The 61,610-nt window shown below is 46.3% G+C and overlaps 1 protein-coding gene across 1 annotated transcript; it reads right to left on the reverse strand.

Annotated features, from left to right (window-relative positions):
• Positions 1-16,493: 16,493 nt before the first annotated feature.
• On the reverse strand, positions 16,494-40,660 carry SF3B4 (splicing factor 3b subunit 4). Its single transcript, XM_082275466.1, has 6 exons — positions 40,562-40,660; positions 31,506-31,634; positions 27,737-28,273; positions 22,879-23,049; positions 19,937-20,071; positions 16,494-17,128 (listed from the first exon to the last, which is right to left on the reverse strand). The coding sequence occupies exons 1-6, from the start codon at positions 40,593-40,595 to the stop codon at positions 16,938-16,940; spliced, it is 1,197 nt and encodes a 398-aa protein (XP_082131592.1). The 5' UTR covers positions 40,596-40,660; the 3' UTR covers positions 16,494-16,937.
• Positions 40,661-61,610: the final 20,950 nt, after the last annotated feature.

Genomic DNA, 61,610 nt, shown 5'->3' on the forward strand with positions numbered 1-61,610 from the left:
TTGCGCTCTTCCACCTTCTCTTTGAGGATGCCCCACAGATGCTCAATAGGGTTTAGGTCTGGAGACATGCTTGGTCAGTCCATCACCTTTACCCTCAGCTTCTTTAGCAAGGCAGTGGTCGTCTTGGAGGAGTGTTTGGGGTCGTTATGTTGGAATACTGCCCTGCGGCTCAGTCTCCGAAGGGAGGGGATCATGCTCTGCTTCAGTATGTCACAGTACATGCTGGCATTCATGGTTCCCTCAATGAACTGTAGCTCCCCAGTGACGGCAGCACTCATGCAGCCCCAGACCATGGCACTCCCACTACCATGCTTGACTGTAGGCAAGACACACTTGTCTTTGTACTCCTCACCTGGTTGCTGCCACACACGCTTCACACCATCTGAACCAAATAAGTTTATCTTGGCCTCATCAGACCACAGGACATGGTTCCAGTAATCCATGTCCTTAGTCTGCTTGTCTTAAGCAAACTGTTTGCGGGCTTTCTTGTGCATCATCTTTAGAAGAGGCTTTGTTCTGGGACGACAGCCATGCAGACCAATTTGATGCAGTGTGCGGCGTATGGTCTGAGCACTGACAGGCTGAGCCCCCACCCCTTCAATGTCTGCAGCAATGCTGGCAGCACTCACGTCTATTTCCCAAAGACAACCTCTGGATATGACGCTGAGCACGTGCACTCAACTTCTTTGATCGACCATGGCGGGGCCTGTTCTGAGTAGAACCTGTCCTATTAAACCGCTGTTGGTCTTTGCCACCATGCTGCAGCTCAGTTTCAGGGTCTTGGCAATCTTCTTATAGCCTAGGCCAGTGATGGCGAACCTTGGCACCCCAGATGTTTTAGAATTACATTTCCCATGATGCACAACTACACAGAGTGCATGAGCATCATGGGTAATGTAGTTCCAAAACATCTGGGGTGCCAAGGTTTACCATCACCCGCCTAGGCCATCTTTATGTAGAGCAACAATTCTTTTTTTCAGATCCTTAGAGAGTTCTCTCCCATGAGGTGCCATGTTGAACCTCCAGTGACCAGTATGAGGGAGTGAGAGCGATAACACCAAATTTAACACACCTGCTCCCCATTCACACCTGAGACCTTGTAACACTAATGAGTCACATGACACCGGGGAGGGAAAATTGCTAACTGGGCCCAATTTGGTCATTGTCACTTAGGGGTGTACTCACTTTTGTTGCCAGTGGTCTAGACATTAATGGCTGTGTGTTGAGTTATTTTGAGGGGACAGCAAATTTACACTGTTATACAAGCTGTACACTCACTAATTTACATTGTAGCAAAGTGTCATTTCTTCAGTGTTGTCACATGAAAAGATAGAATAAAATATTTACAAAAATGTGAGGGGTGTACTCACTTTTGGGAGATACTGTATATCTATATATATATATACTATATATATAAAATATTATTATTATTTTATATATATATAATGTATACATATAAACCTTTAACAGCTTCAACTCTTCTGGGAAGGCTGTCCACAAGGTTTAGGAGTGTGTCTATGGGAAAGTTTGACCATTCTTCCAGAATTGCATTTGTGAGGTCAGGTACAGATGTTGGATGAGAAGGCCTGGCTCGCAGTCTCCACTTGAATTCATCCCAAAGGTTTAGAAATGGAAGGGTTGGGAAACAAGGATTTCGGGCACACTGATTATATAAAATCACTTTTTTATTGGGGATATCAATTAAAAGAAATTACAGGCAGATAGATTTATGATGAAAATGAGACCTACATGTGGTCTATATTGTAAAATACATTCATTCATGGCGGCGGTTCCCCATCCGGGGAGGACACGAGGTGTGCAACAGAAGCTCAGTATGGGATATTAAACATAAAGTGACTACCCTCACATTTATGTGAATGCCTATCCATCAGTATATGAGCTATCTGTAAATGCACAGTGGTCCTCCTCGTTAAGTATTAAGGAATTTGAGACATATGTCTCGTTATACAATGTACAGATAAAATTAAATGATATGCTCCAGATGAAGCTTTTCGTAGCAAAGCGAAACATGTTGAGCAAAATGCAAAATATTGTATGGTGAAAACCAATCACGATTTCAGTTGACCCTGTTGACCGGCACCTTGATTTTCCGGGTATCCGTCGGCAGGAACCTCCTGAAGCGAAGTATACTGTTTCTGATCATTGTTGAATTGCAATTTTTCTGTACATTTAACTGTATACCGTGTCATGAATGAATGTATTTTACAATATAGACCACATGTAGGTCTCATTTTCAACATAAATCTATCTGCCTGTAATTTCTTTTAATTGATATCCCCAATAAAAAAGTGATTTTATATAATCAGTGTGCCCGAAATCCTTGTTTCCCAACCCTTCCATTTCTAATGATTTATTTAAGGATTGGGGCACCACTAAGTAGCACATTATATGGGCCCAGATAGCTGCTGTCTGGAGGCACATTTCTTTCAATAATTTCATCCCAAAGGTGTTCTATTGGATTGAGATCAGGACTCTGTGCAGGCCAGTCAAGTTCCTCCACCCCAAACTCGCTCATCCATGTCTTTATGGACTTTGCTTTGTGCACTGATCCAAATCATTTGGTGGAGGGAGATTATGGTGTGGGGGTTGTTTTTCAGGGGTTAGGCTTGGCCCCTTAGTTCCAGTGAAGGGAACTCTTAAGGTGTCAGCATACCAAGACATTTTGGACAATTTCATGCTCCTAACTTTGTGGGAACAGTTTGGGGATGGCCTCTTCCTGTTCCAACATAGAACAAGGTGTTCTATGGGGTTGAGCTCAGGACTCTGTGCAGGCCAGTCAAGTTCCTCCACCCCAAACTCCCTCATCCATGTCTTTTTGGAACTTGCTTTGTGCACTGATCCAAATCATTTGGTGGGGGGGGGGGGGGGGAGATTATGGTGTGGGGTTGTTCTTTAAGAGTCGGGCTTGGCCCCTTAGTTCCAGTGAAGGAAAGTCTTAAGGCGTCAGCATTCCAAGACATTTTGGACAATTTCATACTCCCAACTTTGTGGGAACAGTTTGGGGATGGCCCCTTCCTGTTCCAACATGATTAAGTAATTACAGCAGAAGCGGCCCGCGCGCGAACGCCCCCTGGAGGTAGAAGTGCAGAATCACGTATATATACGTGATTCTGCGCAGGAGGTCCACCCTGTAGCGGTAAATCTGCTATGGGGCGGTCCAGAACTGGTTAAATCAGTTATTAAAGTGTAACGAGAAGCAAAACCTTTTTTTAAGTTTAGGATAGAGTGGGGAGGGATTAGAACACTTGTCAATTTGTATTGCTGCCTGTGCCCTCATTAGGGAGATTCCCCCTGTCCAGTGTTGACCATTATCATTGCAAGGAATTCCCTTAATTTGCAGGGATTTCCTCTCGCTTCCTGTTTCGGCTATGGGACAGGAAGTGAAGGGAAATCTCCCCAATAGGACACAGATGGCAAAATAAATTCTGACAGAAGTTATAACCCTCCCGTACTTCATCCAAAAAAAAAAGTCTTGCCTATAGTTCCACTTTAAGGATTGGTTTAACCACTTGCTGTCTGCGTACGGTAATAGTACTGCGGCAAAGTGGCTCGTTATCGTCTGACGACGTAGATCTACGTCATCAGACACTCCCCTGCTGCTCTTCCCCAATCGTCGGGGATCTAGTGTGGAGATCCGCCCGCTTGTGTAAACACAAGCGGGCGGATCTCCTCAGTGACAGGCAGGGTCAGATTGCAGGGTTCAGCATAGCTGAACCTGCGATCTGTCCCTGTGTCACATAGTCACCTCCCCCCACACACGTCAGTAAGCACCAGGCATACATTAACCCCTCCCTCTCCAATAAAATTAACCCCTTCCCTGGCAGTGTCATTTTTACAGTAACAGTGCATATTTATAGCACTGATTACTGTAGTAATGTCACTGGTACCCCCAAAAGTGTCAAAAATGTCAGTCAAGGGTCCGATCTGTCTGCCGCAATGTCGCAGTCCCACAAAAAAAAATCACAGATCGCCGCCATTACTCGTTAAAAAAAAAAAAAACACCAAAAATGACAGAAATCTTTCCCTTAGTTAGTAAACGCAATAACTTTTGCGCAAACCAATCAAAATACACTTATTGTGAATTTTTTTACCAAACATATGTAGCAGAAAACAAATTGGCCAAAAATTGTAAAAAATTTTGATTTTTACATTTTTTTGGGGGGAATTTCATATAAAAAAATTTGAAAAATATTGTTGTTTTTTCAAAATGTATGCTCTTTTTTTGTTTATAGCGCAAAAAGTAAAAATCGCACAGGTGATCAAATACCAGCAAAAGAAAGCTCTGTTTGTGGGAAAAAAAGGACGTAAATTTTGTTTGGGTATGGCATTGCACGACCGTGCAATTGTCAGTTAAAGTCGCACAGCACCGAATCGCAAAAAAGTGGCCCAGACGTAAGACAGCAAAATCCTCTAGTGGTAAAGTGGTTAAGGGTTAAGGTTGAGAGATGGAAAAGGTTTAAGTGTTTAATTTTAGCTTGCTGTTCAAGCAAACCTTTGCTTTTCCAATGTTGACAGAAACCACTGCCAAATATGAACTATCTGGCTTATAAACTGCTCCTGTCTATAATAAACGAACAAAAACATAGCTATTCCCCCACTGGGCATCCCCATCTTGCCTCTCAAATAGCACAGAAGGTGAGGCCAGGCTATCAATCACAGTCCGCACGTCAACTACCATGGATGAGTGAGTTTGGCCAAATTATTATTTTTACCATAAGCAAAATTTCATCAAATCAAAAATTAGATTTCGCTCATTGAGTTCTTGAAAAAAAAACATTTATTTAGGGGGTATGTTCATTACGGGGCATATTTTAGGGTACTTTAGTTTATTTAACCACTTGCCTACTGGGCACTTACTCCCTGGGCACATACTCCCTTCCTGCCCAGGCCAATTCTCACCTTTTAGCGCTGTCGCACTGGTTGTCAGTCAACCTACCACATCACTGTCCATGTACGTCCTCCCGTGCATGAGCTGCCTGCGGAGCACACGCGGCTCGTTCTGTGATCAGCGAGTCACAGATTGGCGTAAGGGGCCGGTCTAAGGCTGGACTAAGTTTTAATATGAAAATTATTTCATGTATTAAGAAAGATATTTTGTATTTTTAATATTACTTTAGTTTTGTGTTTTGGGACACATTTAAATCCCCTTACTCCAGTCTGGTGATCTGGGGTTTCTTTCTTTCACAATGACGGCCTCTTGACCCCTGTAGGGAAAGAGAGCCTTGACTGATGGGGGCATGGCCAGGAGTTGGGACCAAGCAGGAAGATATATGGATCAAATGCATTGGACGGAGCCTTGGGTATGTGGATGGGCCTGAGCTCAGTTAAGAGGACCTTCCCAAGGAATTCTGGGTCCTTTTGAGAAGAATCGCGTTGAAGAGCTGCAGCATGGACACTGCATTCCTGCTATCCAGGGTCCAGGAGCTGGTGGATCAGGGTAAGGCTGAGTGGCTGGCTTCCCTCCTTTCCCCTGCACTGCCCCTCCACCTGTGTCCCCCGAGGGGAGGCGTACGGCCTCTGGTGCCCGGAGGCGCTCCCACCCCCCCCCATCCCGTTTGAGCCCCAGTCCTCCGCGGTCTCGTCGGGGGGCTCCTCTCTGCACCCTGTTGCCACTGGCTCCGCTGGGGCTACCACTGCTCTTTCTGCTTCCCGCACATCCACCCGCAACATTCCCCGCACATCCACCCGCAACATTCCCCGCACATCCACCCGCAACATTCCCCGCACATCCACCCGCAACATTCCCCGCACATCCACCCGGTATTTTATTTTTATAACCATGGCAATTGTTTAAAATAAACTGTGGTTTAGCCAACTAAATGTCATTAGGGTTTACATTGACACTGATGGCTAAGATAGCTTGAAAATGGGGGAATGGATGAAAACACATCTTAGTTATATCTCTTGACAGTGGCATAACTAGAACCTTCAGGGTCCCAGCTCAAGAAACTATAAAGGGCCCACCTGACCCCCCCCCCCCCCCGGCCAGGGCCCTTCCCTTCGAGCCCGGTGGCAGAACGCTAGGGCCTGGTCGCAAGTGCAACCTTTGTGACCGTGTTAGTTCCACCATAGAGGACAGTGGTTTTTTATTTTACATACTTACATAGTCAGGTTAAAAAAAAGTCCATCTGGCTCAACCAATTAAAAAAAAAAAAAACTAATGAAAACCCAACCATACCCAACCTACCCAGGGGAAGGTGAAAAAACCTCAGCAAAGCATGATCCAATTTACTACAGCAGGGGAAAATATTTCTTCCTGATCCCCCAAGAGGCAATCAGATATTCCTTGGATCAACTTTACCTATAAATATTAGTACCCACTTATATTAAGTACACCCAGGAAAGAATCCAGGCCTTTTAAAGTTACATAACATATAGTTACAATATTTGTTACGTTTTTTCGGAGCCCCGTTGGGAGGGGGGGGGGGGGGCTTTGGTGAGATATCAGGGGTCTAAACAGACCTTTGATGTTTCACCTTTGAGACAGAGGAAAGCCTGAGGACATGGCCCTCACTCTCCATCTCTGCAGCCTCAGCAGAACAGAATGAATGGACAGGAAAAGCTCTGTACAGAGCTTTCCATTCATTCACAAACTGAAGCATAGTAAACAGTTTGCTATGTTTCAGTTGTGAATGGACATAGATCACTGACTATTCAGAAAAGGAAGGGGCTGATAAATGACACATTTACCGGTCCCTTCACCACTACCCATCCTGACAGATCTCTTGCAGCACCCTGCAGTGCTGCGGGGGACAGGGGGGAGCCAGAAGTAAGCATGGGGACTGGTAAGGAGCACAGGGGGGCTGGAGAGCACATAGGGGAGGGGGGGGCAGCAGAAAGAAGCTGGATAGGAGAGGGGGGCACAGCAGAAAGAAGCTGGATAGGGGAGGAGGGCAGCAGAAAGAAGCTCAATAGGTGAGGGGGGCAGCAGAAAGAAGCTGGATAGGGGAGGGGGGCGCAGCAGAAAGAAGCTGGATAGGGGAGGGGGAAGCAGAAAGAAGCTGGATAGGGGAGGGGGGAAGCAGAAAGAAGCTGGATAGGGGAGGGGGGGCAGCAGAAAGAAGCTGGATAGGGGAGGGGGGCAGCAGAAAGAAGCTGGATAGGGAAGGGGGAGCAGCAGAAAGAAGCTGGATAGGGGAGGGGGGGGCAGCAGAAAGAAGCTGGATAGGGGAGGGGGGGCAGCAGAAAGAAGCTGGATAGGGGAGGGAGGCAGCAGAAAGAAGCTGGATAGGGGAGGGGGGCAGCAAAAAGAAGCTGAATAGGGGAGGGGGGCAGCAGAAAGAAGCTGGATAGGGGAGGGGGCAGCGGAAAGAAGCTGGATAGGGGAGGGGGGCAGAAGAAAAAAGCTGGATAGGGGAGGGGGCAGCAGAAAGGAGCTGGATAGGGGAGGGGGGGCAACAAAAAGAAGCTGGATTGGGGGGGGGGCAGCAAAAAGAAGCTGGATAGAGGAGGGGCAGCAGAAAAAAGCTGGATAGGGAAGGGGGCAGCAGAAAGGAGCTGGATAGGGGAGGGGAGCAACAAAAAGAAGCTGGATTGGGGGGGGGGGGGCAGAAGAAAGAAGCTGGATAGGGGAGGGGGCAGCAGAAGGAAGCTGGATAAGGGAGGGGGGCAGCAGAAAGAAGCTGGATATGGGGGGGGGGAGCAGAAGGAAGCTGGATAAGGGAGGGGGGGCAGCAGAAAGAAGCTGGATAGGGGAGGGGGCAGCAGAAGGAAACTGGATAAGGGAGGGGGAGGCAGCAGAAAGAAGGTGGATAGGGGAGGGGGGCAGCAGAAAGAAGCCCACTTGCTCCTCCTCTTTCTCCCACAGGCATTCAGCAACTGCAGGAGGAAAATTGAGAGATAAGTTCCCCTATATGTAGCCGCCGCTCCTCCAATCTAGATGTACAAGGGGGCCGCACGGGTCTCCTACAGCATGGGGCTGGGTCACAATTGCGACCCCTGAACATACGCCCCCGTCTCTTAAAATCATTGGAAGTCTATGGGGCCTCTGCTACAGTCTAGACCCCTTGTCAACTTAGAGTCTTTAGGTTACTCCCTCAAGCTTCTCAGATAGCGTAACTACCTTGAATTGACTGAGAATTTTCTTTACAAGCATGTCAGCTCCTTCTCGCCGCATCTCAACGTGTACAAATTCCTAAACAAGACTCCGTTCCTTCAGTTGGGTGGATGACTCTACTTGATAGACTAAGACTCCTTGGTTTTCGACATGTATGCTTCAGCTTGTGTAAGAGGGATATGTACAGCATGCAGCTTTCTTGAGGCCTTTGAAGCACCCTACAGCTCCAGGTTGGGGGTTTCGAACGGAGATCATAATAGCTGTGCCGGCTGTCACAAGCTTGGGAAGTCAGAATACGAAGGGCTGGATCATTCACTGTAGAAATCCTGTATTATTTATTGTAGTCGAATCCAATTCTTGGAGCTTACAGGTTCTGGTTAGTCTGCCAGGGAACACCAAATCTGTCTCCCTGGAGTCCAAATATTAATGATCTAGTAAGACACCACACCAAGTGGGATGCAATTTTTCCTTTTTTTATCTTTTTCTGAATGGTGATGCGTTGAAGGTAGGCACACATTGTATCTAGGGGGATTGCCACGGTTCCTATCTAGCCATACAAATGGTGAATGGAATGTTTAGCATTCTTTATATTATTTGTTATAGATTTACTTCCACATTGGGGACCCATCTGTGTTTTTGCTCTCGCTGGTTCGGATGAGCCTCTGGACTGCAGGCTCCGTCCCTTTGGGGAGATATCCTTGGGTTATATGTCTTGGCACATAATCAGCACCACATTTTTATCCATGCGGTCATTCTATTGTACGTTCCAAATCGGTCAGTATAAATATAATGTATACTAATATCCAAATTAATATGATATATTACCTGTATGTCGAATCCTGACTGAACCATGTTCTTTTTATATCTGTAGTCTAATATCCCTGAAGAAGAAAGAAAAATCTTTGAAACGCGTTGGGTGGTTGTCTTGGTTACCCTAAGTTACAACCGACTATGGCTGTACAATCAAGTATTTCACCACATTGTTTTTAATTGTTTGTATATTGCTACTGTAGCACCCTCCTAGATAAGTGCTAGTTTAAAAGCATTGTTATGCTCCATATGTTAATCAGGGGAGCCTGATCTGTTAGTTATGCCTGTTACATGTGTCCAGGTGTGAGTCACTTGGTCTGAGGGAGTGTCCCCACTGTATCCAATAGGGGAGCCTGTTGGACAGTGGAGGAAACCTGGCCAGTAGCAAACAGGCTTTTGTGGCAATCCCAGTGGGAGGGCACCATTGCATTGCATCCTGGGATTGACCATAAAAGCCAAGGGCACATGTGACAGGGTGTCTTTGGCGGGAAGCAGAGTCCCAGGAGCAGGGTGATGGCTGTCTCTCCTCCTGCAGTCTGAGGAAGGTGGTCACAGGCAGTAGGCCTGGTGAGCCAGGTGTGGAGCAGAGCCTTGAGGGTCCTGTAAAGCTGACGGTGGAGCTGCAGGCGGAGTCAAATGGGAAGAACAGTGTCCGTGAGTACCAGAGGGCTTTCCACGGGGTCTGCCCAGGAAGGGGGACCACGCCAGTGAAGTCAGAGGGCAGAAGGTCAGCTCACACAGTTAGCAAGAGTAAAGGGGGTGCCAAGTAGAACCCTGAAGAGTAAGAGTAAAGGGGGTGCCAAGTAGAATCCTGAAGAGTAATAGTAAAGGAGGTGCCAAGTGGGGCCCTGCAGAGTAATTCACTACAGAGTTTGCCTATTAAATACTTCACTTCAGTGGCAAGGTGAAGCAGCGGCCTTGCCACACTCAATTCAGCTAGAAGTCCTCCAGTTGTGCATAGTTCATCAAGTTTGAGTAGCCCACTCATCCCTTCTCCTATCCCAAGTTCTAATAAAATACAAAAAACAAATCCCCTGAACTGTTTCCTGACTGAGCCAAACAATTAAAGTACTAAGAATTCATAAGTTGCTGCTATGGGTAACCCAGGGGGATCCACTTCAAGCAGCTCCCAAGGGAGTAGTGCTACACTACTTTCCTAACAGATATATGTAATAAAATTTATACTATTTTAACAGATTTTTGCCCTATAAAGTCCCACCTTTTTTTTGGGGGGGGGGGGGGTGTACATATACAGACACCACACCAATGGCAGTAGAGTCCAAAATTATTAGTTTTTTCACTTCATATGAAAACAGTGCGCATTTCAAGGAGCACAAACTAAATTCCTCTTCATCAGCGCTTAAAAACTGTATGGCCTGGAAATGATGAGTTATTTTAATACTGTTGTCTATCCTGGGTGATGGCTCTAAAGGTGCGTTCTAATTGTTTTATATACTATCATGCTGCAGCTGTAGTTAAAATGCCTTGTGGCGGCAGCCCGCTAGAAATCCAGACTGCTGCTCAACACAGAGCGGTGTTCCAGATCCCCAGTGGTCAGACATACAGTCAGGTCCATAAATATTGGGACATCAACACAATTCTACTCCATTTGGCTCTATACACCACGACAAGGGATTTGAAATGAAACAAACAAGATGTGCTTTAACTGCAGACTTTCAGCTTTAATTAGAGGGTATTTACATTTAAAACAGGTGAACGGTGTAGGAATTACAACAGTTTGTATATGTGCCTCCCACTTTTTAAGGGACCAAAAGTAATGGGACAGATTAACAATCATAAATCAAACTTTCACTTTTTAATACTTGGTTGCAAATCCTTTGCAGTCAATTACAGCCTGAAGTCTGGAACGCATAGACATCACCAGACGCTGGGTTTCATCCCTGGTGATGCTCTGCCAGGCCTCTACTGCAACTGTCTTCAGTTCCTGCTTGTTCTTGGGACATTTTCCCTTCAGCTTTGTCTTCAGCGAGTGTAATGCATGCACAATCGGATTCAGGTCAGGTGATTGACTTGGCCATTGCATAACATTCAACTTCTTTCCCTTAAAAAAGTCTTTGGTTGCTTTCGCAGTATGCTTCGGGTCATTGTCCATCTGCACTGTGACGCGCCATCCAATGAGTTCTGAAGCATTTGGCTGAATGTGAGCAGATAATATTGCCCGAAACACCTAAGAATTCATCCTGCTGCTTTTGTCAGCAGTCACATCATCAATAAATACAAGAGAACCAGTTCCATTGGCAGCCATACATGCCCACGCCATGACAATACCACCACCATGCTTCACTGATATGATGGTATGCTTTGGATCATGAGCAGTTCCTTTCCTTCTCCATACTCTTCTCTTCCCATCACTCTGGTACAAGTTGATCTTGGTCTCATCTGTCCATAGGATGTTGTTCAAGAACTGTGAAGGCTTTTTTAGATGTTTGGCAAACTCTAATCTGGCCTTCCTGTTTTTGAGGGTTACCAATGGTTTACATCTTGTGGTGAAACCTCTGTGTTCACTCTGGTGAAGTCTTCTCTTGATTGTTGACTTTGACACACATACACCTACCTTCTGGAGAGCGTTCTTGATCTGGCCAACTGCTGTGAAGGGTGTTTTCTTCACCAGGGAAATAATTCTTCGGTCATCCACCACAGTTGTTTTCCGTGGTCTTCCGGGTCTTTTGGTGTTGCTGAGCTCACCGGTGCGTTCTTTCTTTTTAAGGATGTTCCAAACAGTTGATTTGGCCACACCTAATGTTTTTGCTATCTCTCTGATGGGTTTGTTTTGTTTTTTCAGCCTAATGATGGCTTGCTTCACTGATAGTGACAGCTCTTTGGATCTCATATTGAGAGTTGACAGCAACAGATTCCAAATGCAAATAGCACACTTGAAATGAACTCTGGACCTTTTATCTGCTCCTTGTAAATGGGATAATGAGGGAATAACACACATCTGGCCATGGAACAGCAGAGCAGCCAATTGTCCCGTTACTTTTGGTCCCTTATAAAGTGGAAGGCACATATACAAACTTGTAATTCCTACACCTTTCACCTGATTTGGATGTTAATACCCTCAAATTAAAGCTGAAAGTCTGCAGTTAAAGCACATCTTGTTTGTTTCATTTCAAATCCATTGTGGTGGTCTATAGAGCCAAAAAGATTAGAATTGCATTGATGTCCCAATATTTATGGACCTGACTGTAGCTTCTGTACAAAGCTTAATTTATTAATTAGTGTTCGCACTCCCTGAGCAGTGCTATCGATAAGTGTTGCATGTGCAGCTCAATGTACATTCTCAGCAACTTTGGTTCCTGTGCACATGCATAAGAGTAATGGGCCATACACACTATAAGATTTTCTGAAGATTTTTTCCTTTAGACTTACCAAAACCATATAATATGAGGTCAAACCTAAACACTTTCAATTTGTATGCAATCTGGCAGGCCCCTGCACTACATAGAAAAGGTAAATCTGAAGAAAATCTAACCACCAAAGTTGGATAGTGTGTATCCAGCTTAAGGCCGCTTTCACAGTACTTGGTTGAAAAAATTGCATCAAAAATTCATATGCATTTCCGGTGTGTTTTCTGGTTGCCTGACTCCCAGCATGCACCTGTAAAACGTGGACATGTGACTCAAACAATGCACCAAAAATGATGCGTTTTTGATCCGTTTTCTTTTCAATTCAATGGGAAGCTGTGGTTTTGAAAAGCAGGAAAAATATCAAGGTGCCTCTAAATGCAGTAACTCGGATATTTGTCAGATAAAGGATTAAAAACAACTCACAAAATGTGCAAGTGATGACAAATAAAAGAGAGCTGTAGTGATCCAGGATCTGTCCGGAATCTGCAGGGCCACTGCTCTAGTGTGTGGACATCCAGAGCTCTGCTTCCTGTGTGGGCGCTCTCTTAACAGTGTGCGGCGTCAGACTCCTGGCAACAGTGCAGAGACGCGAGCAGCCAGTATCCAGTGGCGCGGGTGGATGGGCGGTTACATGTTTTGGAGCATGCGCAGCTCCTTCGTCAAACCTCCACCTGCTGGAGATCGATGAACACATATGGGTGGCTACAATCATGGATGGTAGGGGCAAGTACAATACAGCAAGGAAAGAGCTAGTTAGGTTGTCGGCGTAATAGTCATATACACCAGACGTGCGGATGCCGCACTCTGTTCAGAGAACGCCACATAGGAAGCGGAGCTCCGGATGTCCGCACACTAGAGCAGCGGCCCTGCAGATTCCGGACAGATCCTGGATCACTACAGCTCTCCTTTATCTGTCATCGCTTGCTCATTTGTGAGCGTTTTTAATCCTTTATCTGACAAATATCCGAGTTACTGCACTTCGAGACGCCTTGCTTCTTTTTCCATTGTTCCTAGAGCAGCTTCTTCTCTCAAGTGCTGCCCAGGTGCAGTGACCCACACGCCACCTCCTTAGATCCACGGAAGCGCCCATACACATCTACTTTTTATTTGGTTTTGAAAAGCACACCAAAGATGCAGCAAACAGGACTTTACAAAACGCACCATGCATGCAGAACAGTGGTGTGAAGAATCCCATACGATTTAAAGCAAAACATTTTTCTTGCGTTTTAGCAAGGTAAAAACACAGCAAAAGCACATCAGTATGAACGTGCCCCTAAAGGCGGCGTTCACACTACCCCACTGTGCTTTTGCTACAGAGCATGCTGCCACGGCAGCTGCCTTAGGGCACCAAGATGGGGGGGGGGGGGGGTGACAAAAGCCTCGGATTTTAATTTTACAGCGTTGCAGACATGTTTTTGTTTTGTACTTTAGCAAAAGCCGACTGTTGGCTTTCATGGGAAAGTGATACAAGCGAGGTGAAGCACTCCGCTCATCCCCTGCTGAGCTCAGTGGAGCGGCCGGATGACAGGTCTGTGCCCACTCCACTTATGCAGAGCGGACATGGCCGACTCTGCTCTATAGACAGCCAAATGTAAACAGACTGGCTGTCCATTTATACCCGACTGCCCTCCGTTTCGCTGGATCCGTTTTTTTTTTTTGCTGGATCGGACCCAGAGGTAGTCGGGTGTAATCGGACACAAGTCCGTTTACATCCGCCGCTCCATAGAGGAGAATTGAGGGTCAGATCGGGTCCAGCTAAAAAATGGACAGCCAGACCTCCTGTGTGAAAGGGGCCTAAAGTGTTCCAAATGCTCAGCGAGTATATTTGGACATATTTCCCCTTATGATAAACTGCATACTTATCCCTATCAAAACAAGTACACTGCTGCCCTATGGTTGGTATAATGCGGTGTCATTCATTATGAACAGCACCCAAACACATCTTGCTGTTGGACATGAGTTGAAGCTCCATGCGTGCAGGGAATTGTTAAAAATGCTACATGCACTTTTTTTGGCGCATTAGGCAGCCTTACACAGAAATAGGTTCTAATGCGGCATCTGTCCCTCCCCTGCCTCTAAGACTGAGAACTGCTCAAAGACCACTGATCGCTCAGTTCTTGGTCTTCAGTGAGCCAGTGACCGTCAGTCCCTGGCTCTCTGCTCCTGCAGTGCTCACTGGAAAGCCGGGTTGTGGAGAGGGTGGGAGCGACTGGCTCAGTCTCTCAGCGGCTCGCTGAGAGGCCGAGCCAGCTACCAGTCCAGGCACCTGGGTGGATCCCAAATGTAAAGCCTGGACCAGCTTTAGCCTGCTGACTGTCAGTCGCTGGCTCTCTGCTCCTGCGGTGCTCACTGGAAAGCCGGGCTGTGGAGAGGGTGGGAGTGACTGGCTCAGTCTCTCAGCGGCTCACTGAGAGGCTGAGCCAGCTGCCAGTCCAGGCACCTGGGTGGATCCCAAATGTAAAGCCTGGACCAACTTTAGCCTGCTAACTGTCAGTCCCTGGCTCTCTGCTCCTGCGGTGCTCACTGGAAAGCCAGGCTGTGGAGGGCGTGGGAGCGACTGGCTCAGTCTCTCAGCGGCTCGCAGAGGCTGAGCCAGCTACCAGTCCAGGCACCTGGGTAGATCCCAAATGTAAAGCCTGGACCAGCTTTAGTTTGCTGACTGTCAGTCCCTGGCTCTCTGCTCCTGCAGTGCTCACTGGAACGCCAGGCTGTGGAGAGGGTAGGAGCGACTGGCTTAGTCTCTCAGCGGCTCGCAGAGGCTGAGCCAGCTACCAGTCCAGGCACCTGGGTAGATCCCAAATGTAAAGCCTGGACCAGCTTTAGTCTGCTGACTGTCAGTCCCTGGCTCTCTGCTCCTGCAGTGCTCACTGGAACGCCAGGCTGTGGAGAGGGTAGGAGCGACTGGCTCAGCCTCTCAGCGGCTCGCTATCCAGGCACCTGGGTGGATCCCAAATGTAAAGCCTGGACCAGCTTTAGCCCGCTGTCAGCTAAAAACGGGTCACAAAAATGCAGAACGAACTGTACTCCTGTAATCCATAGAAGTAGGGCCAAAAAAAAGTACCTTACTGTACATTGTAAGAAAGAGGAAAAATAAATAAATAAATAAAACACAGGATAGATTACAGGGGGTTACTAATTGCCTGAATATAGACTAACGCACATGTGTGAAAAAAAACAGAAATAGAGCATAAAAAGAGAAATAGCATAAATGGGCCCCAAGACATAGAGAACACGTTTTGGTAAATAGTATTTTATTACAATATTCTACCATTTACAAAGACTTATTACTAAAAAATAAAATAAAAAAATAAAAAAGAAACAGTTGCGATTCTGTTTATACAGAGCTGCAAGTCTTGAAGAAAACCTGACAGGTTTGTAATGGACTTCACTTGTACAGTGCCTATAGTATTACTTAAGGAGACAAAAAAGATGGAGCTTTACTAAGCTCAGATGAGGACAACTGGATTAACAGCTGGCAGTGCAGAAGAATGCCTTAAACCGGAGTTCCACTCATTTTTGAGTTTATTAAAAGTCAGCAGCTACAAAAAGTGTAGCTGCTGACTTTGAATAAACACACACCTACCTGTCCCGCGGTCCAGCTGCCCGAAGCCGGGCTTCTCTCAGTCTTCACCCCGTGGCTCTAGGCATCTCTAGTGTGGGCACCCGGCTTTACAGCCGCTGCGCATGCACGTTGTGAATGGCCGGGCAAGCTTCTGGGACCTGCAACGTGTCCCAGAAGATTGTAGGGAGGGAGGGGGAGAAGAGAACTTCCACTTGAGCCGCCTATGTGGCTTGAGCAGGAGTGGGAGTAGGTACCTGTCAAAAAAATCTAGTTACCCGCTCCCCCCCCCCCAAAAAAAAATTACATGCCAAATGTGGCATGTCAGGGGGTAGGCAGATTTTAAAGCAGAAATTCCACTTTTGGGTGGAACTCCGCTTTAACCTCACAGAAAGGCAACGGTCAAGCTCTTGCACGTATTACAGCTGCAGTACACTCTGGCAAACACAAGGAGGTGCTACATGACAAATCTGACTTTTGTCAAAGTGCATTAACCCATGTAGACCTGCCCGCCCACATTTAGGCAGCAGAGTCGAATGGCTGCATTAGCTTTCCTAGTCGGTAACCTGGAACATGTATACCAATCAGAGAATTCAGGAGTCCACATCTACAAACTTGTTCTGGGTTAGGGATGTTCAATCAATTAATCAGAATCAAACAGGGCAACTAGGATTTACAGATTGAAAAGCCAGCAATGGTGACGCTTCATCTCTCAGAACAGGTTTAAACATTGCAGGTTTGGGATACCGTACAGTAGCTATGTAGTCTGCCAATCTGTGGCATGCGTTAAATTAAATAAAAAAAAAAGCAAGCCCTTTTAAACAAACCCAATTTAAATCGAATTTTACAAAGATGACAGGCTTTCTAACCAAGACAATGGAAAATTCAACAAAGGTCCCCGGAGAAGTGTTGCATTGCCTGCGCTGGTATTACGATGATTTTAATGTGTTCCCCAGACACCCTGAATTTTCAAACCCAGGGAAATCAAAAGGAAACAAAAAAAGTCTGTATATATTTCACTCTGCAGAGACTTCCACAGAACACATAAAAAGAACAAGCTGTAGGCTGGAGCACTGTACAGAGTTCTCACTCGACACAGGTCGGCAAGGAGTCCATTTCCAGATCACTGCACCATTGGTAACCTCATAGGTGCAGGGGGACGGGCAGCTGGGGGACGTGGAGGAGGTGGAGCCGGGCGAGGAGGTGGGGGAGGACCACGCTGGTAGCCATAGGGAGGAGGTCTGGGAGGACCGTTGAAGCCGTGTGGTGGCATGAGAGGTGGTGGGCGCATTCCGGGAGGCATGCCTGGATGTCCTGAGGTACAAGAGAAAGAAGGTTAGCAGATGAAAATTTTACAGAATGTTTCATATCTCAGCAGTGTCCTCGTTCCTTCTAACTCCAAAGCAAGTAGATCCTGATGAGATGATATGGGCATCTTACAAGGGCGCTCTTCAGAAAGGGTACTGATGGAGCTGCTGTAGACCTGGGAAGCTTAGCGAAGGCCAAGAACACTGATAAAAGTTACATTTTCTAGCTGGCCTGGGATCACTTTGTCAGAACTTTTTTTTTTTTTTAATTTCTTTATTTAGTAAAAGGTTATAATACATAACATGAAAAACAGTGCAATAAGCAAAAAACGGCGTGGTACAACACACATTGTTGACAGATACATTGCTCCACATGGCTCCAAACCTTGTCAGAACCTAACCACTTGCCGACCGCCGCACGACTATATATTGCGGCAGTCAGCCCCTCCTGGGCAAAGTGACGTACCGGTACGTCATTTGCCCACGAGCCTGTAGGGGGCGGGAGCGTGCCACCGGCGGCGCACTCCCGCCCCAGCTCGTTTACTAACATCCCCGCGCGTGTGACCGGCGGCTCCGATGTCCGCCAGCCACTCGCAATCTCGCTCAGGAGAGGGAAAAAGGCAGGCGGCTGATGTAAACACAGCCGTCTGTCATTCTCCCTTAGATCATCACAGAGGCTATGTGATCCTGCTATGTAGGATCGTATGTCTGTGTTATGATCTAACAAGACACGCCCCTTGACAGTTAGAATCACGCCCCTAGGGACACATTTAACCCCTTGATCACCAATAAAGTTAACCCCTTCCCTGACAGTGTAATTTTTACAGTAACAGTGCATATTTATAGCACTGATTACTGTAGTAATATCACTGGTGCCCCCAAGTGTCAGAAACGTCAGTCAGGGGTCCGATCTGTCCGCCGCAATGTCGCAGTCCCGCAAAAAAAAAAAAAAAAAAACACAGATCGCCGCCATTACTAGTTAAAAAAAAAAAAGACGACAAATCTTTCCCGTAGATCGTAAATGCAATAACTTTTGCGCAAATCAAAATACGCTTGTTGCGATTTTTTTTTTTACCAAAAATATGTAGCAGAAAACAAATTGGCCTAAAATATAAAAAGATTTTAATTTTTACACTTTTTTTTTGAGAATTTCATATAAAAAAAAAGTGAAAAATGTTGTTATTTTTGCAAAATTGTCGCTCTTTTTTTGTATAGTGCAAAAAGTAAAAATCGCACAGGTGATCAAATACCACCAAAAGACATCTCTGTTTGTGGGAAAAAAGGACGTCAATTTCATTTGGGTACAGCGTCGCCCGACCGCGTAATTGTCCGTTACAGTCACGCAGTGCTGAATCGCAAAATACCCCCTGGTCAGGAAGGGGGTAAAATCTTGCGGGGCTTAAGTGGTTAAAACAAAATTCAGCATCATTTTGTCTTCATTCCCCCATGTGTTGAGCTTTCTGTTGAGCTGGTCATTGAGCAGCCAAATTCTCCGGGGCTTAAAAATTGGAGGATATTTTGTCCGATTTTTGTCAAGTGTGTACGGGCCTTAAGTGATAGCAGCTCCTTTTTCACCAATCCGTATAAACAGACATTACCACTTAGTGCTATAAATATGCACTGTTACTGTAATAATGACACTGGAAGGGAAGGGGTTAACACTGTTGTGATCAAGGGGTTAACACTGTTGTGATCAAGGGGTAAACACTGTGGTGATCAAGGGGTTAAATGTGTGCCTCATGCTTACTGACGTGTGTGGGGGGAGGGGGTTGTGTGACAGAGGCACAGATCGCAGGTTCAGCTATGCTGAATCCTGTGATCTGTCCCTGCCTGTCACATAGGAGATCCGCCCGCTTTGTTTACACAAGCGGTTGGATTTCCTCACTCTTTCCCCAACGATGGGGGAAGAGCGGCGGTGATCACCGCTGCTCCTCCCCTGGCCTGACTCCCGCTGTGTCTGAATTCAGCGGGAGCGAGCCTCCGGCGGCGCGTGCGACCGAGAACGGGAGGAGTCCAGCGTTGTAGGTCTACGTCGCTGGACCTAGCCGAGCCGCTCTGCTGCAGTAGCAGCAACGTGAGTGGTCGGCTAGCGGTTACACAAAGCCAGATATCGGGACTAGAAAAGTCGGATCGGTGCACCCCTAGTTTTGTTATGATAAACTTCCGGGTTGTCAGCAACTTCCGATCAGGCGCGGTCTTTCATATCCGATTTTTCGCGTATGTACTGCGTACACATTAAATGAAAATTGGTCGTCTGGGGACGGACGATAAAAATTTTGGCGTTTGTCCCTCCGTTTTTTTTACGTTGAAAATGTCGGCATCGGCTGCTGAAAGCTGTGTACACACTAGCCTAAAATCGTACGATTTTACCTCGGATGGGAATTTTCGGCAAATTTTCTACTAGTGTGTACCCCACTTAAGGGTGGGCTGCAGACAAGTAAATCTACGATAGCAATCCTGAAAGAGTGCCTCACACTGACTGCTACACAACACTGGAGTGTAGCATGCAGTAGTTATCAATAGCCAGTAGTAGAACTATACTCCAAATTTGAGCAATTGATTGCTACTTCATGCAACTGCATGTGGAGCCATCACTAGTGATTACTTACAAGCATTGGGAATCACTGTTATAGCAAAAAATTGCCCATGGGTGCCCCCTTATAAGTGCACTTGTCCTATAAGATGCCCATAATCATGAGATGGCTGACAGAAGGTCAGCGGCCCACAAACATACAATCATTTCCAAATACCATACCTATGCAGATAGGATAAACAATCAATACGGCTACTTTTGACCACAAAAAAACAAACTTACCCATCGCACCAAATGGAGGTCCCCGTGGTGGCATTCCCATTGGAGGGGGTCCAGGGGGAGCCATACCTGGAGGACGTGTGGCCATCTGAGCAGGAGACGGAGCCATTCCTGGGTGCGGGGCCTGCATCTGCAGACCTGTGGATACACAAAGTTAATTAGGGCAGACCAAGGACAACACAGGTGAAGCTTCGAAAGGTTTTATAGCCCCTCTCCACAATTCTAACCCCATTACTCATCACATCTACAACAGTGAAGTAGAATTATTTATGAAGTCATTTTTTGTTGTTAAAACAGAAACTATAGTGAAATTTTTTTTTTTCGCAAATGGAAATTCTGAAGAATCATTTGATATCCTTCCCAAATTCCACAAGCGATGTGCCAGAAAGAGACATCAGAATTGTCGCTGTCGTCACTTTCCGTACCTGATGACCAATTTTCCCACCAATCACTATCGCTCAGTTCTTCAAGTAACTCAAGTTTCCCTGTCGCTGTTTTCCAGTTCGTCTAAAAGCGCTTTTGCGCAAAAAAGAACGCTTTTTGGACGCCATAGTCGTTCTCTATTTTCCAGGCGCAAAGAACTGGAAAACCACAGGCAGGGCACTGGAAAAGTCCCCAGGTGAAATCCTGTGGTGAAATGGGATGATACAGTGTAATCCGTTAGGATCACAGCTTTGTATCATCTCATTTGGTGGATTTACATGTTTGAAATCGCCGCCGGTTCCACCCCCTGGGTTGCAACACTCGCAGGGAAGGGAACCAGAAGGCAAGTGCCGGCAATCGGCCGAGCACACAGCGAGAGGAAAGCGGGAGGAAGGCGGGGGATCACAGGGAAGGCGAGTGTGATTCTGGGGTAATCCCGAGTGTGGCTCGGGGTTACCGCTTTTAGTACTGAAAATTAACCCTGAGCCACACTCGGGAATACCACTCGGGAGGTTAAACGAAATCTCTCTAAAAAAACAAGCTGATAATTTCACCCCCATGCCCCACTCCATGATGAATAATGCTTCTAATAATCCCTCCCCTTCCCAGGGTACTAGGCGTAATCCTAGACTCTGACTTGTCTTTTCAGTCCCAAATCCAATTGCTGTCAAAAGCTTGTAGACTTCACCTCCGTAACGCCTCTAAAATTCGCCCCTTTTTAACTAATAAAACCACCAAGCTGCTCATTCACTCCCTTATCTCTCGCCTTAACAATTGCAACTCTTTTCTCATAGGCCTTCATCTTCAAAGGATCTCTCCTCTTTAATTCATCATAAAGGCTGCTGCCAGATCATCTACCTTACCAACGGCTCAGTGTCTGCCACCCCTCTCCGCCAATCCCTACACTGGCTTCCAATTGCCCAGCAAATTAAATTCAAAATACAACATCATTATACAATGCCATTAACAACTCTGCCCCGAGCTACATCACCAATCTTGTCTCCAAATATCACCCAGATAATCCTCTCCAGACCTCCTGCTCTCAAGTTGCCTCGTCTCCTCCCCCCTTGCTAGTCTCCGGGACTTCCCCAGAGTCTCTCCCATCCTCTGGAACTCCCCACCCCAATCTGTCAGGCTATTTCCTACTTTGGCTGCCTGCCTTTAGTTACATAGTAGTTGAGGTTGAATAAAGACAATAGTCCATCCAGTTCAACCTGTGTAGGTGTGTGTGGACGTAATCATTTCCCATACCCCTGAATGTTCTGATCCTTGAGATGTACATCCAAGAGTCTTTTAAAAGTAGCCATACTTCCCGCAGTTACTACCATTCGTGGCAGAGAATTACAGTCTTGTAGCCCTTACAGTAAAGAGCCCCCTGCATAGCCTGAGGTTAAATTTGGGCTATACCTGAAAACTCATCTCTTCAGGGAAGCCTATTACGCCTCCAACTAACAACTTATCACTTCCATCAGCTGATCCCCCCAGAGTTATAAACCTTTTATACCACTTGTCCCACCCTTATGAGCAGGGCCCTCTTAACCCTCTTGTATGGTAACTGTACTGTCTCCCTTTATATTGTAAAGCGCTGTTCAAACTGTTGGCGTTATATAAATCCTGTACAATAATATTAGCTACAAGGAACACCACCTTAAAGAGTAGACAGAGGAACATCCCCAATAGGTTCAAAGGGTGCCAAGAGAACCAAATTCAGATTTCAAAGAGTCACAGGGACGGGACCAGGCAAAGCCACATTCCGCGGCCAGCGCGGAAGTTCTCCCCTCCCCCCTCTCCCTGCAATCTGCGGGACACGTCACAGGTCCCAGAAGATTGCCCGTCCAGTGAGGACGCACAGTGTGGCTCCCGCATTCGCAGTGCGCACCCGGCTGTGAAGCCGCAAGCTGTCACAGCCGGGTGCCCACACTAGAGATGCTGGCGCCGCGGGGAGAAGAGGGAGAGATCCGAGGCTCCCACAAGCCGCATCGCTGGACCGTGGGACAGGTGAGTGTGTGTTTATTAAAAGTCTGCAGCTACACTTTTTGTAGCTGCTGACTTTTAATAAACACCAGAACGGGTGCAACTCTGCTTTAATAGTAGATAAACATAGAAAGATCCCATCACTTATCTGGTCTACTTGCAAGTGTGCTAGCATTTCCCTGTACGTGTGTCCCTTAAAACAAAATTCAGCATCATTGTCTTCATTCCCCCATGTGTTGACCTTCCTCTACCTCACTGTGTAGATTTATTTATAAGAGTTACCTCTAAACTTCCTTTTGTTGCCCAACACCACTGCCTCTGCTACACTGAATTACCAAGCAGTTTTGTCATTCCACCTGATGGGACTACAGAACTCCACCTACCTGTACCCCTTCACCACAAGCACACATTACCAGCAAAACAGTGGTGCTGGCTTGACTTACAAGAGCTCACCCACACAGTGGGGGAAATTTACTACACAGAGTGCAAAATCTGGTGCAGCCTTGCATAGAAACCAATCAAGATTATCCTGTGGCAGTGTCACTTACCTGGGTGCATTGCTCCTGACTGGAACTGCATTGGTACTTGTGGTTGACCACCACCTCCAGCGCCACCTGCTCCTGCTGCAGTGAGTGGAGATATTGGGGGCGGAGGCATGTTTGGAGGCATCCCTGGAGGTAATGTACCAGGCGGCGGACCTGGAGGAAAAGCGGGTAAGCCTGTAAAAAGAAATAACATTCATGTAAGAAAACAGCACGGATGGTCTGAGAGCGGAATCTCTACTCTAGTACCTCTCATACTCCTCTCCTGTACTGAAATTGCTTACTCTGATTTCACTGCACACGGAGGTTCTCGGTGTGTATTAGAAGCTGCAACAAGCTGGATCACAGGTGTCAAAACACAAGGCCCGTGGGCCGAATGTGGCCCTCCAGGCCATTTCAGGTGGCCCCCGCACCTCTCCTGCAGCTGCGGCACCCCCCTTGTCTCAGTAGTCGGCAGCAGACAGAGAGGACAGAACTCTGTTGCCAAATCCTGTGCTTCTCTCTGCTGCTGCAGAAAGGCTCGTCTTTGACCACCCCCCCCTTCTCAGCAGTCTGCAGCAGAGAGGAGGGCAGAACTCCTACAGATCCTTCCACCTCGCTGCGATTCCACAACACCACCTTGTCTCTGCCCCCCCTGGACTCAGCATTCAGCAGACTTTGTAAGCGGACTCCAGCCCTCCTCTATTCCTCCTCCAGACCTGGCACTTTATTCTTCCCTGATCCACCCGCATCTTCTTCCTGGCAGTAGCACAAGGTAAGGGGGTGCATTGTGATGTAAGGAAGGGTGGGTGACTCTTGACTTATGATGGTGAGGGGCTCTTGGAGTCTCATGTAAGGGGGCGTGAGGTGCTCTGGACATCTAATCTTACAGATATAACCGGCCCTTTGAGGGCAACCATAATGCTGATGCGGCCCGCAATGAAATTGAGTTTGACACCCCTGAGCTAGATAGAGCCTGTCCCATTATCTGGCTGTAGAACATCCAACATTATCTAGTAATTTCCCCCCTAGACTGACTGTCCCTGATCCACTTCCTTCAATTGGATTTAAGCTCTTTTAATCATGGAGGCTCAACATCACATGGACGTTGTCTAGGACATCTGATGGGTGAAATACAGTCACCCTAAAAAGCCCACTCCTCCAAACTGATATCAAAGCATTTTAAAATTTGCATACTCTGCCCCAATACAAGCAGTGGGCTGGCTCATGGAAGGAGGGCTCCTAAAAAGGAGTACAGAGCCAGGGTGCTGTGATGTTCTTAGGAAGCTGTGTACAGCACCCTGCTGGCCCCTCCCAGCAGCCAGGATCTGCCTGTATTGCACAGAGAAGTATGGAGACCCAGTGAGGACACTGGGTCTCCATAACGTACGTATAACGTTATTTAACAGAAAGGATTTATCTTAACATTAGCATGTGGATAAGAGGAAAGGAGGAACCAGGGAAGGCTGAAATATGATTCAGTGCCGGTTCACACTACTCCGACTTGTCAGGCGACTTGGTCGCCCTGACAAATAGCTCCCAATGCTGTGCGATGGAACCATACTAATCAGAGCGACTCAAGTCACTCCGACTTAGAAAAAGGTTCCTTCACTATTTTTTGGTGAAGTCGGAGGGACTTGCATTGACTTCTATTATGAGAAGTCGTTTGCAAGCCACGATGAAGTCGCGCTGCACGGGCGACTTCAAAGTTGCCCGAATTCGGGGCGACTGAGTCGGATTAGTGTGAACCGACTCTAAAGCTTAACTCCATGTTTAAGTGAATATGAAACAGTTTGCACCAAGTCAGTCCAAACTATCTCCTTCACCGACACATGCAGAGGCTGTCCGCACTCTATGAACTCTATTGAAGCTTCAGCTACACACAGTATTCAGCACTATGTTCCAGCAGCAGGACAGGAACTTCCCATTTTACTCCCGGACCAAAACAGAGTCAGGCTGAGTGGTACTAAGCCATTCACAAGGAGCGTTGTACATTCTGAATGAATACAAGGATTCTTCTGATTCGCTAAGGTTGGCAGATGACGTCAATCTCTCCCTCAGCGAATCAGAAGAATCCTTGCACTCACTGCAAAAATACAAGTCTTCCTGTGAATGGCTAAGCAGTGCTGTATAGTGCATGTGCTGAAGCTACACACTAGGGGTGCACCAAAACGAAACTTCCGATGCCGAAAATGATCAGCCGATATTTGGCGGTCATTATTGGCACTTTTTTTTTCTCTAACGGCAAAACGCTGATAGCCCTATTTTCAGCCAATATATCGGTGCATCACTACTGCACACAGTTCATACAAGAGGGATGTTGGGGCGCTTGTGCTAAAGAGAAAGGACCCCAGTGCAGCAACAATATTTGGTTGAGACAATCAGGGACTACTGGAGCATATGCTCTACAAGTGCTGGTGTAAAACTCAGGGCAGCTCTGGCAGGCAAAAGACGGAAATCCCGCTGGCAACAAAAGAAGAAAACAGGCGTCGCTGAGTGTAGCATAAAAATGTAATTACATGACATGTATATCAACTCACATGGGGATTGCCTTAGTCCATAGTTCCTAGATCGCTTCCTGTATCCTGTATGTCCGCCTTCCAACTGGCCCGCAGCCGGGTGATGATGATTTCAGGAAGGACCGTGGAGGAGCTGGATCAGGCAAAGGCAGCGGTGAATCGCAAGCCTCCCGGAAATGACGTAACACATTTTGGAGCATGCGCACTACGCTCCTTCCTCAGACGTATGCCTTTGCCTGATCCAGCTCCTCCACGGTCTTTCCTGCAAACGTCATCACCCAGTTGGAAGGCGGACATACAGGATACAGAAAGCGATCCAGGAACTATGGACTAAGGCAATCCCCATGTGAGTTGATATACATGTCATGTAATTAAATTTTTAGGCTACAATCAGCGGCGCCTGTTTTCTTATTTTCTCTTTTCTTTTTTTTTTTTTTCTACACACAGTTCATACAGCACTTACAGCTGCTACATCCAGGCCCGGATTAGCCAAAGGGCAGACCAGGCACTTGAATGGTGGGCCGAGGCCACACATCCTTGTGAGGCCCAAGGAAGCTGGGCTGCTCCTTGAACCAATGCCAGGGATGAGGGGGAAACATGAAGGGGGAGGAACTAGAAGAGACATGTTTGGCCGCCAGCTTGGTTCAGCTGTTGGTGCCGTGGGGCATGACCATGAAGGGGGAAGGAGCTGGAGGAGACAGCTGCTGCAGGCACCACAGAGCCGGATCAGCCGGAGAGAACATGATTGCGGACACCATGGGAACCTAGGGAGGAGCGGTAAAAATGGCTGCATTTAGAAGCTTGCATTAGCTGTGTGTACGTTCTTCCTTATTGTAAGGATTTCAGCAAAATTTCCTGCATAACCCAATTCTGCTCCTCAGATATTGAGATGCACCATGTCAATGCACTTGTGGAGTTCCTTACAAAACTAAGCGGAAGGTATGCCTTTATCATAACCATGCAATTAGTAACAGAATAGAAAATATTCCTCCCCCTATACTTTGCTATTGATAAAACTGCCTAAAATAAATGTCTTATTCCATGCAACACACTGTCTAATCTGGCCGCCCCTTCTACAGTTGGGGGGAACAGTCGTCATCGCTGCTGAAGGGGAAAAAAAAAAACAAAAGCCATGCTTTCATGCCGCCTCTGCCTATCCTTCCATGCCTTTTACTGCTTAGCTCCAGTCCCTCTCTGGCCCACTGAGTCAGTGGAGTGCATAAAGAAAAACTAAAGAAATATAAACTGAAGGAATGTGTCACAGATTATGAAGAAATACAGAGGCATGAAAAGTCTGAAGGAAGAACATTTTGATTAGGGATGCACCGATCCAATATTCGGATCGGATATTGGCGTCGATATGGCCATTTTAGATGGATCGGGGGATCGGTAACATATACCGATCCACTGGCCGATCTGGTTTTTGCTTGGTAACGGCTCAGCCATCCCTTACTAGGTGCAGTAGTAGTATGGGATGGGAGCCGCTACTTCCTGTATAGGTCCGGCTCACAGGAGGAGTGATATCAGATGCACTCCACCTGTGAATGGAGGAGCCGTACACATGAAGCAGTGGCTTTACTCTGTACTGCAGCCGCTTGCTTTGTGTGTAGCTCCGAAACGGTTCCGGTATCGGCGATTTCACAATGCCAGATATCGGTATCGGGTCCAAAAAAGTTGGATCGGTGCATCCCTAATTTTGATGCTGCACAACCCTTCTTAGCAAGGATGGATAAAAGTAGAAAAACAAACACAAGGGCGCACCAGCTTAATGCATTATCCTCTGAATAAAAGGTATAAAAATACTCACAAACAACTTCTTGATGCAAGCATATGAAATTGGTATATTGCCATCAGCATCAAAATCGTCCTCTGAAGCTGGAAAGGCTTACGCATTTTGAGGCTTGGCCTCTTCCTCAGAGGCTCTGAGGAAGAGGCTGAGCCTCGAAACCCGTAAGTTTTCCAGCTTCAGAGGAGAATACACCCTTTGATTTTGATGCTGATGACAATACCTATTTGATATGCTTGTATCAAGAACTCGTTTGCGAGTATTTTTATAACTTTTATTTAATAAAACCTTTTTAGAGGATAATGCACTAGGCCGGTGCCCCTTGTGTTTGTTTTTCAATTTCAGCGGTCCCAGACCACCCTGGTCTTGTTAGGGGCTGCAAGGCCGAAGCATGCAAGTGAGGCCAAGTAGAAGGTCTTTGGTAACCGCATGAGTGTGGCTGGATGTGTTAGAAGATTACTTCTCAGAGCGCAGGAGACAGGTGCTTTGCACCAATTTTTTGGTTTGATGGATAAAAATAGGCTGATAAAAAATTCCTGTGTGCACCCCTACTATTAGGACACCACCAAGTCCAACTCACCTGCAGCTACAGCGCTGGTTAGGGAAGTGATGACAGCAGGAACTGTAGGAGGAGGAGGGGCATCCGCAAAAAGCTGGTGAGGCCTATCAGCCTGGGACAGTGGGTTCTGTGCAGCCAGCAACCTCTCTGCCGCCGAGCCGTGCCTTTCACCCTTAGAGTCCTTCTTAAAGGCATAGGACACTGTGATGGGCCGGTTACATAAATACTGTCCGTTCATAGCCTCGATGGCTGCGTCTGAAGCATCAAAGCTTGCAAAGTTAATGAAAGCGTAGCCCTTGGAGTTGCCAGTGTCTGGATCTCGCATGATCTTAGGGGTCTGGAGGATGACACCAAAGGCACTGAAAGTATCGTACAGAAGCTTCTCATCAATCTCGGGGTCCAGGTTGCCAATAAAAATGTTTGCTCCAACGTCTAAATTTTTGTTGTGTGCTGAGGCTTTATTCACTCGAATGGGCTTCCCGTATAATTTTATCATGTTCATAATCTTAATGGCGTAGTCTGCATCCTCCTCGCTTAGGAACTCCACAAAGCCATAACCTGCAATATATTAGTATATTTACTTCACACCCCTCGTGATCAAAAAAGTTACACAATCACAAAGAAAAACTAGACAGGACAAGTGTCATGGGAGGACAAACTACAGTAGGCTGCATTCACATGTCAGCGTATTGATCGCAGGCAGAATCGCCGCGATTCCGCCCGCGATCCGGAAATCATTGCAAATCGCGGGACGCCTGTGCGTTGCCCGTGATTTGCAATAGCACCCCAAACGCTGTGCGATGTTGCCGCGATTTCCGCCAGCCGAAACGCGGTTACATCGCTCAAAAAAAAAATCGCGGGACGCATTACGCCCAAAAAAGTACAAGAGCTTCTTTGGAGCGTTATGCGTCCCGCAATTTTTTTTGCGCGATGTTACCGCGATTCGGCAGGCGGAAATCACGGCAACATCGCTCAGCGTTTGGGGTGCTATTGCAAATCACGGGCAACGCACAGGGGTCCCGCGTTTTGCAATGATTTCCGGATCGCGGGCGGAATCGCGGTGATTCTGCCCGCGATCAATACGCTGACATGTGAATGCAGCCTAAAAGCCAGAAGCTAAGGCAACATATACCCCCCAAACACCAGAAGACAGCAGCTACTGGCTCCTGGAATTTATCTAGACCTGCCTTGTGTAGAAAGCCTTGAATCCCTCTAATCAGCCCCTGCCTTCAGGATCACAAGGGTGTCCACTGTTCTGTCCCAAGGTTTCCTACCAACTGACCCTCATTTGATGTTGCAATTCCATTTTTAGTTAGGCTTCATTCACACAGAAGTACCGAGGCACAGATGTTCTGTGCAGGAAGCCTGTTCAAATCTGTGTGGATCAGGTATACAAATCAGAATGGCGAAAGCATGCGTCCCGATGTGCAGGAATGTATAGACGTGGATGGGCTCAGATCTGTGCAGTCAGCCACCTGTCATTGATATGAACAGGCTGCCTGTACAGGACCCCTGTGCACCCCAGGAGACAGAAGACAGCTCTTCACATGAGTGTACGGATCGGTAAGCCCGTGTTAATGAGGCCTAAATTAGGAAAGAACTTGGGAGTTGGAAGCACCTGTGGTCAGGTTTGAAATGTTCTGGCAGTCCTACATCCTAGTTGTAGGTCAGGGATTCATTAGGGCTCTTTCACACAGGCGGACCGTTCAGATCTGAACGGTCCCCCCATGCACCCCTATGGGGCATCGGATGTCAGCGGAGACATGTCCGCTGACATCCGATCCGTCAAATCTGGACGGATGAGAACGGACCGACGGCAGGGGTGTATTTTGGTTTTGTGCTGCCCTAGGCAAGATTGGGCACCCCCCCCCCCTCCTATGTAAATTTGCCCCACCCCTTCCTGTTTAATGGATGTGACTCTCTCCAAGTCCCAGCAAGGACCCCTGAGATCTCATGAGAGGGGGGGGGGGGGTGAGAGGGGGTAGGAGAGAGAGAGTGGGGGATGGGTAAGGGAGGGTGAGGGGGAGATGAGAGAAAGAGGGTGGGAGAAAGAGAGAGAGAGAAGGAGGTGGAGAGAGAGAGAGAGAGAGAGAGAGAGTGGTGGGAGAGAGAGAGGGATCGGGTGAGAGGGATCGGGTGAGAGAAAGAGGGAGAGTAGGAAAGAAAGGGGATGGGTGGGAGAGAGAGGAGGGTGGGAGAGAGAGAGAGAGATGGGGGTGGTGGGAAAGAGAGGGGGGTGGGAGAGAGAGGAAGAAGGGAGTGGGGGAGAGAGGGAGAGCACTCACCAGCATCCTCACAGTTCACTGAAATCTACAAGCCCTCTACCATGGTGGGAGAAGGTAGTTGCATTTCAATCATTTGCAGATAGCTGTGAATGAACGATGCTGAGATGTGGGCGGAGCCCTGCACAGCCACGCTCTTTAAAGTGGAGTTCCACCCATTTTACTAAGTTTAGATGTATGTAATCCCCTTAAAAAATACTTTTACCAATGGAAACTATTTTTTTTTCCTGCAAGGAAATACCTTTTTTTTTTTTCTTCTTTATTGATCCTCACTTCCGGGTCCGGCCACCTATAGGCGATTACGTCATTCGGTGATTCGCAAGGGCGGCTGGGATGTATCCCAGCCGCCCTTGCGAATCGCCTAGTGACGAAATCTCGCATGATTACACCGGACCAGCTGTACTCGGATGCATTGAGTCCGTGCTCTGCCCTGCCTCTTTTCATTGAGCTCTACGGGATGTATTGCTTTGAGTCCGTGCTCTGCCCTGCCTCTTTTCATTGAGCTCTAAGGGATGTATTGCTTTGAGTCCGTGCTCTGCCCTGCCTCTTTTCATTGAGCTCTAAGGGATGTATTGCTTTGAGTCCGTGCTCTGCCCTGCCTCTTTTCATTGAGCTCTAAGGGATGTATTGCTTTGAGTTCCCTCCTCTCAGTGAGCACGGACTGAAAGCATTACATCCTGTAGAGCTCACTGAGAGGGGGCGGAGCCCGAACTCAATGCAATACATCCGAGTACAGCTGGTCCGGTGTAATAATGCGAGATTTCTTCACTAGGCGATTCGCAAGGGCTGCTGGGATGTACCCTTGCGAATCACCGAATGACATAATCGCCTATAGGTGGCCGGACCCGGAAGTGAGGATCAATAAAGAAGAAAAAAAAAAGGTATTTCCTTGCAGAAAAAAAAAATAGTTTCCATTGGTAAAAGTATTTTTTAAGGGGATTACATACATCTAAACTTAGTAAAATGGGTGGAACTCCACTTTAACTTGTTACAGTGGGTGCAGGAAGAGGATGCCCTGCACGCTATCACAGTGGGGGATAAGAGGGGTGCAGGCAGGTGCCCTTGGTAGTGCAGGCAGGTGCCCTTGTAAAATTACACAGGTGTAACATAACATGTTACCATAGGTAAACGTATCCTTTGGGATTTGCTTGTAAGTAGAGAGGATAATAGGTACGGTAAGTCTTCATTTCACTTCAGGATAAGTGTTTGGATGTGTTATGGTAAGTGTTTATTGACATCTTTTGTAATGGCTTATAGTGCCAAAGCCCCAAGTTCAAAAACTGAAGAATACAAGCGCTATCTTTACTAGCAATCAAATGATAAAGCCATGCCATATGCCTAGCAAAAGTCTGCTGGAGGGCATTCTCAGCAAGCCTGAGTGACTTTATGACAACGTACAAGGGGCTTTTAAGGGTCCATAGAGACAATTCAAGGGATGTACACGTGAACTCTGGTAATACTTCTTCTACGTGCAGGAGACCAATAGACACCAACCATATTGCCCTTACCTTGATGCTGCCCTGTGACCCGGTCCTTGGGCATGTGAGTGTTTACCACCGGCCCGGCTTGGAGAAACAGCTCCCATAGTAGCGGCTCAGATACCTTCTCGTCCAAACCTCCAACATAAACTGTGGCGTCTAGGAGAGAACAAAACAGCACAAGGATGCATTAACCTTCACCAGCCTGTACCTTGTATGCAATTTTAGGCCACCAGCTAATTAAATGTTAAAGCGGAGTTCCAGCCTAACACACTCACCTGTCCAACGGTCCAGCGATGCAGCCGCCCGAAGCCTCGCTCTTCTCCCTCTCTGCTCTCCGGCGCCGGCATTACTGGTGTGGGCACCCGGCTGTGACAGTTTGCGGCTTCACAGCCGGGTATGCACTGCGCATACGCGTCGTGATTGGCCGGCAATCTTCTGGGACCTCTGACATGTCCCAGAAGATTGCAGGGAGGGAGGGGGAGAGGAGAACTTCCGCTCAGGGCGCCGCGGCGCTCCCGAGCGGAAGTGGGAGCGGGTACCTGTCAAAACTAGGTACCCGCTCCCCCCCCAAAAAATGACATGCCAAATGGGGCATGTCAGGGGGTTAGCACCACCTAAAGCGGAAGTTCCACTTTTGGGTGGAACTCCGCTTTAATTATGAATGATGGCACTATAATTATTGCTCTCACTCTGACGTTTGCGGTGATATCTCACACGTGTAGTGCAATCAGTGCGCCAGACCTAAACGCACGTTTGCTATATGTGCAGGGGGGTGGGGGGGGTACTATTTTTATTAGATTTATTATTACACTTCTTTTCATTTAACGTAATTGCTATCACAAGGGGCCTAACAAGCCCTGTTGTGCCAGATGACAGGTACTCTTTACTGAGACATTAGTATCTATCAGAGCATTATACTTTATACAAGCCACTGCCTGGTGCCTGACTACCTTCTGGACTACAGGTCCCTTTCCTTGTCCCTCAGTCAGTCCCAGTGCTATCTGGCCAGGAACTATAGTATCATGTTCTAGGACCTGGGGGCAACCAAGTACCCGCAGGCCTGCTTGCCTAAACGGAACAGGGGCGGCTATAGCCATAAAAAACTCGCTACCTCTCACATACTAAGCAAGCACTCTACCATTTCTACCTATTTTCCCTTTGCGAACAGGCCCCTTGTGATAGCTTTGGGCAGGTGACAGGTACTCTTCATGCAGACATCAAAGATCTCAGACCCCCAAGGTCTCCCACGCCCTCCAAAGCATCTAACCAAATACAGATCGTGCTTGGTTAGCCGCTTCCATGGCTGTAAGGGCCCTTTCACACAGATATGTTTTTCCTGCATTTATATCTTGCAAAAAAAAAAAAACACACACAAAAAATGTTTCCCTTTAAACTAGGGATAGACCATCAAACTGACTACTATTCCTATCCCGGCTGAGATTGAAACTTGTATTTTGGGGCTGGTGAACGCGCTGGCCCACACTGTTGCTACACGTACCCTCCTGGGGCTTCTGCTCTTCTATGCCAGAAAACTGGTGGTGATGCGTTGGAGAGCCCCTGGGGTCCCGACGTTATCACAATGGAAGATGCTGGTGAACTCCATGATACCTCTATATAAAGCGGTGTACAAGTTTAGGGGATGTTCCAAAAAATTCCACAAAGTGTGGGGTCTGTGGTTGGATGCTGCAGATACCGCAGACGATTCCTCGGCTCCGGCCGTTGATGTGTCTCGACCAGCTACTTAGGTTTACTTGTATATATGCATTGCGCTGTTTGAATTTTTTGATTTACAGTATGTACTGGACCATGATTGGGAACACCAATGCTTAGTAGACTCGGTACTTATCTGTGATACTCTGGACTACCTTTGAGCTGCAGCCACTGTTAGGGGGTTAGTGGGGGGGGTTTTCTTCCCCCCTTTTTTTTTTTCTTTCTTTATGTTCTTTTTGTTTCTCTTTTTCATTGTTTTGTTTTGTTGAGCTGGGGTATGCCCGAATGGCTCTGTTTTGTATGTTGTTATAAAACTCAATAAAAAAAAAAAAAAAAAAAAAAAACTAGGGATAGACCGATTATCGGCAAGGCCGATATGCACTTTCCCCAATATATCGGTATCGGCCCCGGAACTGGCCGATATTTTTGTGAAGTCATTCTGCCTTCTTAGACCGCCTCCCTCGCCTTGGACAGCCTCGTCTGGAGTCAGTCTCGTGGGAGTGTATCACAGCCATACATCCACCCACAGCAGCCTGGTGCCAGCCAGCCACACACATCCACAGGCCCTGTACCAGCCAGCCACAGACAGGGTGCCAGACAGCCGCCCCCACCACAGGGTGCCAGACCGCCGCCCCCACCACAGGGTGCCAGACCGCCGCCCCCACCACAGGGTGCCAGACAGCCGCCCCCACCACAGGGTGCCAGACCGCCGCCCCCACCACAGGGTGCCAGACAGCCGCCCCCACCACAGGGTGCCAGACAGCCGCCCCCACCACAGGGTGCCAGACCGCCGCCCCCACCACAGGGTGCCAGACCGCCGCCCCCACCACAGGGTGCCAGACCGCCGCCCTCACCACAGGGTGCCAGACCGCCGCCCTCACCACAGGGTGCCAGACCGCCGCCCTCACCACAGGGTGCCAGACAGCCGCCCTCACCACAGGGTGCCAGACAGCCGCCCCCACCACAGGGTGCCAGACAGCCGCCCCCACCACAGGGTGCCAGACAGCCGCCCCCACCACAGGGTGCCAGACAGCCGCCCCCACCACAGGGTGCCAGACAGCCGCCCCCACCACAGGGTGCCAGACAGCCGCCCCCACCACAGGGTGCCAGACAGCCGCCCCCACCACAGGGTGCCAGACAGCCAGCAAGCATTAAACAAAAATGAACATGTTCAGTACAAGATTTGTCTTCATTTTTCAAAACTTTAAATGTACAAAATATCGGCCGATACCGATACGTTGTGACCAAAACATCGGTATCGGACCTGAAAAAAAAACATATCGGTCTATCCCTACTTTAAATCCTATGGGACTCTTCACACCACCGCGGTATGCAGTGCGTTTTGAAAAGTCCTGCATGCGGCATCTTTGCTGCGGTTTTAAAAACTGCACCAAAAACGCAGCTTCCCATTAAAATGAATGGAAATTGCGGTAAAAACCGTGGTAAAACCGCACCACGTTTTGCATTTGTGTGTCACATTTCCATTTTTTACAGGTGCAGGCAACCCAAAAAAAGCACAGGAAAATTATCAAACACAGCTAAATCGCAATAGAACTGCATATGCATTTTTAAAGCGATTTGGCTACCGAGCAGTGTAAAAGCGTCCCAACAGTCAGAGAATGCCAGCTCTGAAACTGGAAGTGACGGAACCATTGTCACTTTCCGGCTTTGCCACAGAGATCATCGGGGAATGGACATTCCTTAATCTCCCCTGTGTGAAGTTGTCCGGGTCATTTACGATAAAAGAAAAAAAATGTGCCTATAGTTCTACTTTACCGGTCCCCCGATAACAGGGACTCAGTTATATACAAATATCAACGGTCGATGGCTAGCTCCCCTCCTATCCCCTTATAAATATTAGTTACTAAACCCACATGCCACACCCAAGAACCACTAGACATTGACCCCTATTGTCAGTTGAACTAGCTGGACATGTCTTTTTTCAACCTTTGTAACTATATTTACTGTGGTTCTGGGCACTACGGAGGAACAGGAGAGCCTGGGAACCATCACCGGTGGTGTTGAAGACCCTTCTCAGTACCATATAACTGACTAGGTGGCTGCAGAACCTCCTTGAACACTTTTACTAGGTGGCCGTAGAACCTCCTTGAACACTTTTACTAGGTGGCCGTAGAACCTCCTTGAACCCTTTTACTAGGTGGCTGTAGAACCTCCTTGAACACTTTTACTAGGTGGCTGCAGAACCTCCTTGAACACTTTTACTAGGTGGCCGCAGAACCTCCTTGAACCCTTTTACTAGGTGGCTGTAGAACCTCCTTGAACCCTTTTACTAGGTGGCCGTAGAACCTCCTTGAACACTTTTACTAGGTGTCCGTAGAACCTCCTTGAACACTTACTAGGTGGCTGCAGAACCTCCTTGAACACTTTTACTAGGTGGCTGCAGAACCTCCTTGAACACTTACTAGGTGGCTGCAGAACCTCTTTGAACCCTTTTACTAGGTGTCTGTAGAACCTCCTTGAACCCTTTTACTAGGTGGCTTTAGAACCTCTTTGAACCCTTTTACTAGGTGGCTGCAGAACCTCCTTGAACACTTACTAGGTGGCTGCAGAACCTCCTTGAACACTTACTAGGTGGCTTTAGAACCTCCTTGAACACTTTTACTAGGTGGCCGCAGAACCTCCTTGAACACTTCTACTAGGTGGCCGTAGAACCTCCTTGAACCCTTTTACTAGGTGGCCGTAGAACCTCCTTGAACACTTTTACTAGGTGGCTGTAGAACCTCCTTGAACACTTTTACTAGGTGGCTGTAGAACCTCCTTGAACACTTTTACTAGGTGGCCGTAGAACCTCCTTGAACACTTTTACTAGGTGGCCGTAGAACCTCCTTGAACCCTTTTACTAGGTGGCCGTAGAACCTCCTTGAACCCTTTTACTAGGTGGCCGTAGAACCTCCTTGAACACTTTTACTAGGTGGCTGCAGAACCTCCTTGAACACTTTTACTAGGTGGCCGCAGAACCTCCTTGAACACTTTTACTAGGTGGCTGCAGAACCTCCTTGAACACTTTTACAAGGTGGCCGCAGAACCTCCTTGAACACTTTTACTAGGTGTCCGTAGAACCTCCTTGAACCCTTTTACTAGGTGGCCGTAGAACCTCCTTGAACACTTTTACTAGGTGTCCGTAGAACCTCCTTGAACACTTTTACTAGGTGGCTGTAGAACCTCTTTGAACCCTTTTACTAGGTGGCTGTAGAACCTCCTTGAACCCTTTTACTAGGTGGCCGTAGAACCTCCTTGAACACTTACTAGGTGGCTGCAGAACCTCCTTGAACACTTACTAGGTGGCTGCAGAACCTCTTTGAACCCTTTTACTAGGTGTCTGTAGAACCTCCTTGAACCCTTTTACTAGGTGGCTTTAGAACCTCTTTGAACCCTTTTACTAGGTGGCTGCAGAACCTCCTTGAACACTTACTAGGTGGCTGCAGAACCTCCTTGAACACTTTTACTAGGTGGCTTTAGAACCTCCTTGAACACTTTTACTAGGTGGCTTTAGAACCTCCTTGAACACTTTTACTAGGTGGCTGTAGAACCTTCTTGAACACTTTTACTAGGTGGCCGCAGAACCTCCTTGAACCCTTTTACTAGGTGGCTGTAGAACCTCCTTGAACCCTTTTACTAGGTGGCCGTAGAACCTCCTTGAACCCTTTTACTAGGTGGCTGCAGAACCTCCTTGAACACTTACTAGGTGGCTGCAGAACCTCCTTGAACACTTACTAGGTGGCTTTAGAACCTCCTTGAACACTTTTACTAGGTGGCTTTAGAACCTCCTTGAACACTTTTACTAGGTGGCTGTAGAACCTTCTTGAACACTTTTACTAGGTGGCCGCAGAACCTCCTTGAACCCTTTTACTAGGTGGCTGTAGAACCTCCTTGAACCCTTTTACTAGGTGGCCGCAGAACCTCCTTGAACCCTTTTACTAGGTGGCTGTAGAACCTCCTTGAACCCTTTTACTAGGTGGCCGTAGAACCTCCTTGAACACTTTTACTAGGTGGCTGCAGAACCTCCTTGAACACTTTTACAAGGTGGCCGCAGAACCTCCTTGAACACTTTTACTAGGTGTCCGTAGAACCTCCTTGAACACTTTTACTAGGTGGCTGTAGAACCTCTTTGAACCCTTTTACTAGGTGGCTGTAGAACCTCCTTGAACCCTTTTACTAGGTGGCTGCAGAACCTCCTTGAACCCTTTTACTAGGTGGCTGTAGAACCTCCTTGAACCCTTTTACTAGGTGGCCGTAGAACCTCCTTGAACACTTACTAGGTGGCTGCAGAACCTCCTTGAACACTTACTAGGTGGCTGCAGAACCTCTTTGAACCCTTTTACTAGGTGTCTGTAGAACCTCCTTGAACCCTTTTACTAGGTGGCTTTAGAACCTCTTTGAACCCTTTTACTAGGTGGCTGCAGAACCTCCTTGAACACTTACTAGGTGGCTGTAGAACCTCCTTGAACACTTACTAGGTGGCTTTAGAACCTCCTTGAACACTTTTACTAGGTGGCTTTAGAACCTCCTTGAACACTTTTACTAGGTGGCTTTAGAACCTCCTTGAACACTTTTACTAGGTGGCTGTAGAACCTTCTTGAACCCTTTTACTAGGTGGCTGTAGAACCTCCTTGAACCCTTTTACTAGGTGGCCGTAGAACCTCCTTGAACCCTTTTACTAGGTGGCTGCAGAACCTCCTTGAACACTTACTAGGTGGCTGCAGAACCTCCTTGAACACTTTTACTAGGTGGCTTTAGAACCTCCTTGAACACTTTTACTAGGTGGCTGTAGAACCTTCTTGAACACTTTTACTAGGTGGCCGCAGAACCTCCTTGAACCCTTTTACTAGGTGGCTGTAGAACCTCCTTGAACCCTTTTACTAGGTGGCCGCAGAACCTCCTTGAACACTTTTACTAGGTGGCTGTAGAACCTCCTTGAACCCTTTTACTAGGTGGCCGTAGAACCTCCTTGAACCCTTTTACTAGGTGGCTGCAGAACCTCCTTGAACACTTACTAGGTGGCTGCAGAACCTCCTTGAACACTTTTACTAGGTGGCTGTAGAACCTTCTTGAACACTTTTACTAGGTGGCCGCAGAACCTCCTTGAACCCTTTTACTAGGTGGCTTTAGAACCTCCTTGAACACTTTTACTAGGTGGCTTTAGAACCTCCTTGAACACTTTTACTAGGTGGCTTTAGAACCTCCTTGAACACTTTTACTAGGTGGCTGTAGAACCTTCTTGAACCCTTTTACTAGGTGGCTGTAGAACCTCCTTGAACCCTTTTACTAGGTGGCCGTAGAACCTCCTTGAACCCTTTTACTAGGTGGCTGCAGAACCTCCTTGAACACTTACTAGGTGGCTGCAGAACCTCCTTGAACACTTTTACTAGGTGGCTTTAGAACCTCCTTGAACACTTTTACTAGGTGGCTGTAGAACCTTCTTGAACACTTTTACTAGGTGGCTGTAGAACCTTCTTGAACACTTTTACTAGGTGGCCGCAGAACCTCCTTGAACCCTTTTACTAGGTGGCTGTAGAACCTCCTTGAACCCTTTTACTAGGTGGCCGCAGAACCTCCTTGAACACTTTTACTAGGTGGCTGTAGAACCTCCTTGAACCCTTTTACTAGGTGGCCGTAGAACCTCCTTGAACACTTTTACTAGGTGTCCGTAGAACCTCCTTGAACACTTTTACTAGGTGGCTGTAGAACCTCTTTGAACCCTTTTACTAGGTGGCTGTAGAACCTCCTTGAACCCTTTTACTAGGTGGCTGTAGAACCTCCTTGAACCCTTTTACTAGGTGGCCGTAGAACCTCCTTGAACACTTACTAGGTGGCTGCAGAACCTCCTTGAACACTTACTAGGTGGCTGCAGAACCTCTTTGAACCCTTTTACTAGGTGTCTGTAGAACCTCCTTGAACCCTTTTACTAGGTGGCTTTAGAACCTCTTTGAACCCTTTTACTAGGTGGCTGCAGAACCTCCTTGAACACTTACTAGGTGGCTGTAGAACCTCCTTGAACACTTACTAGGTGGCTTTAGAACCTCCTTGAACACTTTTACTAGGTGGCTTTAGAACCTCCTTGAACACTTTTACTAGGTGGCTTTAGAACCTCCTTGAACACTTTTACTAGGTGGCTGTAGAACCTTCTTGAACCCTTTTACTAGGTGGCTGTAGAACCTCCTTGAACCCTTTTACTAGGTGGCCGTAGAACCTCCTTGAACCCTTTTACTAGGTGGCTGCAGAACCTCCTTGAACACTTACTAGGTGGCTGCAGAACCTCCTTGAACACTTTTACTAGGTGGCTTTAGAACCTCCTTGAACACTTTTACTAGGTGGCTGTAGAACCTTCTTGAACCCTTTTACTAGGTGGCTGTAGAACCTCCTTGAACCCTTTTACTAGGTGGCTGTAGAACCTCCTTGAACCCTTTTACTAGGTGGCCGTAGAACCTCCTTGAACACTTTTACTAGGTGGCTGTAGAACCTCCTTGAACACTTTTACTAGGTGGCTGCAGAACCTCCTTGAACACTTTTACTAAACAGCTGCTTGTTGGCTGTAATACCCAATACCAAGACTGCAGCTGCAACCATGAACTAACACTTTCTGCAGGCCATAATATATATGGCAGTCAGAATAAAACTCTCCATATACCAGCGATGACATCTGTCTCTCGCCACCGCTGCCAATATTTCTGCCGCGTCTTCCACATCGGATATCTTTCTTAGACTATTGAAAGTGTAACTCCTGGGCATTTGTACTGAAATTACATTATGTTAGCTACTATTCTCAGCATCCTACAGATGCCAACAGTTTGCACATTCTCCGCGCCATCCTTGGAAGTGGGCACAGTCTGGCCCTGTAATGTGCGGGCACAGTCTGGCCCTGTAAGGTGCGGGCACAGTCTGGCCCTGTAGTGTGCGGGCACAGTCTGGCCCTGTAGTGTGTGGGCACAGTCTGGCCCTGTAAGGTGCGGGCACAGTCTGGCCCTGTAAGGTGCGGGCACAGTCTGGCCCTGTAATGTGTGGGCACAGTCCGGCCCTCTTGTGTGGGCACAGTCTGGCCTGTAGTGTGTGGGCACAGTCTGGCCCTGTAGTGTGTGGGCACAGTCTGGCCCTGTAGTGTGTGGGCACAGTCTGGCCCTGTAGTGTGCGGGCACAGTCTGGCCCTGTAGTGTGTGGGCACCTCTCCCCTCCACAGGCCGCTCATACACTACAAGGCCGAGCACTGGGAGCCGTTACCCGTAGCAACCAGGCCACTGCCATTCCCAGAGCGGCGCTGGTTTGCTAGGTACAAAGGCCCAACACACAGCTCCTAATTCTACAGCAGGCCAGCCCGTCGCCTCCCTCTGCAGTCCAATTTATTCCCCCCGTCTCACCCTGATTCCGCTCCGAAATCGGTCCCGCCGCCATCTTCAACCAGCATGCAACACAGCCTCAGCGCCGCTTCGTCCCTAATTCCGCCACGTCACTTCCGGTAAGCTCTGTACACTGATAAAAACTTTATTGCGTGCGTACAGTGTAAACAAAACAGAGGGAGAAGGAATGGGGCGTGGTTTTAAATAAATGGAATTTTCCATATGGGAATAGGAAATAGGAGTATTTATATGTCATAGTTATATGTTATATGTCATATTTATATGTCAATACTTCTATTTATATCCAAATATGGAAATAGCTTCCTCTGTATAGTCAGCCAGCACTGGAGAGTGGTTTTCACAAGCAAGACATGTATAAATAAATGAGAGCAGCATTCTAATACCATAAATAAGGGATATACCATAGAATATCCGCTTTCTGACCATATCACTTACATGGACGGTAGCCTGGAACCCGTACTAGGCCGAGAACGAGTGCCTTTGATTTAAAAATGGGGCCATTACGTAACTGCGCATGCGCCCGCCCTGCCCAGCTTGTACGAGCTTTCCTGAGCCCAGCAGGCATCGGAACGGGGCATGTGCCGTTACGACGTCGGCCCGCAACCATTTTTTTTATGGGCACCAATTGCCGTAACAGGCATTTATGGGCAACCCAATTAACGGGCGGTTGTCATTACTGATTAGACGGGACAAGTCCCAGCAGAGTATATTACCCGGGACAGGCTCCTATTTGCTGGGCCTGTCCCGGCAAAAACGGGACAGTTGGCAGGTATGTCAGCACTTGCAGACAGTCGGCGCATGCACCAACGGCGGCCCGGTGTTCTATCAGATTAGCGCTACCCATCAGATTGTGTAACGGAAGTGACGTTTCAATAAAAAAACGCTTACTGCGTTCCAATATGCGTTTCATGACGGGTAGCGGTAATCTGATAGAACACCCATGCGGACATCTTACTACACCCAGCTACTTCTTGAATTTCAGAGAATTTTAGCAATAAAGTGAGCGTATACAAATAAATATAGTATATTGACATAGGTGATGCTGTTTTGATGTTACATTTGGAAAGAAGATGGACGCCAGCAGTAGGAAGGTGGCGGATGAGTGGGCTCCAGGCTTTGGATGGCTATCCTGGGCTGTCTTATCCCGGGGGGGCTGCAATGCATCTGGAGGGCAACGCTGTCTCCTGCTGCGCCTTTGCTGCTGGGGGAGGGCGACGGGGCCCTCGATGTGCATTGGCGCCATGTTTCTCACGCGTGTGACGTCATCTGCTGCGTCAGGCACCACCCATTCGGCGTGACATCATCATTCTGCTTGATGTGGGGTGTCTGTCGGGCGTCTTTTCACCTGGCGGTCATGCCCAGTGCGCTTCCGCACCCTTGCTTTCCCCCACCTGTTTTGGGGGGCGCTGGAAGGTACCCATTTTGGACCATTGGGGATAAAAGGACAGAGTAGGATTCAACATGCTCATTTTTGCACCAGACCGCATGGACTACACATCAGATCACAGTCGCAGTGATCTAGGTCATTTTATTCTTTGCACTCAATGTTTTAGAATTTTGTTTTTTTCTCATTGTTTACCTATGTCCTTTCACTTTTATTTTTTATGTAGCCTGGTCGCAGGTTCCATTTGGAATTGTTCAGACTGTTTGTTCTGTTATTAACCGGTTTCCCGGCCAGGCAAAGTGACGTACCGGTACGTCACTAGCCTGGGAGCCAATAGCGGGCGAGCGCGCGCCACCGGAGGCGCGGTCCCGCCCCGGCTCGTTCACGGACACATCCGTGCATGTACCCGATGTCCGGGTGCACCCGATGTCCGCCGGTCACTCGCGATCGTCCGCCGTGAAGGGAGAAAGGCAGGCGGCTGATGTAAACAAAGCCGCCTGTCATTCTCCCCTGTGTAAAAGCACTGATCTAACGGTCCTGCTATGTAGGACCGTTGATCTGTGCTGTTACACACACAGCCACAACCAATCACAGTTAGAAGCACGCCCCTAGGGACACACTTAACCCCTCCTTCCCCAATAAAGTTAACCCCTTCCCTGCCAGTATGATATTTACAGTAACAGTGCATATGTATAGCACTGATTACTGTAGTAATGTCACTGGTAACCCCAAAAGTGTCAAAAATGTCAGTCAAGGGTCCGATCTGTCCGCCGCAATGTCGCAGTCCCGCAAAAAAAATCGCAGATCGCCGCCATTACTGGTAAAAAAAAAAAACAACAAAAATGACAAAAATCTTTACCTTAGTTAGTAAACGCAATAACTTTTGCACAAACCAATCAAAATACGCTTATTGTGATTTTTTTTTACCAAACATAGGTAGCAGAAAACAAATTGGCCAAAAATTTATAAAAAAGTTTGATTTTTAAATTTTTTTGGGGGGGGAATTTCATATAAAAAAATGTGAAAAATATTGTTATTTTTGCAAAATTGTCGCTCTTTTTTTGATTATAGAGCATGATCAAAAAATCGCACAGGTGATCAAATACCACCAAAAGAAAGCTCTGTTTGTGGGAAAAAAAGGACATCAAATTCGTTTAGGTACAGCGTCGCACGACCACGCAATTGTCCGTTAAAATCCCGCAGTGCCGAATCGCAAAATACCCCCTGGTCAGAAAGGGGGTAAAATCTTCCGGGGCTTAAGTGGTTAAAGTTTCTATAAGGCAATGAATCATTGAATTATGGGAGATGTAGTTCTGGGAGGAGTGAAGACTATGGATCATCTGTGTGACTGAACTATCCTCCCAGGGAGCTTCGGGACGCGCAGGGGCAGTTGGGAGTGTCTATATAAAGGGGGCGGGGCCAAGATTTGCCCTCTTGCCTCGAGGACAGCGCGCTGTGAGGAGGGGGAAGAGCTTCTGCGGAGTGCAGAGAAGGATAGGCCGGAGGCCTAGTGGACAAACACCAGAGAGAGAGAGAGAGAGCGGTGTGCAGATGGAGCTCAGTGGCAGACCGAGTGGAGAGTCGCTCAGAGAGACTGCGAGTGCTTCTGAGGAGAGCGGAATGCTGGCGGTGTGGACCGCGGGACACAGAGCTCATCGCATTGGGTGAGAGAGATCTGATCTACTGTAACTACTAGACTGAGCCAGGGCGGGTCTGCAAAGCAGTTCTAACAGAAGGCCACACTTAGTTCTAACGGTCGCCACAGGACACTGCAGTGCTGAATAGTGCTTGGCGGATCAGAAGGCCTCACCCCTCCTTCTCAGTTCTAGATTGGCTACCAGTTGTTTGGGAGCAGGAACCCATCTCCCCCCTTCTGTTTGGATTACAGTTAACCACTTAAGCCCCGGAAGATTTTACCCCCTTCCTGACCAGGGCCTATTTTGCGATTCGGCACTGCGTGACTTTAACGGACAATTGCGCGGCCGTGCGACGCTGTACCTAAACGAATTTGACGTCCTTTTTTTCCCACAAACAGAGCTTTCTTTTGGTGGTATTTGATCACCTGTGCGATTTTTATTTTTTGCGCTATAAACAAAAAAACAGCGTCAATTTTGCAAAAATAACAATATTTTTCACATTTTTTTATATGAAATTCCCCCCCAGAAAAAGTAAAAATCTAAATTTTTTAACATTTTCGGCCAATTTGTTTTATGCTACCTATGTTTGGTAAAAAAAATTGCAAAAAGCGTATTTTGATTGGTTTGCGCAAAAGTTATCGCGTTTACTAACAAAGGGAAAGATTTTTGTTTTTTTTTGTTTTAACGCGTAATGGCGGCAATCTGCAATTTGTTTGCTGTACTGCGACATTGCGGCGGACAGATCGGACCCTTGACTGACATTTTTGACACTTTTGGGGTTACCAGTGAAATTTCTACAGTAATCAGTGCTATACATATGCACTGTTACTGTAAAAATACACTGGCAGTGAAGGGGTTAACTTTTTTTTGAGAGGGAGGGGTGGTGTGTGTCCCTAGGGGCGTGATTCTAACTGTGATTGGCTGTGGCTTCAGGGGTAGGAACAGTGATCAACGGTCCTACATAGTAGAACCGTATAATCAGGATTCCTACACCGGGGAGAATGACAGGCGGCTTGTTTACATCAATCGGTCTTGCTCATTCAGGAGACTCTTGCAATCTAAAGTAAAGACCCCCCCCATAGGATACAGAGTGCACTCTGATATATATATATATATATATATATATATATATATATAGTCTAGCTTCCGAGTATTAGAGTTATTGAGGAAAGTTAGTAATAGTTTGGAGTTATACTCTTTTACTGTAAAGCATTGCTTTTGTGGTCACTCTCGCATTACACTTGAGAAATATATATTGACAGATTTTTGATATGTTGATCCCCATTATATAGCTATATATATATGGGTTGGGATTGTTCTTTTAGATCCTGAGTGCTGAATCTCATCCAGTTTTAGGTTGAGGATTCAGGATCTCTTTTAATCAATGATCTTTTTGTATTGAATGTTTATTGAAACTGTTTGTGCATTCTGCTAAACGCAAGTTAAAGATAAGTAAATCTGATTCTTTACCGCAATCTGGTAGTGTGTAATCATTTAAAATGTCTGAACCTATAGTGTCAAGTGGGTTGGACAACACTCAGGGCAACAGAAGTGAGGAGGATGTGTGTGTACTTAGCCGCTCCCTAGGGGGCAGGGCTACGTTTACAAAGTGTTTTTTTTTTTTCATTCGTAGTTGACACTAGACTCTCGCTATGTAGCACCACTATAGATGGTCCCTTTTATACACATTTATATTTATATATTTTTTACAGTTATTGGCTGGCATTTATTGTGGCTGTCAACATGAATTTAGGCACCTGGATATTTACCTTTTTTTGGCCCCAGACCTGCCCTTCATTTGACCCTGTGGTCCGTATGGTGTTCTGCCACAGCTCCTGGGACAGACCTCTTAGAAGACCATTCTCAAAGACAGCAGATGACAAATCAGTGTACTGGCCCGCTGCAGGTACCATGTGATCGCTGTGACCAATCACAGCAGATCACATGACAATTGTACACAATGGATGGCTTCCATTAATGCCATTCCTTGTGTAGTATTGTGTTCATCTCTGTGATTGGTCTCAGTGATCACATGGTACAGATAGGGCCAATCATAGCCTTTCTGTACCAGTGGGATTAGTTGTGGCCAATCACAGCTAATCAGAATAGTACACATTAAATTAATGGATTTCATTAACCACTTAAGCCCCGGAGGATTTTGCAGCTTAAAGACCAGACCCCTTTTTTCAACTTGGCACTGTGTGAATTTAACTGACAATTGCGCGGTCATGCAATGCTGCACCTAAACGAAATTTACGTCCTTTTTTTCCCACAAACAGAGCTTTCTTTTGGTGGTATTTGATCGCCTCTGCGCTTTTTATTTTTTGCGATAGTAATAAAAAAAGAGCGAAAATTTTGCAAAAAAATGACATTTTCAACTTTGTCTTTTAAAAAATATCCAATATACTCAATTTATGTCATTTTTTTTGGCCAAAAGCTACATGTCTTTGACAAAAAAAAATCAATGAGCGTATTTTTATTGGTTTGCGCAAAAGTTATAGCATCTACAAACTATGGTGTAAATACTGAAATTTACGCAGCTTTAATTTCTGACTGCCTATCTCATTTCATGAAGTGCTAAAATGGCAGGGCAGTACAAAACCCCCCAAACTACCACTTTTTGGAAAGAAGACACCGTAAGGAATGTTCTGAGAGGCATGTTGAGCTCATTGAATATTTCATTTTTTTGTCACAGGTGTTTAAAAAATGACTAAAAAAAATCTTTTTTTTTTTTTTTTTTTTACACAAAGTTGTCATTGAAATGATATATTGCTCACACATGCCATGGGTATATGTGTAATTACACCCCAAAATATATTCTGCTGCTTCTCCTGAGTACAGGGATACCACATATGTGAGACTTTTTGGGAGCCTAGCTGTGTACGGGACCCCGAAAACAAATCACCACCATCAGAATTTCAAAGGGCGTACATTTTTCATTGCATTTTCTCACTACCTATAACGGTTTAGGAGGCCCTGAAATGTCAAGATACCACAAAACCCCCCCAAATGACCCCATTTTGGAAAGTAGACACCCCAAGCTGTTTGCTGAGAGGCATGGTGAGTCCATGGAATATTTTATATTTTGCCACAAGTTTTGGGAAAATTACAATTTTTTTTTTTTATTTTTTTTTTTAAACAACGTTGTCACTAAAAGATAAATTTCTCACACATGACATGGGTATATGTGGAATGACACCCCAAAATACATTCTGCCACTTCTCCTGAGTATGGGGATGCCCCATGTGTGAGACTTTTTGGGAGCCTAGCTGTGTACAGGACCGCAAAAGCCAATCAACACTCTCAGGTTTTCTAATGGCGTAAATTGTTCATGTCCGTTCAAGTTCCGGGAAATATATATATATATATATATATATATATTTTTTTTTTTTTACACAAAGTTGTCAGTAAATGATATATTGCTCACACATGCCATGGGTATATGTGAAATGACACCCCAAAATACATTCTGCTGCTTCTCTTGAGTACAGGGATACCCCATGTGTGAGACTTTTTTGCAGTCTAGCCGAGTACAGGTCCCCGAAAACCAACCCCCACTTTCAGGCTTTCCAAGGGCGTAAATTGTTGATTTCACTCCTGACTACCTATCACAGTTTCGGAGGCCCTAAAATTCCAAGATAGCACAAAACCCCCCCAAATGACCCCATTTTGTAAAGTAGACACCCCAAGCTATTTGCTGAGAGGCATGGTGAGTCCATGGAATATTTTATATTTTGCCACAAGTTCCGGGAAATATATATATATATATATATATATATTTTTTTTTTTTTACACAAAGTTGTCAGTAAATGATATATTGCTCACACATGCCATGGGTATATGTGAAATGACACCCCAAAATACATTCTGCTGCTTCTCCTGAGTACAGGGATACCCCATGTGTGAGACTTTTTTGCAGTCTAGCCGAGTACAGGACCCCGAAAACCAGTCCCCACTTTCAGGCTTTCCAAGGGCGTAAATTGTTGATTTCACTCCTGACTACCTATCACAGTTTTGGAGGCCATGAAATGCCAAGACATCACAAACCCCCCCCCCCCCAAATGACCCCTTTTTTTCGGAAAGTAGACACCCTAAGCTATTTGCAGAGAGGCATGTTTTGCAGATCTCACTTTTTGTCACAAAGTTTTGGAAATTGAAAAAAGATGGAAAAAAATGCATTTTCCTGTTTTTTCTTCATTTTCCAAAAAAAATGAGAGCTGCAAAATACTCACCATGCCTCTCAGCAAATAGATTGGAGTGTCTACTTTGCAAAATGGGGTCATTTGGGGGGGTTTTGTGCCATCTTGGCTTTTTATGGACTTCAAAAGTGTGATAGGTAGTAAGGAGTGAGATCAACAATTTACGCCCTTAGAAAGCCAGAAGGTGCAGATTGGTTTTCCCGGGTCCTGTACGCGGCTAGACTGGCAAAAAGTCTCACACATGGGGTATCCCTGTACTCAGGAGAAGCAGCAGGGCCTCTGAAACTGTGACAGGTAGCGCAGTGATAAAATCAGCAATTTACGCCATTAGAAAACCTGAAGATGTGGATTGGTTTTCGGGGTCGCGTACACAGCTAGGCTCCCAAAAAGTCTCACACATGGGGTATCCCTGTACTCAGGAGAAGCAAAAGAATGTATTTTGGGGTGTCATTTCACATATTCCCATGGCATGCGTGAGCAATATATCATTTAGTGACAACTTTCTGTAAAAAAACAACAAAAAAAAAAATAATAATTTTCCCGAAACTTGTGGCAAAATATAAAATACTCCATGGACTCACCATGCCTCTCAGAAAATAGCTTTGGGTGTCTACTTTTCAAAAAGGGGTCATTTGGGGGGTGTTTGAACTGTCCCGGCATTTTATGCTCAATCTTATCCACACATCACCCACTCTTCTAACCACTTGAAAACCAAGCCTTTTCTGTGCCTTTTTGTTTACATGACAAAATATTTTTTTTTACTAGAAAATTACTTTGAACCCCCAAACATTATATATTTCCTTAAAGCAGAGGCCCTATAGAATAAAATGGTGGATGTTGCAAATTTTTTTGGTCACATGGTATTTGCGCACAGATTTTCCACACGCAATTTTTGCAAAAAAAATATATTTTTTTTAAATTTATTGCACAAATACACTATATAATTCCAACTTTTTTGGTAAAATTTAAAAGATGATCTTATGCCGAGTACATAGATACCAAACATGACATACTTTAAAAATTGCGCACGCCTGCACAGCGGCAACAAAGTACGTACATTTTTAAAAACCCTTAAAAGTCTCTACAGGTTACCACTTTAGACCTACAGAGGAGGTCTACTGCAAGATTTACTGCACTCGATCTGGCGATCGTGGCGATACCTCACATGCATGCTGCAATTGCGGTTTACATATGACACTAGACCAACACTTGCGTGCGCCATTGCGCGCAAGCACGGGGGGAAAGGGGGGGGGCTCGATTTTTTTTTTTTTTTTTTGCTTTTTTATGTTATTTTGACACCTTTCCTTTAATTTATTTTTTTAAATCATTTTTATTGTTATCACAGTGAATTTAAATATCCCCTACGATAGCAATCTGTAGTGACAGGTACTCTTTTTTTAAAAAATTGGGGTCTTTTAGACTCTAGATCTCTCCTCTGACCTTAACGCATCTGACCACACCAAAATTGGTGTGATAAAATACTTTCCCAATTTCCCAATGGCCCTGTTTATTTCTGGCGAAAAAGAAGTCATGAAATGCTCGTAGCTTCCGGTATCTTAGGCCATAGAGATGATTGGAGCCATTCGAATCTCCAATTAGCTCTATGGTTAGATAATTGAACCACCGACTGCACTCTCGGGTTAACCGGTCGGACAGGAGAGCCCGAGAAAAACCACGGAAGGCGGCGGTGGGGGGGTGAGTCCCCTCCCACTGCATGTAAAAGCAGTCTAGCGGCCAATTACCTGCTAGGATTGCTTTTACATGTAAGCCGACCGCTGGCTGTAAAAAACGATACCAAGATGATGCCTAAATCTGCAGGCATCATCCTGGTATAACCACTCAAAGTCCAGCAACATACCAGTACATTGCTGGTCCTTGTTTGGCATATAGTTTTTTTTTTTTTTTCTCATGCAGCCTGTGGGCTGAACGGAAAAAAAGAGAACCTATCAGAAATCAGCACAGGAATAATGCATAGTATTACTCATCATTAACCGCCCAAACATCCACCCACTTAATTTAATGATGGGTATACACGGCACTATCCACGTATACCAAAATAGGATTTTAAAGCGGAGTTCCAGCCATTCACTCACCTGTCCAACGGTCCAGCGATGCGGCCGCCCGAAGCCTCGATCCTCTCCCTCGGCGCCGGCATCACTGCTGTGGGCACCCGGCTGTGACAGTTTGCGGCTGCACAGCCGGGTACCCACTGCGCATGCGCGAGTCGCGCTGCGCGCCGTGATTGTCCGGCAATCTTCTGGGACCTCTGACGTGTCCCAGAAGATTGCAGGGAGGGAGGGGGAGAGGAGAACTTCCGTTCAGGGCGCCGCGGCACTCCGAGCGGAAGTGGGAGCGGGTACCTGTCAAAACTAGGTACCCGCTCCCCCCCAAAAAAAATGACATGCCTAAATATACGTCATTTTGCCTGGCCGGGGCTGACCGCCGCAGTATATTCACTTGTGGCGGTCGGCAAGTGGTTAAATATAGGCACCACATTGGCCCTACGCCAATCCAGTGGTTCTATTCCAGTCATTAACCACTTGCCGACCGCCGCAAGTAGATATACTACGGCGGTCAGCCCCTCACAGGCAAAGTGACGTATATATACGTCACTAGCCTGTGAGGCTCTGGGGAGCGAGTGAGCACGCGCCGCCGGAGGCGCGCTCCCGCTCCCGCGCGGTCACAGACCCCCCCGCGCGTGTGACCGGCGGACCCGATGTCCGCCGGTCACTCTGCGATCGTCGGTGGAGAGGGAGAAAGTCAGGCAGCTTGTGTAAACAAGCCGCCTGTCATTCTCCCCTGTGTAGAAACACTGATCATACGGTTCTACTATGTAGGACCGTTGATCATTGTTCCTACAGCTCAAGCCACAGCCAATCACAGTTAGAATCACGCCCCTAGGGACACACACAGCCCCTCCCTCTCAAACAAAGTTAACCCCTTCACTACCAGTGTATTTTTACAGTAACAGTGCATATGTATAGCACTGATTCCTGCAGTAATGTCACTGGTAACCCCAAAAGTGTCAAAAATGTCAGTCAAGGGTCCAATCTGTCCGCCCCAATGTCGCAGTACCGCAAAAAAATCGCAGATCGCCGCCATTACGCGTTTAAAAAAAAAACAACAAAAATGACAAAAATCTTTCCCTTTGTTAGTAAATGCGATAACTTTTGCGCAAACCAATCAAAATACACTTTTTGCGATTTTTTTTTTTACCAAACATAGGTAGCATAAAACAAATTGGCCGAAAATGTTAAAAAAATTAGATTTTTACATTTTTTGGTGGAATTTCATATAAAAAAATGTGAAAAATATTGTTATTTTTGCAAAATTGACGCTCTTTTTTTGTTTATAGCGCATGATCAAAAAATCGCACAGGTGATCAAATACCACCAAAAGAAAGCTCTGTTTGTGGGAAAAAAAGGACGTCAAATTTGTTTAGGTACGGCGTCGCACGACTGCGCAATTGTCCGTTAAAGTCACGCAGTGCCGAATCGCAAAATACCCAGTGGTCAGGAAGGGGGTAAAATCTTCCGGGGCTTAAGTGGTTAATGAGTCCCTAAAAATTAGAAACAAAGGCTTTGAAATTACAGCGCTCAATTCTTTTAGGATGCGTGGGTGAATTCCATCTGGTCCAGGTGCTTTATCCACCTTTATTCTGTCTAAATATTTCTGGACCATATCACTTTTGAGCCATTGTGGATCATTTGGATTGTGTCAATACCGTCCTCATTATGGTCATTATTGTATACACAGAGCTAAAGAACGTACTTAATACATTTTTCTTCTCTTTGTCCCCAGTCATCCACTCCAGATTATTTTGTAAAGGGCCTACATGCTCAGACATAACCTTTTTACTATTAATATATTTGAATAATTTTTAGGGCTTTGTAGGGGTTTGTCCTACTATCTTTTTCAACTTGTCGTTCATTTTGATTTTTTTGCGTCCTTGATTTCCTTTTTACAGAATGTGGCGAAGCATAGGGGAGATCCGCCCTCTGTGTCCACCCCATCCCCTATGCTTCGCCATATATGCTCTTTTTTTTAACTGTGGTGGTGAAATCACCTCCTACAGTGCTGCAATCATTGATTGTATGTTAAGGTTTTATTCGTGGACACAGAGGGGCTTCTCAACAGCACCAGTCGCTGTTGCAATTTGGACTGTCGTATCTGCGGGAATGGAGGACAGAACGAAAACATTCCGTGTGTCTCTCCACTTCACTGCAAGCAATTTATCAGACTTCAAACAGGCTCTCTCTCCCCATCTAGGTTGGGAATCTACAAGCCGTTAGGGGAAGCCCCAGCGATTAGGTCGCGCTGTGCCACATGCGCCAATTCCAAAATCAAAAAGGTGTCTTAAAAGTGGCACGCTTGTATAGAAGTTGTCCACGTATAAATGGTACGCCTTTTCCGAATAAGGGTGTCACCAAGTCCCAAACAATTTTGCCACTGCTCCCCATGTAGTCTGGGCATTTGGGGGGCTCCACATTGCTTTCTTTTCCTTTGTAAACCCGGAAACTACGTGTATAGCCTGTTGACCTGTTACAGAGCTTATACATCTTGACCCCATCTCTGGCACGCTTGCTGGGGAGAAACTGTTTGAAAGCAAGGCGGCCAGAAAATTTAATCAGGGACTCGTCAACGCAGACAGCTTGTTATGGCGCATACAAGGCTGCAAACTTCTGGTGGAAGTAGTTTACAAGGGGCTGAATTTTGTGGAGTCGGTCATATCCAGGGTCACCCCGAGGACGACAGAGTTAATTGTCACTGAAGTGCATGAACCGCAAGATTTGCTCGTATCTAGTCCTGGCCATGGCAGCAGAGAATACGGGCATATGGTGAATTGGGTCAGTAGACCAAAACGACCGCAACTCACTCTTTTTAGTCCATGAGGAGGGACATGCCCAGAAAAGTTTTAAATTTGGAAACAGTGATACGTTTCCATGCAAGTTTTCTGGCAAGGGTCAAATTTGAATTTGTGGCGATGAATTGATATAAATTCCTTTGGTCCACAATAGATCTGTAAAGATCTTCCGTAAAAAAAAAACAGCTCATAAAAACCTAGGGCAGGAAAATCGGCTTTTTCCACCTGAATTCCAGGTTGGCCAGTGAATGGGGGAAGTACGGACAATGCATGACCAGGGTAGATCAGAGCTCCCTTGTTAAACTAAAATTCTCCACCGTCTGCTCCAAACTCTACCCTTCTGTAACCTCCCCTTTTATTAATAATCACACTACTCATTCGTGGAGTTAAAATGGCTGACGTGGCCTTTTATTAAATAGCAAGCTTTTAACAAAAACATAACATAATCCAGTTGAACTTGGTTGCAGGTCCTTGACAGTATCATTCTACTACCAACTTTGTGTCTGTGTCACTAATCACATATACACAATCCTATACCCACAATTGATCCAGAGGAAGGCGAAAAACCCCAGCAAAGCATGATCCAATTTGCTACAGCAGGGGAAAAAAATTCCTTCCTGATCCCTCGAGAGGCAATCGGATATTCCCTGGATCAATTTTACCTATAAATATTAGTACCCATTTATATTATGTACACCTCTCTGTCACTCCCCTTTCTCTCTGTCACCCCCCCTCTCTCTCTGTCACCCCCCTCTCTCTCTGTCAACCGTCTCTTTCTCTCTCTGTCACCCCGTCTCTTTCTCCCTGTCACCCCCCTCTCTCTCTGTCACCCCTTCTCTCTCTCTCTCTCTCTGTCACCCCCCCTCTCTCTCTGTCACCCCCTCTCTCTCTCTCTCTCTCTGTCACCCCCTCTCTCGCTCTCTGTCACCCCCTCTCTCTCTCTGTCACCCCCCTCTCTCTCACTCTGTCACCCCACTTTCTCTCTCCGTCACCCCCTCTCTCTCTCTCCATCACCCCTTCTCTCTTTCACCCCTCTCTCTCTCTGCCACCCCCTCTCTCTCTCTCTGTCACCCCCCTCTCTCTCTCTGTCACCCCCCTCTTTCTCTCTGGCACCCCCATCTCTCTCTTCCACCCCCCTCTCTCTCTCTCTGTCACCCCCTCTCTTTCTCTGTCACTCTCTCTCTCTCTCACCACCTCTCTCTCTCTCTGTCACCCCCCTCTCTCTCCCTGTCATCCCTCTCCCTCTTTCTGCCACCCCCTCTCTCTCTCTCTCTGTCAACCCCTCTCTCTCTCTCCCTCTCTGTGTCACCTCCTCTCTCTCTGTCACCCCCTTTCTCTCTCTCTCTGTCACCCCTTTCTCTCTCTGGCCTTTTATTAAACAACAAGCTTTTAACAAAAACATAACATAATATTACTACTAACTTTGTGTCTGTGTCACCAATCCCCTATACCCACAGTTGATCCAGAGGAAGGCGAAAAACCCCAGCAAAGCATGATCCAATTTGCTACAGCAGGGGAAAAAAATTCCTTCCTGATCCCCCGAGAGGCAATCGGATATTCCCTGGATCAATTTTACCTATAAATATTAGTACCCATTTATATTATGTACACCTCTCTGTCACTCCCCTCTCTCTCTGTCACCCCCCCTCTCTCTCACTCTGTCACCCCACTCTCTCTCTCCGTCACCCCCTCTCTCCATCACCCCCTCTCTCTTTCACCCCCTCTCTCTCTGCCACCCCTCTCTCTCTCTCTGTCACCCCCTCTCTCTCTCTGTCACCCCACTCTCTCTCTTCCACCCCCTCTCTTTCTCTGTCACCCCCTCTCTTTCTCTGTCACCCTCTCTCTCTGTCACCCCCTCTCTCTCTCTCTGTCACCCCCTCTCTCTCTCCCTCTCTGTGTCACCCCCTCTCTCTCTGTCACCCCCTTTCTCTCTCTCTCTCTGTCACCCCTTTCTCTCTCTCTCTCTCACCCCCTCTCTCTCTCTCTCTGTCACCTCCTCTCTGTCACCCCCTCTCTCTCTGTCACCTCCTCTCTCTACCCCCTCTCTCTCGCTGTCACCTCCCCCCTCTCTCGCTGTCACCCCCCCCCTATCTCGCTGTCACCCCCCTCTCTCTTTCACCCCCTCTCTCTCTGCCACCCCTCTCTCTCTCTCTGTCACCCCCTCTCTCTCTCTGTCACCCCACTCTCTCTCTTCCACCCTCTCTCTCTCTCTGTCACCCCCTCTCTCTCTCTGTCACCCCCTCTCTTTCTCTGTCACCCTCTCTCTCTCTCTCTCACCCCCTCTCTCTCTCTGTCACCCCCCTCTCTCTCTCTCTCCCTCTCTGTGTCACCCCCTCTCTCTCTGTCACCCCCCTTTCTCTCTCTCTCTGTCACCCCTTTCTCTCTCTATCTCTCTGTCACCTCCTCTCTGTCACCCCCTCTCTCTCTCTCTCTGTCACCTCCTCTCTCTACCCCCTCTCTCTCGCGGTCACCTCCCTCCTCTCTCGCTGTCACCCCCCCTATCTCGCTGTCACCCCCCCTATCTCGCTGTCACCCCCCTCTCTCTGTCACCCCCCCTCTCTCTGTCACCCCCCCTCTCTCTCTGTCATCCCCATCTCTCTCTGTCTCCCCCCTTTCTCTCTCTCTCTCTCTCTCTCTGTCACCCCCTCTCTCTCTCTCTGCCACCCCCTCCTCTCTCTTTCTCTCTCTGTCAAACCCCCCACTCTCTCTCTGTCAAGCCCCCCCTCTCTCTCTCCCTATAAACCCCCCTCTCTCTTGTTCGGGGGGGGCGCCGATACAGCTCCTCGCCAAGGGCGCTGGAGACCCTCGATATGCCTCTGCCCCCCCCCACACACACACTTTTTCACCCTGGTCACCTCCCTTATCGTGGCCTCCTACATTTCCCGGTTCTGCTGCATTCCTCTCCCTGTCTGCTGTGTCCACCTGTAGTGTGTGATAGTTCTTGTGGACTCCATCACTATCATCTCTCCATTTCCCCTCACCTCATCTCTCACCCTTTGTTCCGCTCTCATTATCTCAGGTATTCCCCTGCTCTCCCGTCTCATCCTGGCCTCCCGTCTCATCCTGGCCTCCTGTCTCATCCTGGCCTCCTCCCTCGTCCTGGCCTCCTCCCTCGTCCTGGCCTCCTCCCTCGTCCTGGCCTCCTCCCTCTTTCTGGTATCCTCCCCAATCCATTCTTCCACAAAAGTCCTGGCCCACTCTTTTGTCCTGGACTCCTCCATTGCCCTAAATGACTCCCTTATCCTTGCCTCCTCAGCCTTCCTGGCCTTCTCCTTCATCCTAAACTCCTCAAATATCTTGTCATCCTCCCTTATCCTGGCCTCCTCCTTTATCCTGGCCTCCTCCCTTATTCTGGCCAACTCCTCAGCCCTGTTCTCCATTCTTATCCTTGTCTCATCCCTTTTCCTGGCCTTCTCTATCATCCTAGCGTCCTCTATTATCCTGGTGTGCTCTCTTATCCTGGCCTCCTCGCTTATCGCGGCTTCCACCCTTATCCTGGCCTCCTCCCTTTCCCTGGCCTCCTTCCTTATTCTGGCCTGTTCTTGTGTCCTCGCCTCCTCCCTTTTCCTGTTCTCCTCTATTATCCGGGCCTCCTCCCTCTCCCTTGCCTCCTCCCTCTCCCTTGCCTCCTCCCTCTCCCTTGCCTCCTCCCTCACCCTGGCCTCCTCCCTCTCCCTGGCCTCCTCCCTCTCCCTGGCCTCCTGCCTCAACCTGGCCATCTCCTTCTTCAAGGCCAACACCCTCTTCCTGGCCGCCTCCCTTTCCCTGTCCATCTCCTTCATCATGGCCTTCTCCATTTCCTTCTTTGCTTTCCTCTCCTCTGCTTTCTTCATTTTCTCTTCATATTTCTCCACATGCCTCTTGCAGTCTGCTTTCATCGCCTGTTGTATACTGTTGAGTCTTCTGCACGACATCTCTATCATTTCTACATCTCTCCTCACCTCCTCTTTTATCCTTTGTTGCTCTCTTATCCTGGCCTCCTGTCTTATCCTGGCCTCCTGTCTTATCCTGGCCTCCTCTCTTATCCTGGCCTCCTCTCTTATCCTGGCCTCCTCTCTTATCCTGGCCTCCTCTCTTATCCTGGCCTCCTCCCTTATCCTGTTCTTCTCTCTTATTCTGTTCTTCTCTCTTATCCTGTTCTCTTCTCTTATCCTGGCCTCCTCTCTTATCCAGGCCTCCTCTCTTATCCAGGCCTCCTCTCTTTTCCTGGCCTCCCTCACTGCAGCCTCCTCCTCTTTTCTGTCCTCCTCTCTTATCCTGGCCTCCTCTCTTATCCTGGCCTCCTCTCTTATCCTAGTCTCCTCTCTTATCCTGGCCTTCTCTTTTTTCCGGACCAGCTTACTTGGCCTAACCTCACTCACTATGGCCTCCTCCTCTTTTCTGTTCTCCTCTCTTATCCTGGCCTCCTCTCTTATCCTGGCCTCCTCTCTTATCATGTTCTCCTCTCTTATCCTGGCCTCCTCTCTTATCATGTTCTCCTCTCTTATCCTGTCCTCCTCTCTTATACTGGCATTCTCCCTTTTCCTGGCCAGCTCCTCATTTTTTCTGTTCACTTCCTTTATCCTGGCCTCCTCCCTCATTCTGTCCTGGTCTTCTCTGTCTTCTTCTTCCATATGTTCCACTAATTTCACCTTTTTTTCCTTAGAAGCAAATGTACGAACCTATAAAGAAAAAAAAATTAAGGTAAGTTGAAGTACAAATTTTAAAGTGAAACTCCGCCCATTTATTTTTTTTGGTACAGTGAGAAAATTGTTAAATCCTTTCTAGGTTTTTTTATTTTTATTTTTTCAATATTTTTCATGTCTTCTCACTTCTTGTCATTTTAGGAAGAGAGTAGGTGAGCAGAGGGCTTCTCAATAGATATTCTTTAAACATTTACTCCCCCCCAATTAAAAAAAAAATCATAAAAGTCAAAAAAATTAACTATTTACATATCTTTAGATACACTCCTAAAACCATAAATCATAAATCATCTCCCGTCAGGGCTCTGCCAGTGTCTGCTGTATTGTATGTAAAAACCTCTTTGGGGGTTTTAATTACTGTCTGTGTCTCCATATGGGAGATTTCCCCTCACTTCCTAGGCCAGTGACACAATCAGTATTTTTTGCTAAAAAATTTCTAGAACATTATATATTTTTTTTTTAAAGCAGAGGCCCTGGAGAATAAATTTGTGGGTGTTGCAATATTTTTATGTCACACGATATTTGTGCAGTAGTTCTTCAAACACAATTTCCTTGGAAGAAATACACTTTTTTAAATTTGAATGCACAAAAACACAATATAATACCCGATTGTTTGGTAAAATAGAAAAGATGATGTTACACCGAGTAAATAGATACCAAACAATATAAATTTTACTTTCCATAGGCAACGCTTTTAAAAAAAAATGTTATCACTTTTATTGCTGTCAAAAGGAATGTAAACATCCTTTCTGATAGCAATAGGCATTGGCAGGTCCTCTTTATGGAGAGATCTGGGCTCTATAAGATTCCATATCCCTCCTCTGCCCTTAAAAGCATTTGATCACACATTAGATCAGTGTTATCAGATGCTTTCCCTTTTTAAAAATGGCGCCGTTTACATCCGGGGAAACCAAAGTGCTGAACGTCCCCTCCCACTGCTTGTAAAAGCAATCCAGGGGCTATTTAGCCACATGGATTGCTTTAACAATAGAGTTGATTGTTGGCTCTAAAGAACAATACCAGGATACTGCCTGAAGCTGCAGGCACCATTTCGGTATAACCACTTGAAGTCTATCAATCTACGAGTACATCACTGGTTGGTGAGAGGTTAAAATTCGACACATTGACATGGAAATCGAACAAAGTGTCTTAGAAAATAAGTCATAAAAGTACCATTGAATGCTCTGGTGAATGGGTTTGCTACCTGTTCGAAGGTAATTCTACAGGTATAAGGCCACTTTTAGAGCTTGTTTACACTTGCAGCTGGGGGGGGGGGGGTGAGAAAAATAGATGTGTGAGTTGCAGTCTTACCGCCCCCTTACGCCGCAAAAGTGGTCAAGGTTGCACGCATGCTGCAGCAAAAATAATACTTCCCATCACATTTGGTGAATAAGGTCTCACTTAAACCGCCACATGTGGCTGCAGAGAAGCGGTGTGGGCTTTTAAGAGTTAAAACAGGTGCTGAGAAGGCGAAGTAATGCCTCCCAGTCGCATGTCAACCACCCTCTGAAAAGCAACCCTCCATGGATCGCTTCTCAGAGGAACGGCAAGGGTTGCTGCATGTGTACACGAGCCATAATACAATTTTATACATCGCCAGTCACATATGAAAAGAGTGAGAAAAATAAATAGATACTTACTATAAGCTTCCAAGCTTCGCGAAATAGTGTACTGAGAGCTACGGTGGTGGGCAGCATCTTTCAATCTGTATCTGAAAACTAGATGAAATTTCAAAAAACAATCTGCACCTGCAAAGAGAAAAAAAAAATGGTCATTTTCTGTTTTTACTTAAATATCACACAAAATTAACTACAAATAATGTCAATGGCATTGAACAATATGAAGTTTATTTATAAAACATTTGTTGAACGAATGTCACATTGGTGGCAAGCTGGATGAATTCTCCCTGTATTTTATGTAATAGATTAATTCCTATGAGTGCCAGCTCCATCTAGGGGCTAAAATGCAGTATATTTTTTTCTGAAATACATCAATGAGAAAATATACTGTATACTAGATGGCAATGACCATCAGACCAATTCATGTAATAATATGGGGAAAAAGTGTCTAGCTTGTACCAATGTGTGACATTTCTCCAAACGATGTTTTATAAATAGACCCCTCACTGGATAACAGCTGATCTCAGTCTCTAAGGCTGAAAATAACTGTCACTTTGTTAAAAAAAAAAAGGTTTATTATCCCATTGGATAGCTTTGTGAATGGAGACCATTAAACTCATCACATCTATTATAATCTGTAAAATCCCCTTTATATATACTAACAGCTTTGTATTGCCAGGATCTCCCTGATTTATACAGATATATATATATATATATATATATATATATATATATATATATATATATATATATATATATATTTATTAAATATTATATATATATATATATATATTTATTCAATATATATATATATATATATATATATGTATGAAAAAATATAACAAGACATACCTATCGTACAGCTTCTAGCACAATTCGAATAAATATAATATCTCGGGTTTGTATATCACAATCCTAATAACACTTCCAGCAGGAGCAATCTCTCTGTGTGTGTCTTCACCAAGGCTAAGCCCAAGAGTGATTGGCTCTGCCACCAACAGCTCTATTTATAGAGTTTGGCTCCGCCCACAATGCTAACTGCCAAAACAACTGCCTGTTTTTTTTTTTGTTTTTTTTTTTTTTGAATTGTAAACTTAATTGACAAAACAACAAGCTAACAATATATGAATAGATTGTTGGCATAAGATGGACTCCAGAAAATATACTGTATACTAGATGGCAATGATGATCATACCAATTAATCTGATACAGAAAATATGGGGGAAAAGTGTCTAGCTTGTACCAATGTGTGCCATTTCTCCAACCAATGTTTTTTATAAATAGACCCCCTCACTGGATAACAGCTGATCTCAGTCTCTAAGGCTGAAAATAACTGTCAGTCTCTAAGGCTGAAAATAACTGTCACTTTGTTAAAAAAAAAAAAAGGTTTATTATCCCATTGGATAGCTTTGTGAATGGAGACCATTAAACTCATCACATCATTATAATCTGTAAAATCCCCTTTATATATACTAACAACTTTGTATTGCCAGGATCTGCCTGATTGATTTATATATATATATATATATATATATATATATATATATATATATATATATATATATATATATATATATATTTATTAAATATTATATATATATATATATATATATATATATATATGTATGAAAAAATATAACAAGACATACCTATCGTACAGCTTCTAGCACAATTCTAATAAATATAATATCTCGGGTTTGTATATCACAATCCTAATAACACTTCCTGCAGGAGCAATCTCTCTGTGTGTGTCTTCACCAAGGCTAAGCCCAAGAGTGACTGGCTCTGCCACAAACAGCTCTATTTATAGAGTTTGGCTCCGCCCACAATGCTAACTGCCAAAACAACTGCCTGTTTTTTTTTTTTGTTTTTTTTTTTTTGTTTTTTTGAATTGTAAACTTAATTGACAAAACAACAAGCTAACAATATATGGATAGATTATTTTTATAAGATGGACTCCAGAAAATATACTGTATACTAGATGGCAATGATGATCATACCAATTAATCTGATACAGAAAATATGGGGGAAAAGTGTCTAGCTTGTACCAATGTGTGGCATTTCTCCAACCAATGTTTTATAAATAGACCCCCTCACTGGATAACAGCTGATCTCAGTCTTGTGTTTAGTGGAGTTGGGAATGGTTTGATCACCAGTTCTTAGGACCCAGAATAGGATGTCTCCTACACCCAGCATGGCTTTTACCAGAGTTGTCCATAACAGAGAATCCACTAGAGAGTAGTTTATGAACAGATCTGTATCCTCTAGTGCCCTTGTGCACAACCTGTGGCCCTTGGGTAGTTGTTGTGTGGCCCTTGGACCCCAGCGGTCAGTAATGGAAGCATTGATTTGTAAAGTGACTACAATGGCAGTGATCTCTAGGAGTCTCTTGTAACATGTTCCTAGACTGCGCTCAACCCTATAATGTCTCCAGTCTCCAACCACACTTGTAGCATGTCCACAGATTCTGACCATCTCCTGTTATATGTCCACAGACAGTCCTCTGTAGTATTACATATAGTGAACATTATGTGCAACCCTTTGGTGATGTCAAGGGTCACAGCTGAGGCCCCCCTATAACTCATAGGTTGACCATCACTGCTCTGGTGGATTTTCCAGAGGTAAATGGCCAACACAAGGCAGTGACAATAGTAGCTTGGCTTA

The sequence above is a fragment of the Pelophylax lessonae genome (assembly GCF_965119305.1).
Source record: "Pelophylax lessonae genome assembly, chromosome: 13".
Taxonomy (NCBI): domain Eukaryota; kingdom Metazoa; phylum Chordata; class Amphibia; order Anura; family Ranidae; genus Pelophylax; species Pelophylax lessonae.

Coding starts and splice junctions, on each gene's coding strand:
- SF3B4 (XM_082275466.1), bottom strand. CDS start 40,595: ATGGCGGCGGGACCGATTTCGGAGCGGAATCAGG. Junction 23,050..27,736: donor AACCAGCGCTGTAGCTGCAG/GTGAGTTGGACT, acceptor TTCTTTTTACAG/GCTTACCCGCTTTTCCTCCA. Junction 17,129..19,936: donor ACCTCCATTTGGTGCGATGG/GTAAGTTTGTTT, acceptor CTTGTACCTCAG/GACATCCAGGCATGCCTCCC.